The 72,089-nt window shown below is 33.3% G+C and overlaps 5 protein-coding genes and 1 long non-coding RNA gene across 8 annotated transcripts; 1 reads left to right on the top strand and 5 right to left on the bottom strand.

Annotated features, from left to right (window-relative positions):
* Window positions 1-12,852: 12,852 nt before the first annotated feature.
* On the top strand, window positions 12,853-13,800 carry LOC106426553 (germin-like protein subfamily 1 member 13). Its single transcript, XM_013867265.3, has 2 exons — window positions 12,853-13,041; window positions 13,156-13,800. The coding sequence occupies exons 1-2, from the start codon at window positions 12,918-12,920 to the stop codon at window positions 13,698-13,700; spliced, it is 669 nt and encodes a 222-aa protein (XP_013722719.2). The 5' UTR covers window positions 12,853-12,917; the 3' UTR covers window positions 13,701-13,800.
* A 9,953-nt stretch (window positions 13,801-23,753) lies between these two features.
* Window positions 23,754-25,363, bottom strand: LOC106426576 (phenolic glucoside malonyltransferase 1-like). Its single transcript, XM_022701087.2, has one exon. The coding sequence runs from the start codon at window positions 25,273-25,275 to the stop codon at window positions 23,878-23,880; it is 1,398 nt and encodes a 465-aa protein (XP_022556808.2). The 5' UTR covers window positions 25,276-25,363; the 3' UTR covers window positions 23,754-23,877.
* Window positions 25,364-42,059: 16,696 nt separating this feature from the next.
* On the bottom strand, window positions 42,060-45,676 carry LOC106426572 (ABC transporter B family member 27). Of its 2 annotated transcripts, XM_013867285.3 has the most exons (16): window positions 45,418-45,675; window positions 45,111-45,182; window positions 44,999-45,034; window positions 44,855-44,929; window positions 44,649-44,773; window positions 44,289-44,560; window positions 44,082-44,200; window positions 43,895-44,005; window positions 43,676-43,820; window positions 43,449-43,581; window positions 43,294-43,369; window positions 43,153-43,218; window positions 42,967-43,074; window positions 42,778-42,885; window positions 42,510-42,707; window positions 42,060-42,426 (listed from the first exon to the last, which is right to left on the bottom strand). In XM_013867285.3, exons 1-16 carry the CDS (start codon window positions 45,490-45,492, stop codon window positions 42,217-42,219), a joined length of 1,929 nt encoding a protein of 642 aa, XP_013722739.1. In that variant the 5' UTR covers window positions 45,493-45,675; the 3' UTR covers window positions 42,060-42,216. The 2 variants fall into 2 exon arrangements, with proteins under 2 accessions (XP_013722739.1, XP_048610741.1); XM_048754784.1 differs by having other exon boundaries at window positions 43,153-43,369; window positions 45,418-45,676.
* An 871-nt stretch (window positions 45,677-46,547) lies between these two features.
* Window positions 46,548-50,419, bottom strand: LOC106426524 (putative receptor-like protein kinase At5g39000). The gene has a single exon (XM_013867238.3). The coding sequence runs from the start codon at window positions 49,234-49,236 to the stop codon at window positions 46,750-46,752; it is 2,487 nt and encodes an 828-aa protein (XP_013722692.1). The 5' UTR covers window positions 49,237-50,419; the 3' UTR covers window positions 46,548-46,749.
* A 5,564-nt stretch (window positions 50,420-55,983) lies between these two features.
* Window positions 55,984-59,005, bottom strand: LOC106426565 (putative receptor-like protein kinase At5g39000). 2 transcript variants are annotated; one of them, XM_022701086.2, is made up of 2 exons: window positions 58,800-59,005; window positions 55,984-58,679 (listed from the first exon to the last, which is right to left on the bottom strand). In XM_022701086.2, exon 2 carries the CDS (start codon window positions 58,597-58,599, stop codon window positions 56,074-56,076), a length of 2,526 nt encoding a protein of 841 aa, XP_022556807.2. In that variant the 5' UTR covers window positions 58,600-58,679; window positions 58,800-59,005; the 3' UTR covers window positions 55,984-56,073. The 2 variants fall into 2 exon arrangements, with proteins under 2 accessions (XP_022556807.2, XP_013722729.2); XM_013867275.3 differs by lacking the exon at window positions 58,800-59,005 and having other exon boundaries at window positions 55,984-58,779.
* Window positions 59,006-60,849: 1,844 nt separating this feature from the next.
* Window positions 60,850-62,368, bottom strand: LOC125585529. Its single transcript, XR_007322508.1, has 2 exons — window positions 61,288-62,368; window positions 60,850-61,179 (listed from the first exon to the last, which is right to left on the bottom strand). It is a non-coding gene; the product is annotated as an uncharacterized LOC125585529 (long non-coding RNA).
* Between the last annotated feature and the right edge of the window lie 9,721 nt (window positions 62,369-72,089).

Raw genomic sequence — 72,089 nt, 5'->3', positions numbered from 1 at the left:
AAATTGATATTCAAAAAGTACACATTAAAAGATAAGAATAGTTATCCCAAAGAATCTCATGTGTGTAGCATGTACACAAGGGAAACTCATTAGGCCATCACCAGTAAAACGGCTACGAGCCTCTTTTTTCATAATAAAGACTATATGTCTAGATAATACTGGTGAATACATGTCCCAAGCGTTTAAATGATTATGGTATGTCCATAGGGGTAAGTGTGGACAATTATGTGATACATGTCCATACCAAGAACGGCTTGGCCGAAATCTTTTAAAACGCAAATAACTGATTGATAGACCATAACTTATGAGGTCAAAACTCTCATTCACAGTTTGGGCCACACGAAATTTACATGCACCTAAGTTAATACGCATCAGGCCATTAAGTGAGCATAGATATCCCTTATCAGAATTATTAACGGGTCAAGAGCCAGACATACCCCATCATAAGACATTTGGATGTGCTGTCTATGTACTAATTGCTCCACCACAGAGAACTAAGATGGGACCTCAAAAGGAGGATGGGGATATATGTTGGATATGATTCTCCCACAATAATAAAGTATTTTGAGCCAACTATGGGTGATTATATTTGAGGCCAGGTACACAGATTATTTTAAGACCAGGAGGGGAAAAATAATAAAGCTGATAAAAGAATGGTAAAAGAAATAGAATGGAATCAACCATCAATGTCTTGGCAAGATCCTCAGACTAAAGAATGTGAAATAGACGTCCAATGATTATACATTTACAAAGCTAGCTAATCAAATGCCAGACACATTTGCTGGCCCGAAAAAGAATGACTAAGTCATATATAAACCAGCTTGTAAAGCACCAACGAATTTGATGTCCAAGAAGAGACACAGTCAAGTTGCTACAGAGTCTAGACAACGTATGAAATGTGGTAGACCAATAGGTTCCAAAAGATAAGAATCTTCGGAAACAAAAGAAAGGTGCAGAGAATGATAATCAAAATCCAAATCCAAGGTTACTAAGGAAACCATCCCAGACATGGAGATAAGGCCGGCCGGTCGGCTCTATGGTACATGTACCAAACAATGTAGCTTAGGACGCCAAGCTGCAAAGTATTAAAGGTCCTGATAATAATGAATCTCAATCGATTATATCATGTCTGGAACATAATGGAACCAATAAGGAATGTCGACATAAGATGATTTATTTGCATACAAGCTAGCACTTGAATTTATGAATATAAGCGAGGATCATGAAACCACGTCAATATAAGAGTGCGCACTCGTAGAACAGATTGGATTGAATGGAAACGTGAGGTTAAATAGTTTAAAGAAGAAATGCGTATTTGGCCATATGATTAAGACGCCATATGATGTTAAAACCAGTGGAAATAAATGGGTCTTGTGAGGAATAAAAATTGTGAGATATAAAGCTGATGTTTCACAAGGATTCTCACAAAGACCAGTAATAGATTATGAGGAGACATACTCCCATGTGGTGGATGCAACTACTTTTAGATTTCTCATAAGTCTGGCTATATAAGAGAGAAAATTAGACTTACAGCAAATTGATGTAGTGACTGCATATTTATATGGTCCACTGGATAATGAAAGTACTATAGGGTATTGAGCTGAAAGTACAACAAGTTCTCGAGAACAATATTGATAATCATCAAAGTATATGATCTGAATATCCTAGTAACCTCTGGATACAATTTCCCAAACAGTTGAATATCTCAAGAAAGAGTTTGAGATGAAAGATCTTGGAAAACAAAGTTTTATTTGGGATTACAGCTTGAGTATATTAACAATGAAATCCTTGTGCATCAAATAGTATATACAGAAAAGGGTACTCAAGAGATTTAATATGGACCAGTCGCACCCATTATCTAGTACATGAGCATGAGATCACTTGTTTTGGACACTGATCCATTCAGTCCAAAGGTGGACGATAAAGAAATCCATTTAGTCCTGAGATGGACGATGCAGAACTCTTGTTTTAGACACTGATCTGTTTGGTCCATAAGAAGGACGATGAAGAAGCCTTTGATTTTGGTTTATTTTATACTAACCAGCCCAAAGAAGGGTTATTTGGTTTTGTTGATTTGTTTTTCAGACAGGTTATGTTTTACACATGGTGGTACACGCATATCACAGCAACATCATCCAATATTTCGTGTGTGTATATTTGAGGTCGATGACTCAATATGTTCGATCAGATTGTGGCATGGCCGATGGTAAAGAAGAACCAACTATCATGTTCGAGGACGAAGCATATTCTGTCCAAGATCTTCATCACCCACAGATTGCAGAAAATTGGAGAGGTCCAAGGGACCTTCAGTAATGTCCAAATCAGGGGGAGTAATGTGTGTTGTACTCTTTTTCCTTCACCATGGTTTTGTCCTAATTGACTTTTCCTGGTAAGGTTTTAATGAGACAACATTAAAGCACATTACAAGCTCTAAATGGTTATAGCATCCAAGGGAGAGTGTTATGAACCAGATTGTGGATAGTTCATAACCAAGAGATTATGATTTGTAATCTTTTCATTTATCTATGACGGTGTAATCTCCTATATAAGGAACCTCTATGTTATGAATAAAGATAAAGTTTTTCGTTATTTTCATAACAAGGGTAGACAATTATACCTTTTATGCTGTTATCGAAAACGTTTGTCATCTTCTTAAAAAAAATATCAAGCAAACCAGACTATCAATCGCCATCAAAATAGGCAAGCTCCTTTTGATCTTTTAAAAAAAAATCTAATTTGCTTTTAGTGATCTAGTTATCTAATTAATTTATTTTAGTAGTAATATTTTCTACTTTATAATTAGATGAAGTTTTGAATATTGTATAGGTTATAAGTTTTTCTTAATACGTAACTTTTTGAATGTTGTATATTATTCAATTATTAATTATATTATATTTTGTATATTTCTATTGATTTCTAACCATTGGTTTGCCGTTTTTTTTTTTCTTTTTTCAGTTAAAGATATGGAGAAATTTTTGATAAAATTGAAAAGAAAAGCTCCATCGTCACCTCCTCCATCATCACCTCCTCCATCATCTCCATCATCATCTCAGAGTGATTTAGATGATCTAGATAATCTACCATGGGATCCTGCTGATCAAAAAAAAATATATGAATATAATGCGAATCAAAAGAATGAGGTAATCCGAAAATACTTGATGAGAGGTCCTTGTCAACCTCGTGGTCATACTTTCAAACAATCAATGAAAGGAGGTGTGCTAAGACGCTTTAATCCTTCTTGGTTTGATCAGTTTCCAAATTGGTTAGAATACAGTGCGAAGAAAGATGCAACTTTTTGTCTATATTGTTACTTGTTCAAATACAATGCTGGTAAAGGTGGAAGAAATGATGCATGAACCATTGACGGTTTTTCTAGCTAGAATAAAGCTAAAAATATTTCAGAGCATGTAGGAGCTGTTAATAGTTTTCACAACAATGAAACAATGAAGTATGAAAACTTGATGAAGCAAGGCCAGTCTATCAAGCATGTTTTGCATAAACAAGATGATATCACAAAAAAGGAGTATCGCAATAGAAAAACGAAAAGCCTAAGATTCTAAATTGAGATTACATATATTTAGGTACACAAAGGCACTAAAGCTTCTTAATTCTCGATAATCTAACCACCTAGTTCTAAATTTCCTATGCGAGTCGGCTAGTGCGTAAACAAAAGAAAACCGAAAAGCCTAAGATTCTAAGTTGTAGAGAGTTTATGTAGCTAATTTTCGAAACATCTCGTCTATTACCTCCAGATCTCATAACTCAATCTCTCAAGGACCCCATTTAAAATTATTTCCTTTTTGATTTAATTTTAATGCGGAAATTAAGTTAATTACACTAATACCCCTAACCCTAATATACATATATCAATTGATTTAGTTTTTTTTTATTCTTATATTTCTTTTTCCTTTTCTTTCTCTTTTCTCTGCCACAACCGTTCGGCGACTTTCTCTCTTCTCTTCTTTCTATCTTCTCTATTTTCTCTGCGATTCTCTTCTTTTTCTCAGTAAACAGTAAAACAGATCTACTGTAGATGATGAAAACAACGATCGAAGGTGATACAAACAACATCAATGGTGATTATTCCTCTTCTCGCGTTTTAGATCTATTCAAAACGGCGATAGTTCAACATATGCACTTCAAATCTCCTTCTTCTCGCGCTTCACATCAATGGCGATTCTTCCTCTTCTCGAGTTTTATTGTGCTTATGTTTTCAATTAGGGTTGTAAATTAAGATTATGGGTTTTGTATGATTAGGGTTCTTCTTGTTCTCTATAGATCTGTTTTTTTTTTTATGATTTTGGGATTTTATTGTTCTTGTTCCCCCTTTGCAAAGTATGTTTTGTGTTTTTTATTTATTTTCTTCAGATCTGGATCCAATATAACTCGGTATTACTAACTCAGTCGAATTTGGTATAACTAACTCAGTAGTACTTAGTATTATGCAGTATAACCAGTAGAACTTAATCGAACTCGGTATAACTAACTTAGTAGTAGTACTAGTAATACTTAGTAGTACTCAGTACAATCGGTATAACTCTGTATAATTACACTTCGTAGTACTCAGTATAACTAATTATAATGTGATATAACTACACTTGGTAGTACTCAGTATAACTTGGTATAACTATATTCAGTAGTACTCAGTATAACTCAGTATAACTTAACATTAATATTACCCAGTTGAACGAAGTATAACCAGTACAACTAAGTAAAACTATACAGTATAATGTAGTATCCGAAATTTGAAAATTTTGAATTTTGAATTTTTTATGATTTAAATTAATAATTTCGAAAATACAAAAAGGCAAATCGGATATTCATGTTTCATTAAAGTAATAGGGGTATAAGGGATTTGAGAGGCCCATAAGAGATTGGCTCACCACAAATAGGGGCATGAGAGGAGTGGGCTCCTAATTTTCTGCCCCTTCCTTCTTCTTTTTCGGTATTGTTTACATACTCATCTAAAGTCGGTATTCTTGTCATTTGTCAGCAGATTCGTATCTATACTCTTTCCATATTCCTCAGATAGATACGAATCTGCTTCGTCCTCGCCCACGGCTAGGCGGCCGCCTAATCTATTTTTTTTAATTATTTTTTTATTTTTTATTTTATTTTTAATAATATTTTTATTTATTTATTTGATCTAAAATTTTATAAATATCATTTATATTCATAATTTTGATGAAAATTAAACTATATTAAGTTTATATATTCTATTTGTGTGTTTTGTACAATCCTAAACATGAAAATGTATTAATGTTATACACAATTAAAGATTAACATGTTTTATAACATAGTAAACAATCTAAAAATTTCGCCCCGCATAATTTTTGACTAATCTCCGATTTTCTCTTTAGGCGCTAGGTCCAACCCGACCGCCCGACTAGCGCCTAGCGCGTTCCCGAACAGAGGATATTTCCTTATCTCCAAGTTTAATTTTATCTCTTTCAAAAATCACCATTTTTCTCGTTCTTTTCCTTATTCCTCTCCAAGAAAATAGACCGCCAGTGATTTAGTCTTCTTTTCAGATTAAATAGTAACGGGCCATTTTCATGATTTATGCCATTTCCGACCATTTTATGATTTAAGCATTTTTACGATTTTCTCAAGAATCTCGTTGTTTGCGATGAAACAAAAAACGTTTTAGACAGAATACAGAGAGAGCACAATGTTCGGAGAAGTAGGAGATGACTATGACTTAATGAATGGATGAACGATGACTTCTTGGGAGCTTGAGAAGGAAACATCTCCTCTATTACCCCCATATCTCATAACTCAATCTCTCAAAGACCCCATCTAAAATTATTTTCTTTTTGATTTAATTTTAATGCGGAAATTAAGTTAATTACACTAATACCCCTAACTCTAATATACATATATCAATTGATTTAGTTTTTTTGCTCTTATCTTTCTTTTTCTTTCTCTTTTCTCTCCCACAACCGTTCCTTTTTTCTCTCTTCTTCCGGCGACTTTCTCTCTTCTCTATTTTCTCTGTGATTCTTTTCTTTTTCTCAGTAAACAGTAATACAAATCTGCTGTAGATTATGAAAACAACGGTCGAAGGTGATAGAAACAACATCAATGGTGATTATTCCTCTTCTCGCGCTTTAGATATGTTCAAAACGGCGATGGTTCAACATATGCGCTTCAAATCTCCTTCTTCTCGCGCTTCACATCAATGGCGATTCTTCCTCTTCTCGAGTTTTATTGTGCTTATGTTTTAAATTAGGGGTTGTAAATTAAGATTATGGGTTTTGTATGATTAGGGTTCTTCTTGTTCTCTACAGATCTGTTTTTTTTTTTTTTTATGATTTTGGGATTTTATTGTTCTTGTTCCCCCTTTGCAATTGTTCTTGTTCCCCTTTTGCAAAGTATATTTTGTGTTTTTTATTTATTTTCTTCAGATCTGGATCCAGTATAACTCGGTATTACTAACTCAGTCGAATTTGGTATAACTAACTCAGTAGTACTTAGTATTATGCAGTATAACCAGTAGAACTTAGTCGAACTCGGTATAACTAACTTAGTAGTAGTACTAGCAATACTTAGTAGTACTCGGTACAATCGTTATAACTACACTCAGCAATACTCAGTATCACTAATTATAATCTGGTATAACTACACTCGGTAGTACTCAGTATAACTCGGTATAACTACATTCAGTAGTACTCAGTATAACTCTGTATACTCATTATAACTCGGTATAACTACATTCAGTAGTACTCGGTATAACTGAGTATAACTTAACATCAATATTACCCAGTAGAACGAAGTATAACCAAGTACAACTATGTAAAACTAAGTAAAACTTTACAGTATAATGTAGTATCCGAAATTTGAAAATTTTGAAAATTTTGAAAATTTGAATTTTGAATTTTTTTATTATTTAAATTAATAATTTCGAAAATGCAAAAGCACAAAATCGGATATTCATGTTTCATTAAAGTAATAGGGATATAAGGGATTTGAGAGGCCCATAATAGATTGGCTGGCTCACCACAAATAGGGGCATGAGAGGGGTTGTCTCGAGAGAAAGTGGGCGAAAATGCTCTTCCCGAGAAGTGGGCGATAACGAATGGAGAGAGAGATAGCGGGAAATGACTCATCTCTCGAGGAAGTGGACGACGAGTCTTCGATGTTCGGGAAGTGGGCGATGACTTTTCGGGAGCTCGGAGAGATGTGGGCGATGAGTAACTCGGCGATGAGGAGGACGAGAGAGGGAGTGAGTAGACGAGAAGCCACTCCCAGATCTTGTCCCGTCTTTCCCGTTCTCTGTTGATAGTTTCATATGTTTTCATACAGTTTCAGGAAGAGTTTTTTTTTTTTCCGTAAATCGTGGAACTATCATTGATTTTACAGAGTTAAAAATGTTTGTTTTGTTTTTACAAAATATGTTCCGTCAGAACTTTCCAAAGCTAATGTCACAGAAGTTTATTCGTAAAATCGTTTCTTTTTTTTTTATTAAAGATGTTTCGTAAAAATTTCTTAAGTTAGTTTTAAGGAAGTTATCTCATAAAAACTGTTTTGTTTTGTTTCACGAAAGTTGTTTCGTTAAAACATTCTGAAGTCATTTTTACGGAAGCTATATAGTAAAAACTATTTTGTTTTGTTTTACAAAGATGTTCCGTAAAAATTTCTGACGGTAGTTTTACGGAAGTTTGTTTCATGAAATTGTTTAGTTTTTAGTTTTCTCTTAAAAGTACTCTGAACGAATGTTTTTTGAATGATTTTAAAAAGAAATTACTTTGTTTAATTTTTGGGGAAAAGTAAATAAGTTTGTTTTAATGCATCATAGTTAAAGTTGGCACGGCATATGTGGAATTTATCTCTCAATATTTCCAGGTCATCTTCGTAAATGATACTTAGTCTGGTGGTTCTAGTCATTGATATCTATAAGACAGATTTTGACCCAAATACTAAACATTTTCTTACTTAAACAACCTCTCCTAACTATACATAGTGAACTTATCGTGTTTGATGTAAATTAGTTCTTTTTTACATAAAAAATATTCTATTATTCAAACAAGAGGTAGGTCTGAGAAGCTAGACTTGAATAGAACAACCAAGAGAAACATTTTCTTATGGAAAGATCTTGCAGTTCTAGTTAAAGAATTAGCAATTCCAATTTATGTTTGTGGTATGTAGAGGATATTGAAAGAGTAAAATCTTTTTTGTAGTGCCGCTATCTCCTTCAAATATCACTACAAGAAAACAATTGACTTACGACGAAATTGTCCATAGGACTAGGTTGTCAGAAATCTGATTCTCGATGGAAGTCAATCCTTTTTGGTTTCCATTGGAATCCATCAGGAATTCCCCCACAGATTCCTGACGGGAGTCATTTTTTTGTTTCCCTCGGGACTCCGTCAGGAATCTGTCCGTCAGGAACTCAGCACAGATTCCTGACGGAAGTTAATTTTTTCGTTTCCCTAAATAATCTGTCCGGAGTTCCTCAAGGATTCCTGACGAATTGTGGTTTAGGGTCAAGAAAAATGAAAAAAAAATTATCAAGAATATCCTATTACGTCATATTATTATCATCATACACTATCAAAAACACTTTAAGATAATTTAAAACAAATTATTGATGAATTTCATTAATCATATATACATAATATTGCCTTGATGTTCAGGATTCAACCGAGTTACCTTTAGGTGATGTTATTTTGAACAAAGTATATTGAGTGTGTACTTTGTCTAAATTTGTTTTTGCACTAATCATATGACCTGATAATTTTTTTTAAGACTGTTAACCCCTAAATTATTATATTTTCAAGACTTTAAATTTATTTCCGATGGATTGCCCAAGGGCCCCGATGGACGTCAATTTTTTTTTGGTTTCTATCGGCAATCCGTCGGGAATTTCCCACTGATTTTCAATGGAATTCAATTCTTTTTCGGTCAAGATTTTATCGGGAATTCCCGACGGATGTTCTATGAAATTTGTTTTTTTAGTTTCGTCAGAATTTCGTCGCGATTTCCTCATGAATTCCCGATGGACTTTTCTTATTCAGGAATTCTGTCAGAATTAGGATTTTTTTTCTTGTATTGTATGTAGAAAAGCTTGTCCTGCCCCGGGTTCCTTCATGATTGTGGTCAATTCTTTGTAGTTTGTTCCAAATTCTAACAAGCATACTTTCCATTGCCCACGTTTCTAGCTATGAGTGGAGAGATCTCTCTCTTCTTATATGATTATGTCTACCGATAAGTTTGGTTTGACCATACATATCTTTCCAAGCCCATCCACAACCACTAAGTTATGATGTAAGAATCTGTGAACCATCCACCAAGTATATGTTCTGCAAGCTTATGGTTTGTGACTCAATAATATCCAGTGTGCCTTTATATTAGCTGTTGCATTTGCCAAATACCAAGCTTGGCATTTCCCTTCGGAATTTCTGATCAGCTGTATTAGATCTCTATCAATTTGTCTGAATAATTTATTGTTTCAAGTTTTCCAGAAATATTAGATTTTCCACATATAAAGATCTATGTCCAATTTTTGATCTTCAATATTATTTTTCTGTCAGAAGAAGTCTATTCTGTATATTGTCGTATTCATAACGCATTTTCAAAATATTTCGTCAAGTCTATCATAAGTATGCTTTCGTCATAACAGACTCGCATGGCGGACCGTATATCTATTGAGCAACTATGCTGTCATAAATATGCTTTAATCATCAATCATCGATCGATACACGCATGTGATTGTTTTTTCTGTATCTGCCAAAAATCTGTCAAATCTCTCGTATATCTGATAAAATAAAATTTAAGACAATTAAAATTTCTTTGTAAGCGATGATTCTTATAATATTTTTATGTTACTGTCTATCTATGGACTCCTCCTCGTTCTGCCGGTGAGGCGATGTTGAACAGGTTTTCGACTCTGTGATGTGTTTATTTGTGGTCGTGTTGATGATTAGGTTTCTCGGAAGCCGTAGGTCGTTACCATGTGAAGGTGTTTTTTTCTCTAGGAGCTCGCGGTAACCGAGGGCTCAGTCCGCACCTCCGGTTCTTCTCAAGGAATTTTCTTCTTTGTAATCGAAACTGCATTTTCATTTTAGGTGCTCTGTTTAGTTTTAACTTCTGCAATCCAGCTACTAATTTTTCCGTGCTTCTATAAAAAATAAAAATTTGGTATAATAAATTTAACATTTTATCGAGAAAAGTAAAATAATGAAAACGAAATGTGACGCACACGATGTCGCGTAGTGCATCAATACTCGTCTGTTAATACGGTGGTTGGAGACTCACCGTGGTGAACGGCTTGTGATCGGTGGCGTTATGCGGTGACCTGATCTATATCCGCGTAAGCGGCATAACTGAAAAACGCACCGAGTAAATCTGAAATCGAATTACCAAATAATCTGAAAAATCTTAAGTGTGTCTGTTCAAGTTTTTGATCCAGAAAAATCCACATTGCTTTTATTTAAGATTCGTAAAGATTGTACAAAAACCAAAAAAAAATGGTAGAAACAAGTAAATGGTGTGACAGAAGAAATAGACACGAGGGTTGATCGCAGAAGAAGGTAATGAAACTATGAATAAGACTAAATTTGTTCTTTTATCCTTTATTAAAAAAAAATTCCAAACATTAATTAGTAAAACTTGTATTAATTTAATCTACTTATATTTTAGAATCATGAATAAATTATTTGGTTACTCAAAACCTTTTTGAAAAACAATATTTACTTTTGTAATGAAACTGTTTATACATTAAAATTTTAGACTTTTTTCTACGTAATAAATCAAAAATTTAGTTAAATACAATTTCTACAGATATGTAAATAGTGGGAAAACAATTATAAATTATAAAAATGATGATCTTAAAAAAAGAGGAATGAATCAGAAATACATTCAAAATCATGAATATCCTGTAGAAACTTATAGAAAGTATACCACTGGGCAGGACTCAACGGGTAGATAGAGATGGATGGCACTTTACAAAAAATGGAAAATTTTCGGTTAAATCAGGATATCAGGTAGAACGTATCTACCTAGATAGAGATAGACCACCGTTACTGATTGGTCCTACAGTGGATGTTTTAAAGGCTCACTGCTGGAAAATACGGTGCCCACCGAAATTAAAACATTTTCTATGGCAATTAATGACAGGATGCATTGCAGTGCGGAAGAATTTACAAGCAAGGGGGATTAAAGGAGATATATGTTGTGTAAGATGTGGAGCTGTGGAGGAATCGATAAATCATGTTTTTTTTTAATGTCCGCCAGCTTTTCAGGTTTGGGCTCTTTCGAAGATACCATCAAATCCAACTATTTTTCCAACAAATTCCCTCTTTACAAACATGGATTATCTATTCTGGAGAATTCTCCCGTCGATGGAAGATCATCAGTTTGCATGGATACTTTGGTACATTTGGAAAGCTAGGAATAATAAAGTTTTTAGTAATTTGGATATGGACCCTATGGATACGCTTAAACTGGCTGAAACAGAATCGATACTGTGGGCGGAAGCACAAATAGCAATCGATCAGAGGATGATAACATCAATAATAGATCCGATATTACCGTCGATACCAGGTAGATGGTGTTTTACAGATGGCTCATGGAAAGAGGGTGTTAGTTTCTCAGGACAAGGTTGGCTTAGTACTTTGGAAGGGTTTGATGGTTTGTTGGGGGCGAGAAATGTCAGGGCTAGTCTTTCGCCTCTTCATGCGGAAATAGAAGCGTTACTCTGGGCAATGGAATGCATGAGGAATTTACGTCAATTTCAGGTTACGTTTGCAACGGATTGTTCTCAATTGGTGAAGATGGTTTCGGAACCAGAAGAATGGCCAGCTTTTGCAAATTATTTAGAAGACATCACGATCCTGAAAGAGAGCTTCATAAGAGCAGACATTATCTATGTACCACGGACGCAAAATTCAAAGGCGGATAGTCTGGCACGCAGTGCTAGGAAGCAATCGTCTTTTGTCGTTCACATGGATTCAGCTCAACCGGTTTGGTTCACAGAGTCAACATGAGTCTGTAATACTGATGACAAAAAAAAAAAAAAAAAAAAATCATGAATATCCTGTTTGTGTCCACCCTTACCCCTAGATGAGATAAATAATTTGTGGAGCTTATGAGTGGGAGGGTTTTTAAGCATTCAGCCCAAAACAAACAATCAAATTGTTTTTGTGAGACCTTCGTAGATGTTTAGTCATTGTTCGTTGTTTTGTCGTTGTTGTGGTAGTTCAAAATCTAGAAGACTAACAATTGATTTATTTGTACGTAACTAGATATTTAAAGTTTTAAACATAACTTTACTTTTTCTTTATTGATTTAGTCACACAGTTTTCTACCTACAATTAACCTCTATGGATAGTGGATACCTAATCAAATCTTTAGTATTTGTTACGTGGACCAAGAAAATAATTACCAACTGCCCTGAATAAGGTTAGCATAGTAACCCACCAAACAGAAATAATTAATAAATTTGGGAACTTTTATTCACACCACTTAATAACTTAATAATACAACGTGGTTTCCGTTGTTAATATCACGTTTCATCAATCCTTTTACCGAGATAGAAAAGTTCTGTACGATATTGCGATTTATTTTCAGAAATACGATCCTCACAGTTATAAAGTGTATAATTATTCTACTTCTGCTATCCAAAGTTCCAACATGCGGTCTTTTGTGCACATACAGACATGCAGATAGTTTATTAATTAATGTATAATTGTTGTAAAGAAATAATATACAGTTAAAGATAGACTTGTTAAATGTTTTAACTGCTACTTTGACACATACGAAACACAAATGTATATTAATATTAATGACTTGACTTGACCATGCCAAACATGCCATACTCTCTTGCCCTATAAATAGTAAGCATTAATCCTTCACAAACAACCCACACATAAAATAACAATTCTTTAAGCGCATTGGCATATAACCTTCTGTCTGAAATGAAGGTTTCTCAGTCTATCATCACTATTATCACTTTAGCATTGGTCATGCCCTTTGGCAATGCTTATGATCCAAGTCCTCTCCAAGACTTCTGTGTGGCCGTTAATAACCTCAATAATGGTGGTACGAATAGAATCTGATTTCCTTAATTCTCTACTTACTCTTTTCATTTATTATGATTGAATCAAATATTTCGATATATATATATAACTTTTGACTTGATGTTTCCATGTGTAGTCTTCGTGAATGGTAAATTCTGTAAGGATCCGAAGCAAGCAAAGGCCGAAGACTTTTTCTACTCTGGCCTCAACATGGCTGGCAACACCGATAATAAAGTCAAATCCAACGTAACAACAGTGAATGTTGATCAGATTCCAGGGCTAAACACTATGGGAATATCCTTAGTTCGCATAGACTATGCGCCATACGGCCAAAACCCACCCCACACGCACCCACGTGGCACTGAGATCCTTGTCCTAATCGAGGGAACATTATATGTCGGTTTTGTCTCTTCCAATCAAGACAATAACCGTCTATTCGCCAAAACTTTGCATCCCGGGGATGTGTTCGTGTTCCCAATAGGAATGATCCATTTTCAAGTGAACGTCGGAAAAACTCCTGCGGTGGCCTTTGCAGGATTAAGTAGCCAGAACGCTGGTGTCATCACTATCGCAGATACTGTGTTTGGATCAAACCCTCCGATTAATCCAGAAGTTCTTGCTCAAGCGTTCCAGTTGGATATCAATGTTGTCAAAGACCTTGAGGCAAAGTTTAAGAACTGAATTTAAGTCATTAAGAGTGTATCGTTGTAACACTCAAAACAATAATGTAATACGAATTAAAAGTTATACTACTTAATAAAAAAAAAAATGGTGTTGTTCACCTAGTTTGATACAGTATTTAATATTGATTTGGAGATTCATAACTACTCAAATATAGCTGAGATCAAATCCAGACACTAATAGAGATAAGGATATAGAATATTAAGATAATGATAACTATTACTTTGTAGTTATCTAACCGTGTAAATCCCCTAACGTTTTTTCTTGTATAAGAACTCTAACTGGATAAAACATGCGTCTTACGCAGAGTGAATTTATTTGTATATATTATCGATAATTTTTTTTATATATTTGATCATTTTATTTATACATATACAATATTTTTTGTTATTATTATATAATTTCTTTCCGATGGACCGGATCAATTTTTATTAAAAATTGTGGAACTAAACTATAATTAATATATCATTAGGTGTTTTGCCCGAATATGCGGGCATAATCGTCTTATGAATGTTTATATTTTATTAATTCAAATGTTCTCGAAAAGTTTAAATCAAACATCAAAATATTTATATATGATAAAGCTTTTCATCAAAATATATGCTTGTTATTGAGTCAAATTTTTTAACACTCACATATTACAAATGTTTTAAAAATATCTTTATATAAATGTTTTTGTTTATTAATATTTAATTATAAAATGTTTTTATCTTAGTTTTTAACCTTTATAATAGAAAATGATAACATAATATATATATATATATATATATATATATAATAATTATTTTTATTTGTAAAATATGATTTACAATAAATAATAAATGTACCACTGTTTTTGAAAATATTTATGGGATCTCTTATGTTTTAAAATATTCATCCTTTTTTCTTTGCAAGTTTTTTTGTATGTTTCTTTTGGACACGTTACTGCTTTGTATTGGTAGAACATAGACATGATATTTTGTGGTAACCAGTTGGTTGTAACACATATTAGCAAAATTTTCAATTTCAAAAAAAAAAGATATTTTAAACTAAACACTAATAAATTAAAATAATAAACTGTATATGCTACCGATGATTTTATATCAACAAAATCCAAAAATATATAACTTTTTAATATCAAAATATAGATATAATAATCCGTTCATGAAATATAAGAGAAGTATCTTGTGATATAATTTTAATAATATAATATCAAATATTTGTGTAGGTAATAATTATCCATTTTCTTAAAACTGTTTATTATCTAATATAAATATTATTAAAATTATTTATTAAAACCATTGACTCACCTATGATTTTTTTTAATATAATAATAAATAAGAAAATTTCTAATTTTTGTGTATAGATAAAATATTGTAATTATCTTGTTTTCAAAACTGTTTACTATATACGAAAAATTATTTATGAAAAAATTATTGACTCAGCCTAAAATCATGGAGAATATAACAAATCAGCAAATTCACTTATCAAATAATAGTATAGATGTGTTGATCGGATTGGACATTAAACAAATTATGATACAAAAACCTAATTTTTTTTCCACCGAACACATTCTTGAAAAAACGAACAGTATTGTTTCCACATTTGAATTATTTTGACATTTATCTTCCATATGATTTTGAAAGATTTCATATCAACCATCGAATTGATACATGTCATTTTAATGCTTTTAGTCGTATGCTTAAGGAAATTTACATTTTTGTAATTTAAAGTCATTTAAAAAAATTGAAAATATAACATATAAGGTTTCCTCATTTTTGTAATTTAAAGTCGTTTTAAAAAATTTTAAATATAATCTATAAGGTTTCCTCATTTTTATAATTAAAAGTCATTTTAAATTTTCTTAAAATATAACATATAAGAAAAATCTAATTTTTTTTTATTATATGGTTAATGTTATTATTTAATTTTTTAATAATATAAATTAAACAAAAATGAAGAAGGATGCAAAATTTTTATCAAAGTTTTATTATTCATAGTCATTAATTTCATATATATGTTAATCACATTTTGTAATTCTATAGCTATTATTTAAAAAAAGAATAAAACTTCTTATATTTTGGATTAATATAATGTTATCTACTAATTGGATTTGGACCAACATTTTTTCAATTGATTCTTAAGCTGCCTCGTAAACTAAATTGACATTCTAATTAAGTGACACATAAGCGTAGTTTCTTTTTAATTAGTATAAACTTAAAGTTATAAATTTTTAAATGATCATCAATGAATATATAGGAGATATGTACCTCAATATACACAAGCATTTCTATCTATTTCATGGTAGTAGAGCATAAAGATCAACTAAATTTTGATCTGCGCTTCGAAAGTGCGGGTTTTTTTGGATTATATTATGATTCAAAGTTGTATTATATCAAATAAGTGAATTTTTTAAAATTATATAATCAATGAATTAGTTTATTTAAGATTTTATATGTACACTCTTTTAAAATAAATTAGGTCTGAGCATTTTATCTGAACAAAAAAAAAAGCTGAAACCACCCCAAAAATATAGGTTTTGTTCTGGGTACTGATCCATGGAAAATTACCTATTATATACTTTTTTGGACCTGCGAGTTTTTGTTCAAGTATGGGTCCTATCCGAGACTCGATGGGTACCCAAGATATCCAAAATATTTTGTGTATATTTAAAATCTCTAAAAGTTCACTTATATCTCGGTCATCGTTCTTCATTAAAACACGAAGACTATGTCTTCTACATCTTCTAGTACGATGGAGAGCTCTTCATCAGATCTTACTTATGTTCTTCATCCTTCGGAGAATCCAGGTTCACTAATCACACCAGTACTTCTTCACGGAGTACAATATACTAGGCCACCCATCTATTGCTAAAGTCGATTCCATAACTGATATACTTGGAATTCAACAGAGAAATAAAGGACATTTTATTTGCTCCATTTTCTCTCGCTAAGCTGAAGCATTTGCCTTATATTGCTAACACTAATATGTGTGATAATGCTTTTGTCTTGCTTCATTTCGACATTTGGGGGTCATTCTCTGTTCCAACAGCTGAAGGATACAAGAATTTCTTGCTATTCTCGATGACCACACTCGTGTCATTCATGTCCCGAAACTCCAAGCAGAACTCAGTTATCAAGAAGAAACATAAGCCTATTTTGAATGTGGCCAGATCTCTGATGTTTCAAGCACATATACATCTTGAGAATTGGAGTGATTGTGTGCTCACAGCAGTTTTTTTAATAAACAGTCTTCCTTCTCCATTACTTCATGTTTGTCTTTTTCGTTTTGGGTGTTTGTTATGTTTATCGCTGAAACTATGGTTCCCCAAACAAGGTACGCTTTTCACTTTTAAATTTTGGTTGTGTGAGTTTCAACTCCAATTTTTTGGCGCCTTCTATGGGAAATCCTGATTTTTCATGCTCAAATCACCAAACACCTAATTGGAGAAGATGTTGGTTGTCGTTAACGAGATCGTGATATTACTCCCAAAAAGGGAAACTGCATATTCTTATCTTTAGCAAATTAGAGAGATCTCCATGCAAAAGGGTAAAATTTTGTTTCAGAAGTTCAGCCAAAGACATTTTTCGAAAAGCCTTCGGAAAAAATAAAATTGTTTGTCACCAAAGTCACTGAGAAACCCTATATTGCTCGCAGAATAGGAAGCAAAGCAAATTATGGAACACATCCCTCACTCCTGTATGTCTTCCAAAAAGCTTTAAACAAAAAAAGTTGATTTCTCTCGAATGGCTCACCTAAAGCCGCTGATAAAGACGAAAACAAGTCAAAGCAGGAGATCGTAGCCCTCATTGCTAGACCGTCTTCCAAAACTTAAGATTTTGGAAACGTTCAAGTGTCACTTCTGTCGCAATGAATTCCAAAATTTCCCGACATTTGCTAACTGCGCTAACTTTAGAATCTTAGAATCAGGTCCATAGTTCCCAAAACTCACAAAGGTCAACCCTTTGAAATGAGAACAATTCAGACTAATTTGAAATCACGATATTATAGCTCGTCGCAGCTTGTATCTTAGACTTTCAAATTCTACAAAAACTTATACTCATGACTATGAACCTTTCCTCGTCATCAGTTCGAATCATGAACAAAAGTATCGTATTTATTACAGAACTTCTCCGTAGTATCATATCAAAAGCTTTTACAGAAACAAGAGTTTTCCGAATCAACATTCATAGAATAATCTCGGGTTGTATGAAATGATTTTCGTAAAAATAAACTCGAAAATATTTTAAAAAACAGCTCCTGTAAATTAAACTCAATAACATTTTACAAAAAGGCTTCTTAAAATAGAAAGACAACATTTTATGAAACAGCTTTCCTAGAATAATCTCGACCACATTTTACAATATATTTTTCGTAAAATTAAATTTGACTCTATTTTACGAAACGGATTTCGTAAAATAAACTCAGCAACATTTTATGAAGCATATTTCATAGAATAGTCTCGACAACATTTTAAGAAAGAAGTAAAATTAAACTTGAAAACATCTTACAAAATAACTTTAGTATTTCTAATTGAAACTCAACGTTATACAAAACAACCTTCAGACAATCAAACAATATCATACTAAACAATCAACAGAAAACGAAAGAAGATGAAAAAGCCTAGAAACAAAACCAGTTCGCCCAAGGATCTGAGTAACTCGCCACAGTACGTCGTTTACATGACATCATGTCCTCACCCACTTCACTCTTTCCTTGTGCCGTTTCCCACTTCTCCTAGATGCTTTCATAAAATTCTTTTGATGCGAAAGAAGTAATCAAGTTTTACTAAATTCCACCATGTTGAGTAAAAAAATACTCATAAACATTCTAGAGACTTATAACAATATACAGCCTGCTTGATCAGTGTTCATAAAACCAACGGTACGAAGACTTGGACCGGGGATTGAAATCTCCTCATTGCTTCAATCTTCTCGTCAATAGTTCTGTTGACTACAAAAACAGCTATTCTTTTTGTTTCGGAATCAAGAAAATGCTTCCGACAAAGAAAACACTTACAACCTTATGCAATAAAAACTTAGACAATATAGTGCCTCAACGAAATTGTCCAATGAAAAAACGACAATCTAAAATTCGTTTAAATGCTAACGACGAACCAAAGCTTCAAACAACGGAGGCTCGAAAAAACTCTACAGCATCTCTTAACACCATTGTGCGTTTAGACAACCTGTAAGAACGACTTACTAATAACACGACGGTTATCCAAAGTCTTAAAGCAAATAAATTTTCAACATAACGAAACGAGTTTCGTATAAAACTGAAAATTATATGAGACATCTTCAAACACAAACGAGTTGCTTCCAGTTTCCGTAGAACCAATTGAACCACAGAAAAGCATCAAAAACAATTTGCGACAACGCAAGATCAACGACGCACATAGCAGCGAGCACAAGAAGGAAAAGACCTTCTCCTCACTCGTTGATCAGGTATCCCGCTAGTTAACCAATTCGTTGTGTTCAAGCAACCAATATATCGTGAGCGTATCTCGTAAAACCTCCGAATTGTTTTTCCGAAAAACATAGTGAAATAACTTCCGTAAAAAAAACGATGAGTTACACGAAACAACTTTCACTAAATATCAGAACAGAAAAAAAAAATTCTCGTACAATCTGCAAAAATATCACTCGTAAAACACTACCTTATCGTCTCTCGACGAAGTTTCGCTACAAAATTTTCAAATATCACATGAATCAGTTTGCGAGAAAACGAGGCCGTCATCGCACAGAATAATGACCAGAGATGAAGAGAGATCGTCCTCTCACACATTAAAGTCTCCTTGCTCGTCGACTTTCTCTCATTGCTCATTAGCATTACAAGTAATCTGCGAACAACGCGCTCCCATTACTTCTACATGAAACACTCCCAAATAAACGCTATTCAAAGCTTTCCGCGTAAAACTTACATGAAATATCCTTCAGCTAGACCAAGTTATGCAAAAACAAATTTTGGAAAAATGGAACGGGTATTACGAAGAAATTTGTAACATGATTTTTGTATAGTTAAAAACAAAGCAATATGATTCATCTTTCAAAAAGATTTTCAAAACCCTAATAATATGCAGCGTGGAGAGAAGATCATCCCTCAGCCATGCGGCTCATTGGCCTTGGCCTCACGCTCCTTTCCATTACGACGAGCAGACCACTATCATTCGAATTACACCAAATGGATTCAGCGTCAAGCTCTGTAGGCTTCTTCTTTCTCAGTGATGACTAAAGACAAAGTTATAAGAAAACAACTTTTATGTGACTAAAGGAAAGATTATATGAAACACTCATCGTATGATCAAAACCTAAAGTGCATAATTATTTTCTACTATATCGGCCTGATTCAACGCCAAAACGCATGCATACTTTGTCTAAGCTCCCGAATTAAACTCTATGGCCGTTGGAAAAATTCCTTAAAGCCCAAACAAAAAATCGGCACATCTTTAAGCATGATTCTAAACATGACCTTAACGCTTACACGGAATTGGCATGGTCTAACCCTCGATCTGCAATACCCTCGGCTATACGGCTAAACACAGCCTTCATGCCAAGATACTTCGGAAACAAAAAAAAAACACATATGAAACATCTATCTTTCTTAATATACTCAAATTTACCCTAAGAGAAACTCTGTAATTTTAAAGCGTTAGTTGTAATACTTAGGGGTCAAATAAACATGGATTGGGATCATCAATAAACTTTGGTTATCAGATTAAGCTACACCAAAAATTGAAAGCAATAAAAAAGAAGTAAATAACAACAGTTATAAGCAATGGAAGAAAGTGCTAGATCAAGGGAAATCAATAAGAAAATTATCAGAGTTTATGAAGCACAATTCCAAAACTCAAACCATAGCAATGAAGTCAAACAACTTTCACTTCAGAAACTATCTATGTCTAGATCCTAGAATCCCATATTTACTTTTCAAATTCAAACAATTCAGACAAGCATTAAGATCAGGTTTAATATGTTCACTAAATCCCTAAACAAAATTTCTTTGCGAATATTTAGCTCATGAGGATTAATTCATGCAATCAATAATGCTTTCACATCTACTAAAAATTCTATGATCAAGATATTGTCAATCCAAATTAAGCATTAAGAACAATCAGGATGAATAATAAAAGATAAACCATAACAACTCATTCTGACCATTTATCAATTCTTTGAAAACCCTTAAATCTAATTGGCGGTCTACTCAGACATGATCAAGGAATACAAAATCAAAGTCTGAATAAACTGCATAAATAAAATAAAGTAAGAGATACATGAGTTCAAGAAAAAATCTCTAAAAGAGTACTGACTTGTCTCTCCAAATCTAAAATTAAGGTGTATTCTAAACAATGACTTAGAATATAATATATAATACTAAAACACGTTTGTGCCTTTTTGAAATATTTTGAAACTTCATAAATCAACATTGGTTTCTTTGGTAAGGGTGGGTGTCGACCAACACACTTCATGGTGTCGCTCGACAACATGGAGAGATCACGACTCTAACTTGCCGTTTTCAGCTTCACTTCTCTTGATCATCCAAACTGCTTCAGAATCTACAAAGTACTCCAAAATTTACCTAGACTTATTTAGAGTCTAAAATAGACTCCAATTATATAATATAGACTCTAAATAAGGATTTAGATCATGGTCAAAACCAATGGAAACCATGATATATAAACTTCCCCAAACTTATCATTTGCTTACCGTCAAGCAAAACATAGTCTAAACCTGTGAAAGATGTTTGAAAACGCATGAACTCACATATTCTTTAGAATACACACTTTCACCATTACATGTTGCAAGCCACAACAAATGATACCAACCTTATAAGGTACTTCAATGTACTTGGCCTCTGTTTAGAAACCAAACCATTTCTAGCCCACAACTCATAAGAAGCATCCAAATTTACCACCACTTACCTCATTTAATAACCTTATGTGCAGTCTCATCGAGGGAATATCGATCAAATGACACATGGAATCTTACCAATTCAGGATTCTGATCTCACAACTGTATTAGTCTGTTTCTTTTCCTCTCTGTTTTCTCACTTTTCTCATTTTTTTTCTTATTTTTCTTTCTTTTTCATGCTCTGCAAGTGTAGGAGAGAAATGAGGTCACAAGAAATATTCCTATCCCTTGCTTCCAGCTTTGTGTGACCATCCATTCAGTATAAAATTGTGGGGTCATTGGAAATTTTCCAACCCCTTCACTCCAAAGGAAATCATCTCAATCTTTTCTTTTCTTTCAGTTTTTTATTGAATGGAAGAGAGAAGAGAACTATACTCACATAGACATATTTTTCAGATCTAAACGAGGAATCTGATCCAGTGTATATTAAGCCCCAAGATGAGAGATTGAAGTTGATTAATGTTGGAGGCTAGTTTTGGATCCTTCAGACACTCTCACAAGCATGAATGTTATCGGCCGATCAATCCAATTTGTTTTTTTTTTTCATGTAATATGTCATGAAGTCAATAACTCGAAAAATGGTGCTACTTAAATAGTTAGGTGATTAGTTCCAAGAAAATCTCATAGTTCCCAACTGACTTTATTTTGATTCAATAAAACGGCACAATTGACACTAAAAACAGAACACAATGTCAATAAATACATCTCTCAGACTTAAACAACATTGTCCCTAGTGTTATGGTCCAATTTTGTCATCCAAAAACAAAGAAAACCAAATAAAAGCCAAGAAAATAGAGTATTACCTGAGAACGAAGATGAGTGTCAACTGATACTTGTGGGTGTCGATCGTCACTCCAAGGGTGGGTGGTTGTCGACCAACACCAAGATGGTATCAACCCACACTAGATACTCTATGACACAAACTTTTTTTAATCCTAAAAACTTGGCAGTGGATTGCCTTCTGCCAAGCGCTTGTTTAAAGTCATTAGCTCCACTTTGAAGATCAGTTAGTCCAGAGATGAGATTGGGAACTTGCTAACAATTCTCAATGTCTAGTAGCTTCACAAAATCATTTCCTTTGTCTTTCAGTCTGAAGTGAAAAATAGCTCTAACTTTCGTGAATGGTAGTGATAAGCCTCTATTGTGCACCTTGTACCCAATGACGCCATATGAGAAGCCCTAAGGAACCAGTGTCAAATGAAGATAGTCCTTGATCCTTTTTGTCTTCGTCTTCTTCTTTTTCTATCACCCAGACTTATGAAATTGTATCCCAATGTCTCCATCTTAAACTTCTTTGACATTGTTCTTATCACTTTAGTATATCTGAGAAACAGTTACAGACAAAAGTTCATCAGATATCATAATGTACGTAGCTAGATGAATACCTCTTTGTGCTGGCACTACTTTGTAGAAGACATCCTCAGCAATGTTGGAAAATGAGATATTTCCTTTATGCATGTCAACACTGCTCCTGCTGTAGCCAGAAAATATTTTCCAAGGAAAGGAGGCATCGATGAGCTTCTCATCTCCAACACATGAAAATTAACGGGGACAATGCAGTTCTCAATTTTCACTTCTAGATTGATGTTGACACCAAATGGAGATTTGCTGGAAGAATCTTCAAATGTCAGTTTGACCTTAGGAGCTTCTCTGGTAAGACCAAGCTTATCAGTTATAAACTATCAGACAAATCTTATGATGAAAATTTAATGTTCTTTGTATAAGTACAAATTTCCGCTTGAATGACTATTTGTGTTATCCATTTACATTAAAATAATATGAGAAGTAAAAAAAAAAAAAGTTCGTCAAGTTCTCCTGTATAGAATTTCAATATGTTTTTGTTGACTATGAAGATTTTGCTGCAATTAAGATTTGCATCCATGCACTTCCAAACAAATTTTTTTATTGGATTTAAATTCATATGCCAAAATTTATATTACAACAAATCACAACTGATATTAGTTGTACAAGCTCAAACCCTGAAAATCACAGCACAACAAAAATTCAACACTCGTTCAAACACATGCGACTTTTAAGGGGAACACAACTGTTTTCTTAAACTGTGATTTACTGCTAGGATTAAGATTCCACTTGCATTCCATCGCCTTCGAGATAAAAGTTCAATTTGCTATATTTTCCTTCACGTATTTGAGAAGATGACTTCTTTGAAGAAAGGAGAGATGAATAGATTAATCTAATCACAACTGTTATTACTGAAACACAAACTCAGTTTCAGATTATTTTATTACTCAACTCCTTGGCAAAAGAAAAAGAAAAGGAAAAGTGATTTAACTTTTTAAACCCTGATGAAGCAAATCAATCAAAGACTCCATTTCATGTTTCTTGAGCGAGAAGCCAATCTCCACACCACCATTCCCATCTCTACCCTCCGCCATAGATATCGCTTCACCTTGATCGATCGACACAATCACAACTCTCTGCGGTTTGCCCCACCCGAAATCCAACTCGTACACTCCAAACCGGGTCGACCCGGCAACAGATAAAAGCTGCGCTCCTGGTGGAAGACTACTCATAAACGCTCCCATAATCTCCGGAAGCTTCAACGCCACCGTTTCATCCAATCCATCAACCGAATCACTAACCATCCTCGCAGCACTCAAGAACCCTTCTTCACCCATAAACGTCTCCGCCGTTAACGGCATTCCAAGCGACGCCGACACGCAGTTCCCGAAGTAATTCGACGGAACCGGCGGGTCAAGAAGGCTCCGACAATCCACCGCGAACCCGTACCCGACTGGTCTGTTCGGATCTCCGCCACGAGCTCTGACCAAACAAGTAAACGCGTACGAGAACGTAACCACAAACGTCGACAATCGAAGCTCTTTAGGTGACGAGGAAGCAGAAGATTCTCTCTTGAGTCGCTCTCGAAGCGTTTGGATATCCTCACGAGTGAGATCGAGAGTGAATCGGACGACGTCGGGACTAAGCTCCTGCGACGGAAGAATCTTTAAGCTCCGCGGGTTCTCTGGTTCTTTGCCGCCGGAGACCATTTTGAAGAAGGAACTCAACTGATTCATAATCTTCGTTTCGATATCGCCCGGAGCTTTTATGACCGTACGATCGTAAATCGGGATTAAATCCTGCGATACGGAAGCGTTCACCGTTTGGTCTTGTTGGCGTTTGCATGTGTTGGCCCAGAATTTGAGAAACATGGTTGTCGTTTTCCCATCTAAGACGGCATGGTGTGCGGTTACGCCGATGCAAAACCCTTGGTTTGGAAAAAGCGTGACTTGAAACGATACGGCTGAGGCTGACTCGTCGGAGACTTGTAACTCGGGCACCAGTGGGTACAACTCGGTGGTGGGGAACGGTTTGTTACCGGTTAAGAGTGAGAATTCTGCGTTCGACTCAGCCACAGTGAATGAAACGGCGTCGTTTTGGGAATATTTAAGGCTAGGCTTTTTGTCGAGTGAGTCCCAGACGAGTTTTCCGGCGAGTGGGAGGTAGTGAGAGAGGGATGAGGAAAGAGAGGACTTGAGATTGGGCACGATGACTGAGTCGAAGAAAGGTCGAGTTGCGTCAGCGAGTCGGTAGAAGATGACTCGTTGGACAGGGTGGAGTTTGTACCAGAGAAGATCGAAGAAAGTGAGCGAGAGAGTGAATGGCTCGGGTGAGTCAGAAGGGGTGACTCGTGACACGTCGATGACGTTAAGTGCAGACACCATTTCTTAAGTAATTCTGTGGTGAGAGATAAATAGCGATGAAAAACTATAATCTTTATATATAAAAGATATGTTCTGTACAAGGTAGAGAAATTCAATTTTGCGTAAACAAGAGAAAAATAATTAAATAACCATAAAGGATAAGAAAAAGATAGCCATAAGAAATTTCTAAAATCATTTTGACCAAAAAAAAGGAATTCAAATCTCGTCAATGAATAGTGATTTTTAAACTTAGTATAAGCTTTTTTCTATTTTACGACGGTGGCGTAATTTAATAATCTGGAGATGAAATCCATTTAAAACATAACTAAATGAAAAGTAAAATAAAATTGTATACATATTTTAGAATTATTGGCCGTATTTAACAAAATATGACAGTTCGTTATGCAAAAATTATCATTTTAATACTTTTCACGTACATTAAAAATATGATTGAAATATATATATGTTTTTATTAATTAAATATATTTAATAAACAATATTTGAGAAATAAAGTTATTTGTAAAATCATTGTAATTATAACTAATATTATGTTTAAAATAGTTATAAATTCATTGAAATTTTAAAATAACTTTTTCTGTAATAAAAATGTCAATATGACATTTTTTTTTAAAAGAGAATCCACTATATATTAATAGAGAAACATTTAAAAAGTTATAACTTTTAGTTTCTACTAATTAAAAAGTGTCATGCTGAGTTGTCACGCAATTTGAATGTTAATTTTGCTTACACGGCGGCTTGAGAATCAATTTCGAATTTTGCTAGTCTAAAATTAAATTGATAGAGAATGTTATATTATATAGTATGTCCATTATGAACCATTCATTTATAAAATTGAAATTATTATACAGTATTTCTTTAAATAAAACCTACAGAATTACCTAATGTGATTAAGATATATACGATAATTAATGATTTTGAATAATAAAGATTTATTAATTTCTATTATTTTTGTTTAATTATTTATTATTAAAATAAATTACACAATTACACTAATCATATAATAAAAATTTAGATTTTTTTTGTATTTGTTGTATTTTGAATTTTTCAAAACGAGTATAAATTATTAAAACTGTTAAAAATCTCACACAAACTTTTATGATCAAGGTTTAAAAAAATTTCTGTAATAAGATACAATGATTATTAAATCATATGAATAAATAATTTTATTTTAATAGGTGTTTATGTTAATATATGTATATATATTTCATATCGTTTAAATTAAACTATACAATATGAAAAATACGTACTTATATTTTGATATCTGCGCTGAACATATATTAATAAGTTAATTTTTTAATTTTGAAATTTTCATTTTTTTTTTAAATGATTATAAATTATTGAAACCACTAAACATTTCACATTAAAAAAATCGTTGGTGTAAAATTTTGGTACACAAATATGCAAATAATCATAAAATCATATAAGTAGAAACTTCATTTAATAAATACCCATATTAAAAGTATATTATATATCTATGTTAATATAATTTAATATTAATTATATATCATATACGATAGATAAAATTGATAGTTTTGATTTATTTATCCTAAAATGATTTTGAATAAACAAGAGAGGTCGTTTGATTTATATGTGCATTCCTATTTATTACATAATAGTAACTGATTTTTTAGTTATTTAATATATAATTATTATTTTATTATTTCATATGCAAAAAAAACATAAAAAGAAATAAATATAAGATATTTATTCTGCACAAGGCTCGGATCTTAACCTACGTATGTATTTTTTTAATAATTTTAAATCTTAACCATTTTCTAAATCTCAGGCCAAAAAAAAAATAACGAAATGAGAATAAACTCAAAAATCAATATTTGTATCGAGCAGTAACCAAAATGAAAAAAACAATACAAAAATGAGAAAAATATTGAAGATAGATAGGATTAGCACGTGAACGTAAACTTCTTATAACCATAATTAACTTTTCAATTGTTAAATCATGATATAAAACCGACTTGACATAGTTTCATTGTAACCAAATAGTAGGTCTGAGATTATTCGGCGTAAACATTAGGTTCTTATACGATAAATGATTTTTGACCTAAGATATTTTTAAAAATAGGATCAGCTCATCAGTAAACAAATTATGTAATTAACAAAAAAAAATTAAAAATATTGTTTAAGGGCCAAAAAATATTAATTCAATCAAGAATATAAATTTTATTTTTCTATACGATATTTATAACTAATTTTCATATAAATTCACCATGCGCAAGGCGTAAGTCTTATCCTAGTATTTATTATTGATTAAATTTCAGACATATAACATGTGTAAGATTATTGACCTAATCTGAGGCTTCACAATTAGTAATTATTATTAGCCAGCTTCAACAAAATATTTGAATTGTTCTGAACTTTTTTTTGTTTTTATAAGACAAACTATATTTTTATAGAATACACATACTTCTAGTGGAAAAACACTATTATTTTAGTAAATTTAGAGGTGGATATTGAACCATCAAGTAATCCTTGACCACTCACATGATGATATAACTTAGAATCGTGCAATGTTTGGCTAATAATGTGCTGTATTTTTGCGTTTTATAGCTATCGGCCTAACATAAATCATTTTCGTCATCGTTTTGCTTGCTTTTTTTCTCGAATAACAGCAAAACAAATGCATTTAAATGATTTAATCGATAGCCAACTCCTTTTCGGTGTACTACAGTGTGTCAAAGCATCTTTAACTCCACTCTGTATTTTACCAAAAATTTGCATAAAAAATAGATCATAACCACTTTTTGTATGGAATAACCATTTTTGTTTATTCATTATTCTATTTCCCACTCATTTTACAGTAAAACATCGAATTGAGTTAGAGATGCTCTTATGGATTTTATCGAGTTGCTTTCCATACTTATTTCGAATTACTTTCTATTTTCCTGTTTGATAAAAAATTACTTTATTTTGTTTCAAAAAGTATTATTCTACATTTCTAATGTAAAATTTAAATATTAAATCTTTTTTTATCTTTTTAAATATCTAATAAATGTTTAGTTAAATTATTTTTATTTGAATAGTTGTATAATAAATAAAGTATATTAGTGTATTTTATTATTTTATTAATCTACGTGAAATACGTTTAAGTGACATTTTTTGTGAAATAGACAGAATAACATAAAGTATACACATCAAACGTAGGATGTCTGGGAAATGGTTGAATACAAAAAAGGATGTCTGGCAAATTTGATATCAAAATGGACAAATTGGCATCTCTTAATATTAGACTTGGTACAATTCAAACTTATGTAGACTTAGAATATTATAATCTTGGAATGATGAATCTCTATTATTTTGCCTCTCTTTTGCAAAATTATACACCATTTTTATTTCTTAATATGATTTTCAAACTATCTTTAATATGATTTTGGAATTAATTTAATAGATTAAATTGGTATTAATAATTTTAAAAGTTTTGTAAAAATAAATATATCACACTATTTTATATTTTAATTTTATTTTCCGCAATAATTAACATTAAATATAAATTTATTTTCATGTCATAATACAGTTAAATAAGTATTTAAGTATTTAACATCTTTAGCTAAATTTTTTATATATAATATGATTGAAATATTATATATATATATATATATATATTTAAAGTTATAAACTCAATATGCTAAAATAAGTTTTAAAGCATAATCTAATTTTTTTTTTTTTTTAAAATTCTTTTAAGTTATCTATTAAGTGATAATTAATCGATTACAAATAAATATATAAAATACTTTTTTGTTGTAACTTTTAGTATTAAGATTAGAAATGAAAAACATAAGACAAAATATGGTGTTATGGTTGGTTGGAGCTGCCTTTACTACCGTTTTTCACTTGACTTTTGCTTTCTAATAGTTAAAGCTGGATTTGCGGAGTAACCCAAGCAACCCGCACCGTTTGACCGCTAACCTGCAGATCGAGTTTTTTTTTACCTAATATTTGTAAGCCTTTCTAGTGGAAATTCATTTTTGAGTAAACAGGGCAACAATCCTGATCGGATGTACTGTTTTGGTTTATAATAAAGGTATTATTAAAAAATGTAATTATATATATATATTATATAGGAGAATTCTTTCAAATACATTTTTTTAAGTTTTTGTCACAAAAATAGACTCTAAAAATTAAAATGACCAAAATAACATTTTTTATTTTGAAAATTTTAATTTTTAAAATTTAAATCATATCCCCAAAACTCCACTTCTCAACTCTAAACCCTAAACCCTAAATTTTAAATCCTAAACCATAAACCTTAAAACCCACCGCTTAACTCTAAACCCTAATGTCTAAATTAATTAACCATAGAGTATAATTGTATATTTAATTCTTTTGATAAAACATTTAAGTCTATTTTGGTCATTTTTATTTTTAATGTCTATATTTGTGATAAAAAAAATTTAAGTCTATCCTAGGAACAATATATATATATATGTATGTCTGTGTAATCAAAAATATAAAGACATAGTATTGTTTAAAAATAAAACTTTGAACAATAGGTTTTTATTTTAATAAAACGTTATAGAAGGTTGTAACTTAAAATGGAATGGTATCTTAAGTTCAAGTTAGGGTGTTTGAAGTATTTGGATTTTGGAGTTCCGTGCTGTTCCGGACGTCAGGTAAGACATTGGCGTAACTGAAATTGTCACAGGAGAAAGTGGTGTTCATGATAAATTTGGATTCTTTGGATGTCTTAACTTTTGGAATTTTCCATTAACGTCTTTTTTCCTATCTTGCTGACGACAAAATTTCCATTATTTGCCGATATTATAATATGGCAATTTGATATCTGACACCAAATCTAAGAACATATCATTATATCTGTAAATAACTAAACTTATATTTTTTTAGTAGTTTTGTTGAAATTAAAAATAAGCATACGTATTCTTTTTTTTTTGTCAACAATAAGCATACGTATTCAAAGGTCGTTTCTTCGCTCTTCATTTGGACTTTTAAATTCGGCGAACATTCAATTGTGTATTTTTCTACCTTCTTATTTTATATATTTGTAAAAGCAAGAATATCCATTAGTAAATATAAATTTAGAAGTCATGGGAGAAGAATGTGGTATGTATAAATATAAAATGGAGTTAGTGAAATAAAAAGAATGATATATGGAGAAAAAGAATTATATTAATAAAATGGTATTATTTATTACTTTTATTTAAATTTTTTTGTTAATATTTGTTTACAAATCACCTAATTATCAAAACGCAATATCTTTTATGATATGTATATAGAATCTTATATTTAAAGCACCACTACAAGAAATATGTACATTCTTAGCTCACGAAAATGTTATGGTAGGGCTTTCATAGCGTTTTCTATTATACTATGTCATCGGTAGCTATCATAGGTACCCCTTATACGATAGCATTTTTTTGACGCTACGAAATGCGTAGATACAATAGCAATACTTAGATGATGTTATTAACTTAACAATAAAACTATTTTTGTGTTACAAATTGATTATCAATTTATATTTTGTGCTATGATAGATCCTTATACAATAGCAATCGTATATTGCTATTATATTTTTTATTTATAGCACCGTAAAATACTATAAAATTATATTTATTTAATTTACACAATTGAATTATAATATAAACTAGATCTTGATCCGCGTCTCCGCGCAGATGTTAGATTTAACTTGCGTTCAATGTAAATTTATAAACCATTGATTTTATAAAATGTCTGTTTATATTTTTATGTTTTGTAAAATATATTTAGAGTAGAATATATTATATTATAATATAGATGTTTGATAATAATTTTTTATTTGTACGTAATATTATATTTATAATTTTATAATTTGATGCAATTTGATGTAATTGTAATATTCATATATGAACCTATTGATTTTTTTTGTTTATTTATTTAAAAATGATTTAATTTTTAACGGTTGGTTTTTATGAATTATTATTAATTTTGTGATATTTGGTTTTCTTGAAAATTGTATTGTAGCAGATTAATATGTACTATATTTTACAATTTGTTTTTTTCTTTTTATTTTCAGCAAAAAAAATAACAATTCAACTACAATTAATTAATTTAAATTTTTGATTTTTAGTGAAGTGGTAGATTTGTAAATAAGAAAGAAATGTAATAGCTAAATGTGTATATAAAAAGAAATATTTAATTTGTTATCCGTGTTTCTAAACAATTCTCATTTAATCTGCTATCCAAGTTTCCAAACGGCAGAATCTGTAAATGAGAAAGAAATACAATGACTAAATATGTAAATAAAAAAGATATTTAATTTGTTACCCTTGTTTCCAAACAACCTTCAAACAACTTTCATTATCTACTATCTAAGTTTTCAAACAATACCAAAAGGTACTTCAATAATATAGATTAAAACTAAAACTAATCCAAATTTAAAATTAAAATTTAATTATATTTATTAATTAAAATCAATTTACAAATAAAATTAGTTTTACAAAACTAAACCAGAAAAAAAAACTAAGTAAACCAAAAACTACTTAACCAAAATATATACTTAATTAACCACACCCTAATTATCTCTAAACCTAATCTTTCATTGCAATTATCGAACAGTTTAATGGCAAGAGAAAGTGAATAACCTTCTACATCTCAGCCTTGGAAACAAAGGACCTTCACCATCGACCTTCGACAGCTTCTTTGTTGAGCACACAGTGCGCAGATTAGACTCACTTTCTATAGCTCACTCTTTGACCTCATACCCTGTACAAGTATCAAGGAATACAAACAGACTTACAATCCTAATCTCCAATGGTGAGTTTAAACAGAAGTACAAAGTGAATGGATGAGGAATAGCTGAGAAAATCTTTGGCTCGTCGAGCCATCTTACGCCGTCGTCTTCCATGGTACGCTCCACCTCCACCATCTCATGCCGCCGCTAGCTTCCAGGCACCACCACCGCTGCTAGCTTACTCTGTCAACACAAATCAGAAAATATCGGACAATGAAGGAAATGAAGAGAATAAGACGAGAAAAAGAGAAAACAAAATCTGCATTTAGGAATATACGAGGCTGAGAGGAAGAGAAAGAGATAGACAGGAAGTGAATAAGAAAAGGAAAAAAAATCGATTAATTATATCCATTGGATTGAGATCGATAACGGTGAAGATTAATATTGTAGTTATCCTCACCATTCTCCCTCATTGGTCGAGGCTTTTTCAAATAGTTCTATTTTATGAAATAATTTTTTTTTTTTAAAAAAAGAATAATAGAAAGATAAGTTTGGAAAAAAAAGTATATATGAAAATCTATAATAATCAATGACAATTTATACAATATATTGGGTAAGAATTCATCAAATCTACTTAACTTTTAAAAATCTATTAACTCTTAAAATTTTCAAACTCCACACAAATTCTATTTCCAATAGGCCCTCTAAATGTTGGCTCTAGTGGGAATTTTAATTCCCTCTTAATGAAAATATGGCTCCAAAACCCAATTTTCGCTTCAGCTTAGTGAAATTTTACCATAGCGTTTATCTAATGCTATTAAATAGTACATAAATTTCAAACTTATCTATGATAGCAGTTCAGTAAAATGTGTTATAACAATTTGCTATCAATGTGGACTTTTTTTGTAGTGCATGTATTTAATAAAAGGAAAATTGCCACAAATATCACATTCATAGTATCACTTTTCATGTCTATGCTAATCACTTTTACTCTCACTTTTAATAAAGGGTAAAAGATACTTATACCCCTAGGGTTAACTAATCTAGACTTAGAGTTTAGAGTTGACAAGTGGAGTAGGGTTTTTGGAATGTGAAATTTAAGATTCTAATAAATATATAAATAAATACTTAAATTTTTTTTAAAAAATTTTTAAAAATAGTTTCAAACATAATTTTCGATTTTCAAAAAGAAATTTTCCACAAAAAGTAAAAAAAAAAAAAAATTTTGAAAAACAAAACTCAAAAAACAAATTTTTTTATAAAAAAATTTCAAATTTGAAAAAGTATAATTTGAAAACATAAAAAATTATTATTATTATTATTTTTTATTTAAATAATGATTATTATATATTTATTGAACAAGGGTATAAGAGTCTTTTGCCACTTAATGAAGAATATATTTTTGAAAATGTCTCTTTAGTGGTGGTAAAGATGAAAAGGGGTACAATTAAAGTGGTAAACATGAAATTTTTCATTAATAAAAACAAATTTCCTTTTATATAACTCAAAAGGAATTTAATATAAAAATATATAAAAAGGAATTTCCTTTTATATAACTCAAAACAAATAGTCTATATCAATTTTTATTAATTAAAGCATGTAAATAATAAAAACGATTTTTATATAAATCAAAAGGAATATAATGTAAAAAAGATAATATCTTTAGTATAAAATTATATCTAAACCCTATAATTTTTTTTTTTAAAAACTAACTATTTTATATTATATCCAACATGTATATATCATCCAAAAGGAAATATATTTAATATATAAATTAATATCAATTTCTTGTATATGTATAACATGTTTTTTCTTAATTCACGTTGGTTAATTCAGTTATTTTTAACGTCTATGAAATATGTTTTCTTATGATATTAAAATATATAATATGTCATTAGTAAAATAAATATATCAAATTAGTCAGAAATATCTTTTTAAGATATTAAAATAAATATATGGATGTTCATATCTCTATATAAGCAAACAAATAATTATTTCATTTAAAATTTAACCTTACTCATAAAAATAATTTTTTTTTTCTTTGGAAGACCACATCCTTAGTTTTTGTTATAGAAATTTATTCATCTTTGAATAAACTAAAGATCAAAAGGAATATCGTAGAGTAACTATCTTTATATATAAAATTAGATTTTTCTATTTTTATGACAAGTGGCAAAGGGGTTTGATGACATGTGTCTTTCATATATTTTTTTTTTTTACATTTTAAGTCTTTTTTCTTAAAGATTATTGCAATTTATCAAAGTACTTTCTAATTATGCACTATTTACTCTTTTAATTTTAACCATCTTTATATATAAAATTAGCTTTTTCTATTTTTATGACAAGTGGCAAAGGGGTTTGATGACATGTGTCTTTCATATATTTTTTTTTTTACATTTTAAGTCTTTTTTCTTATAATAAAATTTGATAATTTATTTTATTGGTCACTAAAATTCAAGATGAATAAAAAATAAATAAATAAAATAAATAAATAATTTTAAATATTTTTTATTATTTTTGTTATTTTACCATTTTCTATTATTTTATGAGGAGATGATTCATGATGAGGAAGAAGAGAAGCATGACGAGCAAAGCCAAGATAAACTTATGTATGCAGACTCCCAATCACAACAGGAGAGGTATGATTCGGGAAGAGGCGGTCGGTATGGATATCGAGGAAGAGGTCGTTGTAGATTTCGATATCAACAAAACGGATATCATCGGCAAGAGAGAGACGCATCAAAGGTTGAGTGTTACCAATGTGATAAGATATGTCACTTCGCTCAGAACTGCCCTACAACTTTCACAAATAACCAAACTAATAAGAAAAAACTAGAATACAACGCATAATCTAAACCTACAACTTCCACAACAAAAAAAAAAAAACCAAATACTATAGTAACACTAACTCAATAAAATTTTGGAGCCGGAAAAAGATCAACAAAGAAAACTAACTTACCTCATCTTACCAATAATATCATGGATAGAACAAGTAGATGTTAGAAAAGATAAAAGGATATTCCTTCTGTACCAAAATATTTAATGTTTTGAGTGTATGCACAATAATTAAGGTATACATTTTTTTCTAAAAAAAACATTAAAAATATAAACCAAAATTAATTTATCCAATCCTTAAAAATAAATATAAAACATCACTGGTTACACAGTATTCAATAAAATTTAAATTAATATAAAATATCAAAACATCATCTATTTTGAAACAACATAACCTTTCTAAAACATCATCTATTTTGGAACAGAGGGAGTAAAATATAAGACAAAGCATTCCTCCGAGCTCAAAGGAGCGTGATCAAGCACCAACCCCAAAAACCCAAAAAGGTCAGAGAAAGAATAATCATCAGGAGACCAGAGTCACCACGAAACAAGAAGACACATACCTCAAGCACCGGAATCACAACCACCAGCTAAAAGGTAAGAAGCACCTCACAAACTAAACAAGCACATACAAGACGTTCATGCCAGCGAAGAACCACAAGCTCTAAGTAGAAGAGACCAAAGCTCCAAAGACTAACTCCGCACACCTACACCAAGGAAAGCAAGAGAAGAAAAGAAACAACCCGAGGGAGGGAGAATGGAAGCCTACCACCGAAAAAAAAGAGCTCAAACTTTAGACTAGAAATAACCTTCCAAGCACACAAAGCATGCACAGAAGAAAACACTATCCAAACCTGGAGTAGCAAATATGGCGAAAAAAGAGCCACCAGAGAAGCGAGCAGCAATGAAAGGTGCAACAAGATGAGAGAACAAAGATAGAAAAAGAGACGAAACAAAATCATCAAACCGTGGAGCCATCCTCGAGCTATGAAAAAGAGCATAGAAGTCAGATCACCAAAAACCAGATCTTGAAAACCAAGACGAGCAGAGACTATCGACGGCAAGTCAACGAGAGGAAGACAAAATCAAAGACAACTGAACTCTGACCCAACCCAACGAGATGTAGTTCCTAAAATTAGCCAAAATCTAAAAAAGAAGAGGACCAATATTGACCAAAACAACCTACAACACAGTGAAAAACAACCGCACAATTGGGAATTCGTAACATGATCTGTAACAAATACCAGATAATATCACAAGAGATGAATGTGAGGAAAAACAAGAACACAAAGGTGAGTATTTTCTCAGTGATGGCGAGAAGCACCGCACACCGGAAAGGTAAGCGAATTACATAGATGGAGACGGCTCAAGGTCAAAATATGGAGAGTGGGCAAAAAACATTTTAAAAGAGTAATGTTCAAAAATGTGACAAATTAAAATACAATTCTGACGCCAAAACCATCAATCTTAAAATTAACAAATGCCTAAATGCAAAGTTATTAAAATTCAATATAATTTACATTAGAAGCTCACTTCACCACACAAGTACTATTATACACACAACAACACATTATTGAAAAACAAACACATAATATATTAACATATTACCTAATACTACATAACACAATAAAACATCAAATAATTATCTTTACAAATAAGACTGACCACTTAATTACATCATCCAAAAGTTCATATCTAACAGCAATAAAACAATATCCAGCGCGAAGCGCGGGCACCCTTCTAGTATAATAGAAAAAGATCTCAAATAACTCAGTTAGCTGCACATTTTATCAAGTCAATAGTACTTATAACATGTAACATAGTTACCTAAAAGTTTTAATACATATAATATTTTCTATTCTGTCAAAAAAAGTTTCAGTTTAGAATGTGTGCATACAGCTTTTACACAGTATTGCCTTCACAAAAAGAACTATGGGAGTGTATTCAATTGGGTATTCTAGGTAATTTTTATTAAAATGACAAATCTATTGTTATTTAAACATGAATTTTAAAAATCCACTAGATATTTTTTGTTTTTAAAAGTTTTGCCTAATATAATTAGATTTTTAACGTTAAAACCCCTCAACTAAATTAGTTTTCGGTAAAAACCCCAAAACTAAGTTTTTAACGGAAAAACCTCAAACTAACTTTATTTAATGAATTAAATTCTAGCAGGTCATAATTACCATTACTACCAGTAAATCTTTAATGTAGGGGTTTATACATTAAATAATATTTAATCTGTTATCCGTGTTTCTAAACAATTCTCATTTAATCTGCTATCATAGTTGAGGGGTTTTACCTTTAAAAATCTTAAAAATTCAAAAATTTATAATATTATGTAAAAATTAGTAACTTAAATTTTTAAAAGTAGAATTTTTAACATTATTGTGTAAATATATGAGTTTGATGTGTTTTTTAACATCAACATTATATATGTATAAATTTAAAATATAATAAACATTATCTAAAGATATACCTGTAATAAAATTATTAAGAGATTAAAAATGTAAAAGAGAGATAATATAATAAAAATTATATATTATCTAATAAAAATGTAATAATTAATCTTTAGATAGTTTTTATTATATTTTCTGGGGTTTTACATTTTTAATTTATACATATATAATGTTGATGTTAAAAACACATCAAACTCATATATTTACAATTTTTTTTTTTAAAATGCTGATTTTGAAAATTTAAGTTACTAATATTTAGATAATATTATAAAATTTTGAATTTTTTTTGGTTTTTTGATTTTTAATGGTAAAACCCCTCAACCATGTTTACTTAATGTAGAAACCACTAAAATAAAGATTTACTCGTAGTAATGGTAATTATGATCTGTTAAGATTTAATTCATTAAATAAAGTTAGTTTGAGTTTTTCGTTAAATACTTAGTTTGAAGGTTTTTACCCAAAACAAACTTAGTTGAGGGGTTTTAAGGATAAAAATTCAGTATAATTTATATGTTTGTGTTTGTATAATCATATTTTTATGATATTAATTTAATAGAATAGATAATTTTTTTAAGATAAACTTATGTATGCAGACTCCCAATCACAACAGGAGAGGTATGATTCGGGAAGAGGCGGTCGGTATGGATATCGAGGAAGAGGTCGTTGTAGATTTCGATATCAACAAAACGGATATCATCGGCAAGAGAGAGACGCATCAAAGGTTGAGTGTTACCAATGTGATAAGATATGTCACTTCGCTCAGAACTGCCCTACAACTTTCACAAATAACCAAACTAATAAGAAAAAACTAGAATACAACGCATAATCTAAACCTACAACTTCCACAACAAAAAAAAAAAAACCAAATACTATAGTAACACTAACTCAATAAAATTTTGGAGCCGGAAAAAGATCAACAAAGAAAACTAACTTACCTCATCTTACCAATAATATCATGGATAGAACAAGTAGATGTTAGAAAAGATAAAAGGATATTCCTTCTGTACCAAAATATTTAATGTTTTGAGTGTATGCACAATAATTAAGGTATACATTTTTTTCTAAAAAAAACATTAAAAATATAAACCAAAATTAATTTATCCAATCCTTAAAAATAAATATAAAACATCACTGGTTACACAGTATTCAATAAAATTTAAATTAATATAAAATATCAAAACATCGTCTATTTTGAAACAACATAACCTTTCTAAAACATCATCTATTTTGGAACGAGGGAGTAAAATATAAGACAAAGCATTCCTCCGAGATCAAAGGAGCGTGATCAAGCACCAACCCAAAAAACCCAAAAAACCCAAAAAGATCAGAGAAAGAATAATCATCAGGTGACCAGAGTCACCACGAAACAAGAAGACACATACCTCAAGCACCGGAATCACAACCACCAGCTAAAAGGTAAGAAGCACCTCACAAACTAAACAAGCACATACAAGACGTTCATGCCAGCGAAGAACCACAAGCTCTAAGTAGAAAAGACCAAAGCTCCAAAGACTAACTCCGCACACCTACACCAAGGAAAGCAAGAGAAGAAAAGAAACAACCAAAGGGAGGGAGAATGGAAGCCTACCACCGAAAAAAAAGAGCTCAAACTTTAGACTAGAAATAACCTTCCAAGCACACAAAGCATGCACAGAAGAAAACACTATCCAAACCTGGAGTAGCAAATATGGCGAAAAAAGAGCCACCAGAGAAGCGAGCAGCAATGAAAGGTGCAACAAGATGAGAGAACTAAGATAGAAAAAGAGACGAAACAAAATCATCAAACCGTGGAGCCATCCTCGAGCTATGAAAAAGAGCATAGAAGTCAGATCACCAAAAACCATTTTATAAGCCATTATAAACATATTTTAGTTATTGAGAGGAGCAAGTGGGTCAGTGGTCGCACCACCTCTGCTGCTATCTCACCTAGCGGGGTTCGAACCCTGCAACTGCCTCTATTAAGAGGAACTACTAGGCCATTGTGCCACAGAGAAAAAAAAAAACATATTTTAGTTATTTCTTACCTTATTTCCTCTTCCTCGTTTGTTCTTTCTAACTTGCTTAGACTCTTCTGATGCATCTACATCCTTCATTTTTATTACACGGTAAAAAGAATTAACAAACTATATTAAACATTTTTTTTTATCAATTTATAAATACTTATAAATTAGCTTACATCATTTGTTTTTGAAGTTTCATCTCCTTTACCGCCCTCATAAACTTATGTATCATCTTCTACAGGTTGTTCTTCTTCCTCATATGTGTTCCCGTATTTAACAAAAAGCAATAACAGATTCACAAAAGTTTATAAATTTAAAAACTAATATTTTTATACACATCCTATCTCGTTAACATTTTCCTTCATTCAAACAAAACCCAAAACACATTCATTATGAACTTGTAAACAAGCATGTTTTCCTTTGGACATACTCAATGAAATGTGAAAGAGAATGCTATAAACCATTGTAAATAGATCTTAAATTTCTTTTACATTTTTTCCTCTTCCTCGTATGTTCTTTTTTAATTTGCATTTTCTTGTTTATAATTTTCCCGCACACGTTCGATGTATCTTCATTTACTTCTTCAACCTCTTCCATCCGACCCTATTTACAAAAAAAAAACAATAATAGATTTTTAAGGGTCTATAAACAACAAACTGATACTTGGAAGTAACTTTAGAAACCATTATAAACGGATTTTAAATATTTCATACCTTCTTTCTTTTTCCTTGTTTCTTCACTTTAACTTTCCCGGGCTCTTTGGATGCATCTTCATTTACTTCTTTATCCTTTAATTTCGATAAGAAAAGTTACATAAGCTTTAATAAATATTTGAAAAGATTATCAATTGATAAAACTTTATAAATAAGCTTACTTCATCATTTTTTTTGAAATTTCACTTCTTTTACCACTGTCAACAACTTCTGTATCACCTTCTACATGTTGTCCTTCTTCCTCCTCTATCTGATCCTATTATAAAGGTTCATACACATCAATTAGCTTTATCAATTTATAAAACAATAACAGATTTAAAAGGCTTATAATTTTAAAACTGACAGTCTCAGTTTATAAAGATTTATAAATTAGCTTATTTCATTGATTTTTGAACTTTGTCTTTTCGACTTCAGTATCAGCTTCCACTTGTTGCTCTTCTTCATCTTGTGTCTTCTCCTATTTCAAAATTCATTGCTATCTAACTGCAAAACGAAATAAAAATATGAAGTTAACTTTTAATCATGGTTTGAAGATAAACATCTCAACACTGCAAGTAATAGACCCCACCCTCAATTGCTAAATTGTTCTTCTTTATAAAGACTTATAAATTGTCGAGTTGTACTTTTAACAATATCCTAAAATCCAGATTTATAAGAGATTATAATAATTTTGTAAAATTGCAGTGTTCACTATCCGAACTATTCAAATGACAAGTCCAAATCAACCTTATTTGTTGTTTGGATAACAGAAGGAAACAAATCATAAAATTACTTAAACGCATTTATATAATTGACATGAAATCAACTCTTGTTTAAAAACTTCTTTATAAAGACTTATAAATCGATGAGTTGTACTTTTAATAATATCCTGAAATCCAGATTTATAAGGGATTATAATTCTGTAAAAATGTAGTGTTCACTATCCGAAAATCTTAATCTTAACCAGAACCATTCAAATAACAAGTCCAAATCAACCTTATTTTTCTTTTGGATAACAGAAGGAAGCAAATCCTAAAATTACTTAAACCGAGATTTTTAAAAACCAATGTTCATCATAGAAATTGTTTCTCTTAGATTAAACCATTAGAATGAGAAGTCTAAACCAACAGTCATTGATTTTTTGACAGCAGAAAGAACAAAATCAACAAATTACACATACATACAAGTTGTGAATCTCGTACAAGAGTCGATATTTTGGAAGTTTTGATCGGTTCTCTGTAATCGATCGTCGGCGGCTGCGTGAGAGAGAGATGGCGATGGATCTCGACGGAGAGAGAAGATTGATATGGAAAGAGACGAGATGGATCTCGGCGTGGAAAAAGAGGAGATGATGGTTGAAGATAAATGTAAGGTTAGTTTAGGTTTTTACATATTAATGAATTTGGTATTTATAAAAATGTGCTTTAATTGGTGGAATAAATGAATAGTGGTATCAAGAAAAGTGTATAAAGTAAAATTTCCCATATATATATATATGATACATGTTGTCTTTTATATAATAAGGTTGATTTGGAAAAATATTAAAAATTATCAGTGTAATTCATTAAAATAATAAGTTAAATAAAATATATTAATAATAACATTAAATAATTAATTTAATTCATTAAAATTATCATTGTAATTAACCATTCTAATAATCAACATGGAAGCTACACATAAAAAACGGGAAATTACCAAAAATATTACATTCATAATATCATTTTCATAGTTATAATAATCATTTTTACCCTCAGTTTTAAAGAGGAAAAAATACATTTATAACTCCAAAGCTAAATAATTTAGATTTAGATTTAGAGTTGAAGAGTGGGGGTATGATTTTCAGAAAGTGAAATTTAGAATTTTAATAAATATATAAATAGTTTCAAAAATAAATTTTTTTTAAAATAGTTTCAAAAATAATTTTTGATTTTCAAAAATAAAGTAAAAAAAAGTTTCAGAAAAACAATTTATTAAAAAGTTCGAATTTAAAAAAACTATAATTCAAAAACATAAAAAAATATTTTTATTTTTATTTTATTTATTTATTTAAATAATTATTTCCCTTGTTTTTTAGTAGTAGTAAACATAAATAATAGTAAGAAAATGGTAAACTTGAAAATTCTCCATAAAAACAGATTTTTCAAATAAGATTTTTCAAATAATAGACATTATTTTATGTCGTCGACCATCTAGTTCATAGAGAAGGTTCTAGTTTCACAGACAACGAATGATCAACGATCACTTGTCTTGTTAAATTTAAAAAGTATACTATTATCTCACAGGTTGGTTACAGAGGAAGAACTTTGAAGCTGCCTCTTGACAAGATTAGTGTAGATTCCATTAAAGCTAAGAAGCTCCTCATGAGTCCCTTTCTCAGCCACTTGACCATCTGATATAACCGCCACACAGTCTGCTGTCTTAACAGTCGATAACCTATGAGCTATCACCAGAACCGTTCTTCCCGCCATCAACGAGTCCATAGCATCCTGCAAAGTGGATTCAGGACATGAGTTAAACTTTTTGAACCTTGGTCTTTTGAGTTCTGATTCCAAAGATCTGTTTTATTTACCTGAACAAGATATTCGCTTTCAGCATCGAGTGCACTTGTTGCTTCATCGAGGAGCAAGACTCTCGGGTTTGTAAGAAGCGCCCTCGCGATTGCAATCCTTTGTTTCTGTCCTCCTGAGAGACGTACCCCACGTTCTCCAACAACCGTTTTGTACTTATCTGGGAATGTTTCTATGAACTCGTGTGCATTCGCCATTTTCTGCAACAAAGTTTCGGTTTAATTTTTCATTACTGAACACAACAAAAGAGGTATGAGAGGAGGTGATTACCGCTGCATTTTCTATATCTGAAAGAGTAGCTTCACCGTCAAATCCATAAGCGATGTTCTCTTCCACGGAACAGTTGAAAAGAATCGGTTCTTGGCTGACAATGCTGATCTGTAAAGAATGTGGAGATACATTCAAGAATCAGGTTCTACCATATATTCAAAGACACGAAAGAAACAGAGAAACTTTTACCTGTTTGTGAAGGTACTGATGAGATATTTCCATCAAAGAAACTCCATTAAGCAAAATCTTTCCCTTGACAGGATCATAGAATCTCTCTATCAAATTGGCTATGGTCGTCTGCAAAATATGGAATATATTGAAAATCATTTTCCTCAAACCCCAAACCGAAAAGAAAACTGTATGATCAGAACTTACTTTTCCTCCACCACTTGGTCCTACAAGTGCAACTTTTGAACCTGGTGTCAACCTCAACGTTATCCCCTGCACAAATTCAGTTAACATAGAGTTAAATAGCTCAAAAATCAAATTTTCATAATGCCAAACGTTATATGTTACCTTCAGTATCATGTGACTAGGGCGAGAAGGATAAGCAAACCAGACATCATTTATTTCCACATCTCCATCAGGATTACTGCAACCATATAATAAAAATGAAGCAGATCTTTTATGATATAGAAAATTACTTTGAAGAATATGAGAGGAGGTCTCACCCTACAGGACACTTATCCCCTGAATTTGGCATGCTAGAAACACGGTCCAAGATCTGAAAAACCCGTCTACTAGCACCTGCAGCTTTCATCGCAGTTGTGTACAAACTTGATAAAGAAGATACCGATGAACCAACTACAAAAGATAAAAAAAAAATATCTTAGTTTATAACAGAATCATTTTTCTTGCAAAAATCCATATAAACAAAGAAACACGATGCAAATGTAACCTGTGAGACTATAAAGAATGAAGGAAGTGAGTGCTCCGACAGTCATGGAACCAGTTATTGTTAAGTATGCTCCATAACTAACAACAGTAATCACAGATAACGTGAAAGCTGCGTTTAGTCCTCCAAAGAACAACCCGACAAGTACCTAACTCAACCAAACACAGACTTAAACATCAAAACGTTTAATATCATGAAAGGGTTTACGCCACAAATACTCACAGCTTGTTTGAGTCCTAGCTTCAGAGTCTCATCAACTTTCTTGGAGTATTGTGAGACCATATAACTTTCTTTCGCAAACGATCTAACTGTTCGGATTGCGCCAAAAGATTCCTAAACATGATCCAATCAAAGCCAGTTTAAGATACTAACAGATAAATCTTATATGAGTAGCAAGAAAAAAAATAACCTCAGCAATGGATGCAGCAACAGCAGCAGCTGCTTGAGTTTTGTGTGAAAGTTCGCGGAGATAACGCCCGAATTGCTTAACAGCAATGGAGATTAATGGAACTACTACTAATGCCAACACTATAAAGCATAAAGCAAGCTTCTAACATGTTAGTTTATTAAGTTTTTTACAAATAAGAAAAAAAAATGGAAAAGAGAAGATTCTTACATGTTAGTTTCCAAGAAGATGAAAACATGAAACCAACTCCAATAAGGGCCGTTGTTACATTGCGAAGAGCTTCAGAAAGATTTGTAGTAGCGGCGTTTTTAATGATTTGTGTGTCTTCAGAAAGTCTACTTAAGAGCTCTCCAGTTTTCGTCACATCATAAAATGCTATTTCCTGATGCATTAGGTGTTTGAACAGATCCTTTCTCAGTCGAGCCACAACTCTTTCGCTGGCAGAGTTAAACAGCCACGACCGCAAAGCCGTGCACAAAGATCTAAAATAAACCAATAAGTATTTAACTTTAGACCCAAAAAAAAAAAAACTCTAAGGATCAAGCAAAGGACTAAGGAAGATGTAATCACCCGACAACAACGATAAGCAGAATGACTATGACAGCGTTTCTAACAGCAAGAATGGATTCAGATTGCTGTTCAGGCGTCTTGACATCTCTGGATACAATGTCTATAATCATTCCACCAAATTTGGGCTGTAACCAGAACAAAGCACACTTCAGAAATCAACATCATGTAAAATAGGAAGATAGAAGATGGAGAGATGAGAAACATACAACGAGGAGATTAGTTGTTGAAGCTATTAACAAAGCGATGGTACCAATCACTAGCTTCCCTGCATCAGGTTTTGCCTGCAACCATAACATTTTTGAGCATTGACTGAATCTTTAATCTACGAATGCTAATCAAGAATCACTCACCAACGAAAAGACTCTGCCAAACCCAACATTTGCTGCCTGAAAAAAGACAAACAAGATAACTTCACTTCTCTGTATATGAAATGTTTGTGCGAGAAACAGCACAAGCACATACCTCAGCTACACCGCTCTCGAGATCAGTTTTACCATTCTCGATCGTCTCTTCTCCATTTTCTTTCGTTCTATCCTGAAAGAACGATCAAATTTGGCAAAAAAAAATTGAAGAATCAAACTTTGAGACAAGATGATCGTTCCAATCGAATGATCACTAGAGCCCCATGCTTTGAAAACCTAATCAGACGCTTCGAATAGTACTTTCAAGTAACACTGACACTTGAAAAGTGCTATTGGGTGAGCAAAGGACAAATCTTGACCAAAAAAAACATGCTTCTGAGAAAGAAGATAAGGTTTAACTGGGAAACCTGGTTGTTCTGCAAGAGAGGATCCCTATGGCCTCTGCTTGACGTCCCACCAGTCATCAGTTTCTTGTAGCCCATCTCAGAGTTAAAACCTTTTTCTCTTATTTCTGAGAGAAGAAGTTAAGGAATCTCTATATGTGTTGTCTCGGAGAGGATCTTTCTTTTGTAGCCATGGAAAATCCAATTGGTTACAAAAAAAAAAATCCAATTGGTGCTTGTTGTTTCTTTTCCTCCAGGATATGATTTATTTATAATTTTCTTGAGAAAAATAATAGTCTATAAAATCAAATAAACTAGTACATAAAGTAGGTTGTGGCAACTTTATGACAAAAATAAATGTAAACATTTATACGAAAATAAAATAAAATAAAATAAAATAAAATAGAAGTCTTCTCCGTGGTTCAAAGGCTAAGTTTGGAAAAGTGTTGAGATCGCACAAACAGAGAGAAAAATATCAAGCATCAGAGCAGCTCCGTCGGTTGTAATAAGTGTTTTTAAAACCGAACCGACCCGATGGTTAGACCGGGTTTGACCGTGAACCAGTTATATAGCCGGATTGGTCTAGTAATTGGTTCGATCATGAACCGGACACATAGCCGGATTATATTTCAAAGTTATTAAACCAATAAAAACCACTAAAACTATCGAAAATCTATAAACTATCCATATAAACAAGAAACTAATTTATATTTACATGCTAAAAAAATATTAAACCATATTATTAAATTAGGTTTAACCCGGTCGAACCATATTAAACCGTGACCCAAAATATTTCCGGTTCAGCTTCCGTTCCGGTTTTAAAAACACTCGTTGTAACCGATGGAGTTTCTAAAACAAAAAAAATGTTATTATAATAATTTGATTGTGCATTAATTTTGTAAGACCAATTGAAACATTAATACAGTGACATCTGTCACTTAAAATTAGGAGTCGATCTTTGAATGTCCACGGTAAGAATTCTTTCTATACTCTCTCATCGATATTAATTATTCTTCATTTTTCTTAAATGGTAAGAACTACTGAGGTCATCGATGGAGCTGGTCTCAGAACATCACACAAATAGCTAAGACTATTTTTCTTTATTTTTTTTTTTTTAAACTTAAACAGAATAACCACATGAGAGAGAAAAGAGATGATCAAAAAAAAAAAAGTGTTTCAAAAAAAAAAAGATCTCTTGACCTAGATCTTTCATTTTGAAGTCATCAATGTTATAACCTTACTAAGATGATCTACGCCTATTCACCTTAATTATTTAAAAAGAAAAGCACAATAATGATTTTCATTCAGTAAATACGTAGGTACATGCATAACTGAGAATGTGTTGGACGAACTAATCTACAGTGCTTTCGGTTCTTCAGCAATAACAGGATCGCAGTTATCATCAGTCTTACTTAACAAAGCTTCTGCGTCCGTCATCGTCCCTCCCTCATTGTTTTTCTTTGCTGCCTCGTGAAGCTGAAGCGTAAACTCAAGTCCCCAAACGACATCGTTCATTGGTGGCCTTTCAGTGCCACGATCTTGAACACATCTAACAGCAATTTCACAGAACTTCTCTAATGATATCATAGTGATATCGACAGCAAGATCTGGGTCAATGATCTGATCAAGAGTTCCTCCTATATAATTTGACTTCACCCATCTGATCAAATCTGATTGTTCTTGTGGAACAATTTCGATGTTGATCAGTCTGCAACACAAAACTTCGAACATAACAACTCCAAAAGAGTACACATCCGATTTTACCGTCAAGACTTGACGGCGATAGTACTCAGGATCCAAGTAACCAAACGTTCCTTTAACGACCGTTGAGACGTGGGATTGAGATTCACTAGTTGGACCCACTTTTGAAAGCCCAAAGTCAGAGACTTTAGCTACGTAGTTCTCATCAAGAAGTATGTTGGTTGTTTTGATGTCTCGATGTATGATCGCGTGCTTGGCGCCTGTGTGGAGATACTGTAGCCCACGCGCCGCTCCGATGCAGATTTCTAACCTTTGTTTCCAGGACAAAGGAGGATCAACAGCCTTATTCCTTTTATAAAGATGGTCTTTAAGAGTACCACGTGGCATATACTCATAGACAAGCACCATCTCGCTCTCGTCGTCGCAATATCCTATTAGAGAAACGAGATGTACATGACGTAGCTTTGAGAGCATCTCGAGCTCTGTTTTGAACTCTTTAGCGCCTTGTTTCGATGCAATTCCCAACCGTTTAACCGCGACTAGTGTGGTTCCTCCGTCTATTTGTCCTTTGTACACCGAACCAAACCCGCCTGTTCCAACGATTAGCTTCTCGTCGAAATCATTTGTGGCGTATTTGATTTCGAAGATGGAGAATCGACGGCAGAGATATGTGGTAAGAGGAGAACACGAGTCCGTAGGCTTGCTTGTTGTATGTAAAGGAACGTCTTTCGTTTTATTCCTCTTACAGAACAACGCAATGACAGAAACAAACATCGCTAGGAAAATTGAAGAACCAACCACTGCCAGAGTTATCACCAAAACATGTGAATTATTACCTTTTCTTGCCGAAGGCTTTACATGATTTGGTGTTTGGTCGGATGATACTAGAGGATTAGGATTAGGTCCAGCAAGATTTCCGCCAGAGACACTAAGCTTGAGGATCTCTACGCCATTGAGAATAGCATCGTAATACTTTGGGCCACTGTCCGTGTAAGGATGCAAGTCAAGTCGTAGATCAGGTCTCGGCCCACTTTCAAAACCAACAAGCACACTGAAGTCTAGATACACCGGAATGCGAGAACCACCGCTCAGCTGAATGACATCCATGTCAAGCATTGCAATCTTATTTCCAATGAAGATGGTGAAGACACGTTGGTTAGATCCGTTCACATCCGATAGAGTCTCACAGAAATGAAGCCTTACTAGGTATAGAAACCCGGCATCAACTGGGAAGAGCCACGTCAGATTGAAGTTCAGGTTCAGCCTTGGGTAGCCGACGTTCCCCATCGTACGATACGTCTTGTACACATCTTCCGGCGCGACATAAAGGGGAGTCTTATCTGTGTAGTTTATCTTCACACCCGTTACATCCGGTTTCATTCCTGAATTCTCACTTAGTATGACATCATCATCCGGAAGCCACCGCCGGAACATTCCAGTGTCACCGACCTCATCCACCATTTGCCCGCCAACGTTTATCCGATGAACAGTCTCGAAAGCGGTAGTGTTTTTGATAATGAAGTCAATGGTACTACCAACGTTCGTTATCATATTGTCAAAGCCTCCCTTTGAGTAACTCCCGTCAGGCATGGAGACAATCTCGATGCCGTTAACGAAAGCTAACGAACTCGGAGACGGCGTGAACGTGAGATTCAGAGTCTGGTTAACCGGAACGATAAACTCTTTGATTAAGGATTTCGACTTGGAAGCTTTTACCGTTAAGTCGGCGCTGAAGTTCTTCAAGAGAGTGAAACCGTTAACTGTGACTGAGAAGAAGGAACTTGCGGCGTCAAAACCAGATTCGTACCGGGTCGGGTAAAAGTACAACCGGAGATATTTCCAGCCGGGAGAGACTGGAAAACTGTAGTCAACGTTGGATAGGAATACGCGAGCCGTCGTGTAGGGCACTTGAGGAACCTCTTCTTGGTAAGATGCATTTGAAGAGAACGAAACGTTGTCTAAATTTGACGTGAGAAGATGCTGCTGATCCGACGTCCATGTTTGGCTTTGAGAGTCTATGGTGTCAGAGCTAGTGCCACAGTTGATGAGAAAGAGATCGGTAGGCTTGTATGCTGCTGTTGCATCTCCTAGGACGGCAGCGGAAACGAGAATACAGATGACTAACAGAGCGTGACTGATCATTGGAACTGAAATATGAGAACTGTTGAAGGATTGAGAATGAGGGAGATGAAGATAGGAGAAGAAGAGTGTATGATGACGAAAACGAAAATAAGAAATGATGAGCGTATAATTGATGACAAAACCATGGGTGGTGCTGTGGTGAGTGAGTCTACTACGGGTCCACCGTTGACTGACTTTTGAGACCAAGAAAAAGAAGAACGGTTTCCATGAAATTTCTACACTGTCTACAATTTAGTCTTTTATATCCAACAATGTCTACTCCGTGTGTTTATTTATCTACTTAAAGCTACGGTGAATGGAATTTCGTTTTGTCGGGATGATAGAACAATAAGGATCATAAGTTAAGACGACAGAGAATTAGGGAATAGGGACATTTTTATGTGTGGAAAAATTGTATTTAAGGTAAGTCTTAGGAGTGGAAACGAGAATAGAGATGACTAGACCTTCTCCATTGGCAGAAAATCATATGGTATCTCTTATCAATTTCAGAAAGAACAACTACAGAAGTTAAGAGAGAAAATTACAAAAAATTCTCATTATGAAACTTTGGGATATTGTTAACATCTTTCTTTTTTTTTGGGTCAACTTTATGTTTTATTAATATCTCACGAGTCAAGTGGTATAAATCTTGATAAGCAATACATACTACAAAAAGCCACTAGGCAACAACAAAGTGGTTAGTGGCGTTTTGAACACGTTGTCTTCTTCTCTCAATTTTCCTATTGCTTTTGGTCCAGGCATGAATAAATGCGCCAATGGAGTATCACGATACTTATGTGTCCTTCGTCTTCTCTCTAGTTGAAAAGTTTTCCAATTCTACTTGTGGCAGATTCAATTCTGTTTTCCAATTTGCTGTTACAATATCCGGCTGGTTGTTTTGGGTTGAATGCAGAATCAAGAGGTTTTGGTGGTTATCATACTTACATAATAACTTTCTGGTGTTTGAAACAAATCTTAACATATTTGTTAAGGAAACAACGTGCACTAAAAACCACCATGGATTCAACAAGCGGAAGAGGAGTTCGAGATCAAAAGAAGTTTTCTTTCAATCAAGGAATAATGTTTCGAATTTACGTTTTGATACATATACTTGGTATCAAAACATATCACTAAAATCATGAAATACATCAAAGAGAAAGCAACAATACGAAGTGGAAGAAGTATCTTTTTGTTGTATGAGAATATTCGTGCAATCGTTATAAATTATTTTTTTAATTCTTATTTTTTATGATTGAATCAATATATTAGATTTTAAACCAAAAAATATATATGGATCTAAATTGGAATAACACCAGTGTAATAAAATAAAGAGAAGGATGCTTTACAATGCAGCTAAGATTTACAAATTGCAAGAAAATTAATAGAGTTGACACTCTATTAACAGTGACCCCTCAAAGGAAATACTCTTCTCAGCTTATTTTATTTGACCTAATTTAAATTATGGCATGTGTTGTTTTTTCGTTATCATGTATATAACTGTATTTTACGTTATTAATAAATTTAAGTTGATAAAATAATATATAAAAAATATAAAACATTGCATGTGGATGCTTAACAGAAAATACTACGTACAACACATGTCAGGAAAGAAACATTCATATTGAAACTTCAGTTCCGCTGGCAAGCTTCACGACGTTCATTTCCAGTGAGTCCGACCATGAACCGCCGACACAGCTTCATCTTCCCTTCCTCAACTCTTCATTGTATCCTGGATTTGTATTCATTGAACTCATTCTTTCGCAATCAACCGCTGCTTTCTGTTAGAAATTATACTACCGCCGATTGTTTAAAAAGGAAAAGCTTAACCGATTTAGAGCATATCCTATATTGGATCATCTTCAACTAAAGATGGCAACTTTACTGAATTTTTCCATAGATCAAGTTAAATCCAATACCTCTTCATCTTTTCATCCGAGAAAAATAAGCTTAAGAAGAGAAAAAATTAGACTCGGTTAAAAAAGGAATATGAGCATGATCGGAGAAGATGAAATGCAAACAAAGAAAAAACAGGATGGAAATCGTTTTGCGAAAGAGGGATATATAACCCGGACAAAACGGAAACAAAAGTTCCGCGGCGGAATTAAAGATCCAGATACACCGGAAGAAGAACAGATAATGATCTAAGATAAAAAAAAAGGTTTCATTCTTTCTCTTTCTCTCTCTCTCTCAAAAATTCAGAGAGGGTATAGAGAAAGAACCTATATATGATTGATTGTTTATTTACCATTATCACATGTGCTTTCATGCAATTGGTTCAGATTTTCTAAAAGTATTATATTTTTTATTAAGTGATTATGGTTTATTAAAAAAAAGTGTTACTTTAGATACATTTTAAAATCATTAGCGAATATATCGAGGCCTTGAGCCAAAATATATGTATGCTAGATGATTTTTGGCGTCATGATTCACCTTACGTGTGAAACACAATTTCTATGAAATAAGAATCAGTTGAGATGATTATCACTTCAACCTGCAGAATTGGAAGCACTTGGAAGCACTGCAACGGAGAATATGCTATAGTACTCTAACGGTGAGAATTTTAGGACATATTGGAAGGAGTTGTTAGCAATGGTACATAATCTAGGGTGTTGGAGATGAATTACATCCCTCAAATAAAGTCTATCAAATAATTGAGCGCGACCCAATTTACTAAAAGGCGGTCAAATAAATGCACTGATTTGGAGAAATAAAAATAAAAAAGTCGGCTATACAAGGAGAAGATCGAGGAAAACAAACACATTTACAGTCATACAAAAATTGGCACAAGAACTAGGGTTTACACAACTTTAATGTTTTTGCCGATTTCATCATCTCTTTACGATTACTTAGTCTTTCAAATAACTCACCATCGAATTTGTAACTTCATCTCATACATCTCGAATTCAGAGTAAACAAATGCACCGTCTCTAAGGAATTAGAAATCAATGCCAAGAAAGATCAAAGATGGTCGGAGCTAATCCCACCGGCACGGGCGTTACCCAGCTGTCTGTTGCAGACGAATTTATCATAAAAATCCGGCCCAGAAAAGTTCTACTCACGACGGATTAAACAGACAATGAAGACACAGTTCATCGGCAAAGCCCAACTATTTCTGCCCAAAAGGGGTGCTTTGCAGCCCGAGGTAGTAAGCTTCAAGTCTACGAATAAACATCAAAGATCCGGTCACCTCGCGGTCAGTTGATTACATAACAAACCGGAGCAAGGCACGGCATGTTCGCCTTAGCGGTCAAAATGGAGATGTAGATTTTTCAGCAAAATGGCTAGTTTTTTTTCATAGAGATAAAAATTTTGGTTTTATAAATTGTTATGTTCTGATCTGGTTACACGGACTACTTCAAGTTTTGAGCAATGAAATAACTTTTTTCTGTGTCAGAAATAAAGATCTTTAGCTAATTGTCGAAGGATTGAGAGTGATGGAGACGAGATATGAGATTGTGAGTGTATATTGAAGCCAAGCCATGCGTGGTTCTGTCGTGTGTGAGTCTACTACGGGTCGACCATTGAATGACTTCTAAGAACCAAGCAAAAGAAGAAAGCTTCCATGAAAATTCTACCATGTCAACAATTTAGTGCTGTGTCGTTTATGTCCAACTTGCTCGTGTGTGTTTTGTCCGCTACCGGTGAATGGAATTGTGGTTTTGTCAGGATGATGAACCATAAGAATAATAGCCTGTGAAGATAGAAAATTAAGGACTAAAAGGACATTTTTATGTGAGGAGTGTAAATTCCCACACATAAATTAAAGCTATCAAGAACTCATATAAAAACGTTAAAGTAGGAGACACTGATCGAAATTGAGAAGCAAATACAGAATTAGAATGAATGACAAGGGATCCCTGAATGACACGAGTCAAATCTAATTTGATTCCAAAGTGGAAGGAAACTTATTTATAAGAGTAATATAAACTTTAGATATTAAAAAATACATATTTAATATTCATTGACATAGGATTTTGTTTATATACTTATGATATATTTTTAATAGTCAAACGATTTTAAAATTTTAGATATTTAGTATCAAAATTATACTTTGGTAGTTATAAGACTTGTTCAGATAAAAATAAATAAATATATATATAATATCATTTAAAGTAAACTATATACTATATAAAAATATATAATTAAATTTCAAATTTTGCATCGAACAAAGTATTGAAAACTTAATATTTAATTTTAAAATTTATATTGAATTTTCAAGAACGATGATAAATTATTAAAACTATTAAAAGTCAGAAAATTGTCACAAATATCACATTCATACTAACATTTTTCATGTTTACATTAACCATTTTTACCATTTTAATGAAAGATAAAAGATATTTATACCACTAGGGTTAACTAATCTAGACTTAGGGTTTAGAGTTGAAAGGTGTGGTATGGTTTTTGGAATGTGAAATTTAGGATTCTAATAAATATATAAATAAATACTTTAAAAAATTTAATTTTATTTTTAAAAATAGTTTCAAACATAATTTTCGATTTTCAAAAGAAATTTTGAAAAAAAATAAATAAAAAAAAATTTTAAAAAGAAAATTCAAAAATAAAAATTTATAAAAAAGTTCGAATTTGAAGAAGTATAATTTGAAAACATAAAAAAATAGAGAAAAATGGTATAAGAGTCTTTTGCAACTTAATGAAGAATGTATTTTTGAAAATGTTCGTTTAAGGGTCTGACTGGTTCAAACGCAGCGGTTGCGGTTGTGGGAGTTTGCGGATGCATGTGGCTGCGGTTTCTAACGGTTTTAAGAGATTTGTATGACTGGTTATGTGGTTAGAAATTGGTGTATTTGCGGGATACTTATGACTGGTTAACTACCAAATACAGTAGCGGTTAAATAATAAATTAACAATATTTACATTTTATTTAATTATAAAATATCAAAAATCATAATATTATAATAATATGAAAATTATATTTAGAAAGTTATAGTTTTAAATTTTTTTAAATTATAGAAAATATTTTTATTTTACAATTTTATAATAGTAATTAAAATATAATAGATATATTTTAGTATTTTTATAATTCCAATTTTAAATTTTTATTTTTATTTTTATTTTTGTATTTATATGTTTTAATAAAAAGGAAAAAAAATTATCATCCCGCAACAGCTCGCAACCGCAAATGCTAGCTGGAACCAGCTTTTGATTTTAAGAGGTTCGGAGCGGTTTGAAGCGATTTGTAGCGGTTTGTATGATTGTTTCGAAACACTGTCAACTGTTACCAACCGCAAAAGATGCGTTTGCGGGTGGTAGCGGAGAAACTAGTCAACACCTTAGTGGTGGTAAAGATGAAAAGTGGTACCATAAAAGTGGCAAAAATGAAATTTTCCCTTAAAAGTCTCACATTGAAATTTTTTTTTTCAATAATTTAAATTTATATTAGAAAATAAACAAATGATCATAAAACCATATGAGTATAAAAAATCATTTAACAGATATCCTATTAAAAATATACTTTATATCTATATTAAAATCATTGAAATTTAATTATATATCATATAAAATATATAAATGATTTTTAGATTAATTTACCATCAAAAATGATTGTAATAAATAACACTAATTGTTTTAATTTGTGTTCTCACGCCAATTTAGTTATATATATAATAATTAATGACTTTAAATTATTCAATAATATAGTAGACATGTCTTGATAAATTGTATATCATAGAAAATAATACATTGATATCATTTACAATATTGTGTGGAGTGTGGACATGTTTCTGCCAACAAGTTTTGAAAAATTATAAATCATAGACATGATATCATAGAATACAGTTTGAGAGGGATGTTTGAAATGTATTAACACATTTGTATGACCACCTTTTCAAACTTGTAAAAATTAAAGAATTTGTTTTGGGGATACAAGGGTTGAATTTGAGAATATGCTTATGAAAGTTTAGTTGGTGTTAGTGGATTTAAGTTAGTGTACGACTAGTGGTTTAACAAAATTGTGGATGACATTTGGTGGACGTTCGCAAGGATGGATGCAACGTCAATGGGTGAGACTTTAATGGGTGATCTGTGTATGAGTTAAGTCTGGCCAATGACACGCTCATGGATCGTTGAGGCTTGGATGGATGGATGGTCCTGCAAATGCAATACTCACTGCTTAAATTTGAAAACAGATAAGTGGGTTATGAATTAGTGAGTTCTGGATAGATTTATTTTGGACGGGAATTTCGTGGATGTACATTGGGTAGGTTGGCATATCGTGGAAATGTGTAAAGTAGAGGGATGAAGAGTAGGTCTGTAGGTGGTGTAGTTTAGATGGCGTTGGATCCAATTTCGGTCAAATTATGATTGGGTCGGATAAAAGATGGGCCGTACAGCTTTGAATGTAGAAAGGGCCCAACTCGCGCGGGCGAGTTCAAACGAGGCGAGATCGAAGCCCGAAGATAGCAGGAGAAGTTGAGGAGATCCCGAAATGGATCGGTTATACCATGCTGAACTCATCGGAGGAGAATGATAGAAGAGAAACGAGAATAGACCAATTTCAATTCTACTAAAAGCCGAGATACCATGCTGAACTTATTGGAAAGAAAATACTTCAAAATTTAAGGGTTAGAGGTATTGTAGGAAATGTGCTTAATGAGTTTCTAAATAAAATAAAAAACTGTGACTACTGAGTTTCTATACGTTCATGCAGTAACATTTTTAAGAAAATTATTTATTTTAACTATTTTAGGTATGTTTGTTTATGTAACAAGTTAAATACATGGTAAATTAGACATTATACGACTCATATGATTCAAAACAGAAAATATAGTACACAAAAAAACTTACATATTATGTTTTTTTTCAACAGTTATATATACATATTACATATTCAACAATTTACCGTGCTCTGGGGTCTTTTATCTCCGAAAATACTCCCCAACTCGATCCGCTCCTCTCGTCGCCAGCAAGACGAGCAGAATCATCATCGCTCGTCACAGATTTTGACATGCGTCCCGTAGTCCTACTAAACAAGTTATTTTCTCCGTCTGTCGTCGTACCTACCTCGTCACGTCTCGGGATATCAAGAGAGTCCACGCCATTCTTATCCTTAGCAGCTTCATGAAGCTGAAGTGCGAACTCAAGCGCCCAAACGACGTCGTTCATTGATGGCCGTTCGATACCACGATCTTGAACACATCGCACAGCGATCTCACAGAATTTCTCCAGCGATAGCGGAGTAATCTCAGCCGTTAGATCTGCGTCAACGATCTGATCAACGGTTCCTTTTTTGTAATTTGACTTCACCCATCGGATCAAATCTGCTTCCTCTCGTGGAGCGCTTTCGAGCTTGACCGGTCTACAACACAAGACTTCGAACAGAACAACTCCGAAGGAGTACACGTCAGATTTTTCCGTCAAGACTTGACGGCGATAATACTCAGGGTCCAAGTAACCAAACGATCCTTTAACGACCGTTGAGACGTGCGTTTGAGATGAGCTTGTAAGACCCACTTTTGATAACCCAAAGTCGGAGACTTTAGCTACGTAGTTCTCATCAAGAAGTATGTTTGTAGTTTTGATGTCTCTATGAATGATCATGTCCTTGGCGCCTGTGTGGAGATACTGTAGTCCACGAGCCGCACCGACGCAAATCTCTAGCCTCCGTTTCCACGACAATGGGGGATCAAAAACCTTGTTTCTCTTGTAGAGATGGTCTCTAAGTGTGCCATGTGGCATATACTCGTAGACAAGAACCATCTCGTTCTCATCGTCGCAATATCCGATTAAGGAAACGAGATGTATATGACGGAGCACCGAGAGCATCTTGAGCTCTGCTTCGAACTCGGTAGCGCCTTGGTTGGATGAAACATCTAACCGTTTAACAGCCACAAGCGTGGCTCCACCGTCGATTCTTCCTTTGTAGACAGGACCAAACCCGCCTACTCCAACGATCAGCTTTTTCTCGAAATTGTTTGTGGCGGATTTGATCTCGAGGATGGAGAACCGACGGCAGAGATCGGATGGAAGAGATGTGGTCGATCTGGTATGGGAGGACCCGGCAACAAGCGGAAGAGTAGTCCACGAGTCCGTAGGCTTGCTCTTGGTGTCTACATTAACCTTCTTTTTCTTCTTCCTCCTCTTCATGACGATGACAACAACAATAAACATTGCTAACACAATTGCAAACCCAACAGTTCCAAGTGTTATTACCAAAACGTGTGACTTGGCTTTGGGTTTTTGTATATCTTGATTTACAGAGTTTGGAGTAAGACCTGACGTAGGATTAGGATTAGGTCCAGCAAGATTTCCGCCAGAGACACTAAGCTTGAGGATCTCTACGCCATTGAGAATAGCATCGTAATACTTTGGGCCACTGTCCGTGTAAGGATGCAAGTCAAGTCGTAGATCAGGTCGCGGCCCACTTTCAAAACCAACAAGCACACTGAAGTCTAGATACACCGGAATGCGAGAACCACCGCTCAGCTGAATGACATCCATGTCAAGCTTTGCAATCTTATTTCCAATGAAGATGGTGAAGACACGTTGGCCCGGTCCGTTCACATCCGATAGAGTCTCACAGAAATGAAGCCTGACGAGGTAGTTAAACCCGGCATCAACTGGGAAGAGCCATGTCAGATTGAAGTTCTGGTTCAGCCTAGGATGCTCGGCGTTACCCATTGTACGGTACGTCGTGTACACATCTTCCGGCGCGACATACGCTGGAGTATTCTCCATGTAGTTGATCTTTACACCCGGAACGACTGGCACGATTCCCGACTTTTCACTTAGTTGAAACTTTTCAGCAAGCCACGGCCGGAACATCCCTGTATCACTTATGCCGTCAATCAGTTGTCCACCGATGTTTAGCCGGTGAACAGTTTCGAAAGCCGTGCTGTTGTTTATCTCGAAGTCAATGCTATTACCTACCTGTTTTATTTTGTCGTCGAAGCCTCCCTTGGAGTAAAACCGATCAGGCATGGAGACAATCTCGATGCCGTTCACGAAAGCTAACATGTTTAAAGAAGGTGAGAACGTGAGATTTAGCATCGTGTATCCACTCGAAACAGGGACTATGAACTCCTTAAATATGGACGCATCATGAGAAGCCTTTGCCGTTAAATCGGCACGGAAGTTCTTCAAGAGAGTAAAACCGTTGACGGTGACAGAGAAGTAGGAGTTTACGGCAGCTTCGAGGTCGGAACTGTAACGGGTAGGGTAAAAGTATAACCGGAGGAACTTCCAGCCCGGAGACACGGGAAAACTGTAGGTGAAATCATGTCGGAAAATTCGAGCAGTCATGTACGGAACCTGAGGAACTCCCGATCCTTGGAATGACGCATGTGAAACAAACGACGCTATGGCTGCATTTGACGGAAGAATATTTGGTTGCTCTGCCATCCAGTTACGGCCACTTATGTCCATCTGGTTGGATGTTTCGCCACAGTTGAAGAGAAAGATATCAGTGGGAACGTACGCAGCGGTTGCACCGTCTCCTGCTATGGCTGTAGAAACGAGAATGGAGAAGATTAAGAAAACTTGAAAAGTCATAGGAACTGATAGAGTGAGAGTTGTTGAATGATATTGTGAATGGTAAAGAAGAAGATAAGAAACTGAAGCAAAACCATGGGTGGTGGTGAGTAAGTCAACGGGTCAACCCTTAACTGACTTTTCAGCTCAAGCAAAAGAAGAAGTTTCCGACGAAACTTCTTCCATGTCTTTTAATTTAGCACCTTGTCGTTATACGTCCAACTTGTTCGTGTGTCATTCCACTTTAAAATGATGCAACATAACACGGTTTCTACGATTCTATGGGATCAAATTCTGGGACACACATCGTTATCAACATAACATCTTTTTCTTCTTCCTTTTTTTTATTTTTCCATGGATGTTTCTTTCACCTTTAAAAAATCAAAAATTTCCTTCAAATATTCACTAACTTTCTTTTTCTTATCCAAAATTGGTCAACCCATAGTTGTATGTAACCAATTATGTCTTATCAAAAATTGAATTTTATTTTTTTCTCACGAAATTCATGACAAAAAAAAACCCAGCGTACAGTACAACTAGTATGACTCTAACTAATACAACTAGTACAACGCGCACTAGTATAACTAGTACAACTAAAACAAATATAACTAGTACTAATACATTAAGTATAACTGGTACAACTAAAACGCGTATAACTAGTATAACTTTGTAATTAGTATGACAATATTTCGTTTTTATTTCAGCATATGAGTGATGCTAGAAAAGTGGATGATGTGAAACCAATGAGACATGTTGATCTAACCTTCCCCGCTTGCATGTGTCAAAATACATGAATAGTAAATTTTCAATAATATTTGATTTTAATAATGATTTATTTGCAAGTTGTACTAGTTATACTAGTTGTACTATTTTCAAAAAAATATGCATCTTCATCTTTTTGCTTCCGAAGCCGAAGACGGTGGATGGCAAGCTAGAAAAAAATTACAGTAGATGAAGATTTAGTAGAACAAAGTGCAAAGGAATATGTAAAAATCATTTTTGAGTTCGAAAATGATGCATAAACATTCATGTTTGGTGTTTGGACTACGACAATAATAATATAAGTGGTACAACTAGTTTAGATACAATAGTAGTATTACTAGTTTAATTGTGCTAGAACTTGAGTTATGTTGTTTTAACATTGGGTAGTAATCTATTTAGATTTTGCAATACATAAATTATTCTTAAAATCCACTTGTTTGATTTAAAAATCATGGATTTATCAAAGATTTCTAAATCTAAAAAAATTGTAAATCTATCAAAATAGTATAACCAATAACCCACACTATTTTCTCAATTTTGAAATGACAGTTATACTAGAAATACAATTTTGGATACAATGTAATGTTATGCCAGTTTTACCAGTAAATGAATGGTTTTACCAGAAAATAAATGAATGATACAAAATCATGTTTAAAACATGAAATATTTATATCTCATGAATTTAATACATTTTAACATTTTTTAGACATTTAAACTATTTAAGATGAATCTAAATGTTTCTATTGCATATGCATAATACCATATAGGTTAAAGTGCACATTTAAAAGTTTTTAGGGTTAATTCAAAAGGTTTAAACTTGACAGGTTTTTGGTATAATTAAATTAACCAGATTAACTATGACAAAATTACTCTGACGGGTACAATTTGTACAACTAAACGAAAGAAGGTAAAACTATCATGTTTAAAACGTAGTGAGCATTTAAATGTGGTAAACAATTAAAATGTGCCAAATTTATTAACATGTAGTTGTACCAATATTTTAGTTGTACAATCGTATACATAGTTGTACCGAGTTTTGGGTTGTACAAGTTTGTACATAGTTGTATTTTGGTCCAGAATTTGAAATATCTAGTTGTACCAAATATTAAATAAAGATACATCAGTTGTACTACTTGTATATATTTAAATACCTAGAATCACATACTATGGAATCATTAACTTTGTTAAAATATATCCAGTGTATATTTTTCAAAAATATAGTGAACAAACAAGTAAACAAACCTTTAAATTATAAGGTAAATAATGGAAACTTATGTGATTGTTTATAATTGCGGATTTTTTTTGATAAAACTTCTAATAGTTAGGATGTACCATTCTAAAGACTTTACAACTTGTATAGTTGTACTAGTTTTTCCAGTGTTATAACACATAAACATGAATGTGTATTATATGAAGTACCAATTGTACCAGTAATATCTGACAGAAACAATACATTACAAATTTTCTCCATTGCAAAGTTTAAAAACACATAAATAGCATCCCTAACACATGAATAAGTTCCACAACACATAAGCAATGTTCATAACACATAAGCAAAACTCATTTATCACTTCCCTCGTTTTCGTTTCCCTCGTTTCTGCTTCCCTCACAGTTGCTTTCTTCGTCGCTTCTTTCTTCGTAGATGGTTTCTTCGTAGTCGTTGTCGCTAGCATTTTTGTCGCTGTTGTAGCCAAGCAATTATTTGTTGTACAACTGCTAATAGTTGTACCAGTTTAACTAGTTGTACGTTTCGTGAGAGAGAGAGAGAGAGAGAGAGAGAGAGAGAGAGAGAGAGAGAGAGAGAGAGAGAGAGAGCATTACCCAAGTTCATCTATGGAGGTAGATATGAGCTGTTGTCGATGTTCTGCTGCTTGTCGTCAAACCACTGGAAGACAAAAAAATATGATGAAAGAAAGTTTGGTTGGTAATGAGTTGAAGAGAAGAATTGAATTGTAGTTGTTGTCGTGGATCGAAGAGGAAGAGGAAGAAAGGGATGGGTCCCACGGAAGGGAGAAAAAAAATCGTGTGGTTCTTATTATTTTAATCCAATGGTAGAGATGAAAGATTCATTAATGACCTTATGGTAATTTACCATTTTGGGGTCATGTAGAATAAACTTTTCCATTGTAGAATAAAGGTTGAGGATTATGTATCATATGAGATTAAAGTCCGATTCTATGTCCCTCTAACAATATTACCAATTAGATAATAAATACAGTCAAAAATGTTTAGATTTATCGGGATATTTTAGAATGACTTATTCTTGGGTTCACCAACCAATAAGATTGTGTTATTTTATATTCGATATCTTTTAAAAAAGAAAACAAAATATTTCAAGTTATATTATGTTTTTTAAATAAAAAGGTAAAAAGAAATAAAAAAACTAGTAATTGAAAAAAAAATATTTTTAATGTCATCAGCAAAATAGTAAACCCTAAATTCTAATCCCATAATCCTAAACCCATGGGTAAACCCTAACCCGTGGATAAATCCTAATCTCTAAATCAAAAACACTAAACACTAAAACACTCAAGGATTTAGAGTTTAGGGTTTCGGATTTAGGGTTTAGTGTTTTAGTATTTAGTGTTTTTTATTTAGAGTTTAGGATTTATCTAAGGGTTTAGGGTTTAAAATTTCGGGTTTAGTGTTTTGCTAACAATATTAAAAAAATAGTTTTAAAATTTTTTTTTATATAACTACTATTTTTTTTACCTTTTTATTTTAAAAACATAATATAACTTGACTATAATATTTGTTTCCTTTTCTAAAGATATCGAATTTGAAATAATAAAATTTTATTGATTGGTGAACCACCCTAGGGGGCGAACCCAAGAATAACTATTTTAGAATCCAACATATGAAGAATCGATTGATCATGCATACTCAACATACTCAACATACACGACTGACTTGACATAACAATAGAATAGATAGACGCCCAAACTTTTCGAGAGTATAAGCAAAAACTAAATGCATCTGAGGTAATACTGTATTTTAGCTTTTTAAACTAGTCATTGTTAATATCTGTTGGATTTACTTTTCAGAAGGTGAACATAATGACTTAAACCACTTGAAGTTTGTGTAAACCGGAATAACATATACTAGATTTTGACCCGCACGTCTGTGTAGATATTTTTCATTTTATAAATGTATAATTTTGATATTATTATAAATATTTTCAATATATAATTTTTATTTTAGCGTTATATGTTGTGTAACTCTATAATATTATTGTTTATATTTATTATTCAGAATTATTAATATATAGTAATTTTTTTAATATATTTAACTTTGTAATTAATTTTTATTACTTACTAATATATTTTTGAGTTAGGTACAATGAAATAACAATCTGAAATGATCAAGGGGAAATTACATGCTAACCACTTTCATGCTACCACTTTTCATTTTTACCACCACTAAAGGGACATTTTCAAAAATATCTTCTTCATTAAGTGGCAAAAGACTCATATGCACTTGTTTTTTATATATAGTAAATAAATATTTAAATAAATAAAATTCTGAAAAAATAAAAAATAATTTCTTTAATTTTTTTCGAATTATACTATTTCGAAATTGAAACCCTAAACCCAAAAACTCAACTCTAAACCCTAAATCATCAATCATAAACCCTATTTTTTGTTTGAAATACGAACCCTAAACCCTAAACCATCAAACATAAACCTTTTTTTTTTTGAAATACGAACCCTAAACCCTAAAACATCAACTCTAAACCCTAAACCCCAAAACATCAACTCTAAACCCTAAACCCTAAACAAACAACTCTAAACCCTAAAACATCAACTCTAAACCCTAAAGCCTAAACTTCAACTCTAAATCCTATACCATCAACACTAAACCCTAAACTATCAACACTAAACCCTAAACCCTAAAAAGTAAACTCTAAACCCTAAACCATAAAAAATTAACCCTAACCCTAAAACATCAACTCTAAACCCTTAACCTTCAACTCTAAACCCTAAACCCTAAATCCTAAACACTAAACCCTAAATCCTAAACCCTAAACCCTAAAACCCTTGAGTTGATGTTTAGGGTTTAGAATTGAAGGTTTAGGATTTTAGGGTTTAGAGTTTATTTTTAGGGTATAGAGTTTATGTTTTAGGGTTTAGATTTGAAGGTTTAGGGTTTTATGGTTTAGGGTTCGAATTTCAGAAAAATATAGGGTTTAGGGTTTACGTTTAGGGTTTAGTGTTGATATTTCGGGGTTTAGGGTTTAGAGTTGATATTTCATAGTTTAGGGCTTAGAGTTGATGATTTAGGGTTTATGGTTGATGTTTTAAGTTTAGATTTAGGGTTTAGGGTTTACGTTTAGTGTTTAGAGTTTGATGTTTTAGGGTTTAGATTTGAAGGTTTAGGGTTTAGAGTTGATGTTTCGGGGTTTATGGTTTAGAGTTGATGTTTCATGGTTTAGGGTTTAGAGTTGATGATTTAGAGTTTAGAGTAGTTAACCCATATGTTTTTTTATTTTTAAAGTTAATCAAAAGGTTATAAATGTCTTTTACCCTTCATTAAAGATGATGGTAAAAGTGGTTAGTGTAAACTTGAAAAGTGGTACTTTGAAAATGATATTTTTGGCAATTTTCCAATGATCAAATAGATAATCTCATTTAAAATATGTTTTTCTTCAATTTATACATTTTGCATATAATACATTATTGAATTTTTTTATTCATATTATAGGAAAGATGCATGTTTAAGATAAATTATATTTACATGTTGTGTTTAAAAAAATATACTTTAACATATATCATTTTACTATTTTGCGGGATTTATAAGTAAATACACTATTTTTGTAAATAATACTGCCCTATTATTTTAATAAATTTTATACATAGTAGCATCTATCATATTATTTTAGTAAATTTTATTGATACAAGATATATATGTTTAGATGTTATGATATTATTTTTTTTGTTATTAAATTAATATTTTAAAATATAAGATTACTTTAATTTTACAACATAATTTTTTTTTCGTGTTGCATTTCAAAATTTCATTCTTTATTATCCATGATTTTATCTTTTGTAAAATTTGAAATATTATCATTTTGAGTTTGAATATTTATTTTCAAAATTGTATATTTTTCAAGACAAATTTGAAAAATTACAAAATTATTTTTTTAGTTTGGAAGATTACATGAATTTTGAACTTGTTTTTAGTACTATAATAATACATTATTTTATTAAAAATACATGAATTTTGACTTAGTTGTCCCTTTGGACCGACATCTTGGGATCTACAATCACGTTAGTCGTAGGAATAAATTAATTCCCTTAGATGATTTCAATACTATCTCTTGATAGACCTTTGGTAAATGAATCTGCAAGGTTGTCTACCGGCTTGATGCAATCCACATATATTACCACTACAAGAAAACAACAAAGATTCTGAGGAAAAAAATCGTCGGAATTTCGTCGGAATACCGTTATTCCGACGACATACCGACGAAACAAGTCGTCGGAAATAATTCCTCGGAATTTCTTCTTTCGTCGGAAATCCCTCGGAATTTTCCGACGGAATTCCGAGGAAACAAATTTCCGAGGAAATTCCGAGGACCATTATTTTGTCGGAAATGTCCTCGGAATATACCGAGGGAGAACTTCGTCGGGATATTTCCTCGGACGTTCATCGATCGATGCGTTTTAGACATATATACATCGATCGATAGGAATATACTGACGGAACTGTTCCCTCGGATTATACCGAGGGACATCTTCCTCGGAATATTCCGAGGAACACGTTCCTCGGAATATTCCGAGGGAACAGTTCCTCGGTATATTCTGAGGAACATGTCCCTCGGTATATTTCGAACGTTTTTTTTGTAAACAGATCGATCGATGGATTTATGTCCAAAAACGCATCGATCGATCGCGTGAAAAATATAATTAATTTCCTCGGAATGTAAAAAATATTAATTTTTTTAAAAAAATAAAATTTCTGAAATTTAAATTCGAAAATATGAAATTAAAATTAAAATTAAAGTCATATTAATTAATATTCAAAGTTTCACAAATAAAAATAAAACATTCCGAGTTTTTGGGAAAAAAAAAAATAATCTACGGGTCTGGCACGTCCGGGAACACCTCGTTCGGGTACATCCTCTGCATCATCTCCATCATTTGCTGGTTCAGCCTCCTCTGTGCCTCATAGCCCGCCTGTTGAGCCGCCATCTGGGTCTCCAACAAAGATATACGATCATCTTTGTCCTTCAACTGAGCCGTAAGTACTTCTGGATCAACAAAGGGCGGTGGTGCAGAAGAAGGAGGAACCGACCGGGTGCGACGACCCAAACCGACCAAACGTCCCTTTTTCTTTGGAACCGACTGAATAGAAAATAGCCAAATTTACAAATTTAAACCAAAAAATAAATGAATTGAACTTTAAAAAAAAAAGAACTTACGGATTCAACGATTTCGTTGATTCGACACCGAGACAAGTTGGTCGAAGCCGTCGAAGCGTCATCCTCGGTTTGAAGCTGAGACACTTCGTCTACCACCTGAGTTTGGACCAGGTCGACCACGTCCCTCACAAGACCGTCATCAATCTGGCCGGTCTTCTTGTTGGTATACGCCCTCCTCATTAGGGCGAGATCATCAACCGGCTCGCCATCATTTTCTTCCGCCTTGAAAAAAAACATAAATTAAAGAAACATTAGAAATTAGAAGAAATGCACAATAAATTAAAATTCTGAAACTCAAATAATTGAAGAAAAAACATTTGAACTTACCATGCGATCTCCCAGAGTGGCAATAGATTGAGCACCCAAGTTATGCTTGTAGATGCCCTTCCCTTTACGGTCGCTCCTGCGGTTGGTGGAGTTGGTGGAAGAAGTTTCTTTCGTCTCTTCTTTATCCCAATGCGCACACAACTCCTTCCAGACCGTGTCGTTCATCGACTTTGCTACCTTTTAATATAAAAAAAAAATAGTTTATTAAATTTAAAAATAGTTTAATAAATTAAAAAATTGTTTAATAAATTAAATCGAACCTTATTGATTTCCCACTTTTTCTTCCACTCGTGGATCTGCTTCCCATAGTTGTCCATAACTTTATGGACGAAGTGGTGATAGATAAAGAGCGTCTCATCGGAATTCCAGTTGAACTCTTGCTGAAAAAAAAAACACAATTAGTAAAAAATTAATATTAAAGATTAAAAATATAAGTAAAAAATTAGAATACTTACCGCAAACTGACGAAACCACAGAACCTGCTTTTCGGTAGGGAAGTGAGTGAAAGTCGGATGTCCCTTGTCGAGGGCCGAGTACATCATACGGTTGATCCATGCGCTGATCCCGTTCCCGGATCGGTTGAACCTAATAAAAAGAACAAACGGTTAATAATGAATCAAAATTTAAAGAAAAAAAAATGTTTAATTACCATGTTTGACCATGTCCATGTGGATACGGAGTGAGATACGGAAGATGGTCACGACCGGGCTGTTGAACCAAATCCGCAACACTCATCACTCCTGGAGGACCCGGAGGAGGAGGAGCGGGTGCAGCAGCGGGAGCGAGAGGAGCAGGAGCGGGTGCAGCAGAGGGAGATGTATGGTAGGAGCTGTGGGGCGAAGGGGAATCCTGAAAATGGGTGGAATCCCGAGACTGGCTCCCCGTACCACCACGACCACGACGCTGTCGAGGCCGGATCTGATCATCATGAGACCTGTAAATTAAAAAAAATATATTTAATAAATACAGAAATATATAAATTATTATTTTTTTAAAAGTCTCAAATAATTTAATCACAAAAAAATATTTATAGATATTAAAAATATTTAATAAATATATAAAAATAGTTCTAATAAAAAAAATAGTTTTAATAAATAAAAAATAGTTCAATAATTACAAAAAATAGTTTTAATAATATATATATATATATTAAAAATATTTTTAAATCCCAAATAATAGTTTTTAATCAAAAAAAAGTTGTATAGATATTAAAAAATGTTTTGTAAAATCCAAAAAATCGAATTTATATACAAAATTTTTTTTGTAAAATCCAAAAAATCGAATTTATATAGAACAATCGTTTTGTAAAATACAAAAATCGATTTTATATACTAAAATCGATTTTCTAAATACAAAAAATAAAAAAATAATAAAAAAATTATAAATCAATTCAACAAAACAAATTATTCAACTAAATCACAATTCTAAACCTATTATACAACCAAAAATCACAATCCTAACCAATCACCTTAACAAAAATCTATCAAAACTCCACAAAAACCTAACAAATAGAATCTAAGAGAGTGGGATAGGGTCCTTACATGATTTGTGTAAGAAAAGGGGGAGATCGCCGGAGATATCGTCGGATTTCAGGGGGAAATCGCCGGAAAAAAAGAGAGGAATCGCGCAGAGGAAGAAGAGAGAAATGGGGAAGAAGAAGTGGCTCGTGGTTATAAAACCTAGGGTCCGACGGACATTTTCCGTCGGAATTCCGTCGGAATTTAAATTTCAATTTTCGCGAAATATTTGCCCGGTAAAATGAAAATATATGCCGAGGAAATTCCGACGGATAGTAAAGTATCCGTCGGAATTTCCTCGGAATATTCCGAGGAAATACCGAGGAACACGTGTTTGGGGTTTCAAAACATCAATTTTTTTTGGGGTTTTTCATTTGTTATACAATTGTAATGTATACCATTGAGGATTCTTTGTATAGATTAGCATAAACCATGAAATAACAAATTTCAAAACTAATTGAAAGTATTCCCTATACCATTCATTAAAACGTATAAGTGTTTCTCTTATGTTGTGGGATTTCGTTCATACAATCGGAAAAGTGTTAATTAAGGGGTAAGGAACAAATTTTAGACTTCATAAGTAACGTAAGACACTTAATAAGGGCTATGTAGGTGTTATTCAAACCGCAAAACGTTTTTTTCGGTTTACAACCCCTATTTCCTCGGAATTTCCTCAGACTATTCTGAGGAAACCCTTGTCTTCCTCGTAATTCCGTCGGAATATTCCGAGGAAATTCCGAGGAACTAGTGTTTGGGGTTTCAATCTTGTATGTTTTTTTATAAACGCATCGATCGATGCGTTTGTTTAGAAAAACCCATCGATCGATCACCAGATGGACGAAAGCCGTAAGAATGTGATCGATCGATTGGATTGAACAATCGATCGATGGAACAAATCTGAAGCCTTCCTCGGAATATCTTCAGAAAATCTTGTATGTTTTTTTATAAACGCATCGTTTGTTTAGAAAAACGCATCGATCGATCACCAGATGGACGAAAGCCGTAAGAATGTGATCGATCGATTGGATTGAACAATCGATCGATGGAACAAATCTGAAGCCTTCCTCGGAATATCCTCGGAAAATCTTGTATGTTTTTTTATAAACGCATCGATCGATGCGTTTGTTTAGAAAAACGCATCGATCGATCACCAGATGGACGAAAGCCGTAAGAATGTGATCGATCGATTGGATTGAACAATCGATCGATGGAACAAAATCTGAAGCCTTCCTCGGAATATCCTCGGAAAATCTTGTATGTTTTTTTATAAACGCATCGATCGATGCGTTTATGTGGAAAAACGCATCGATCGATGGGTGTGCGAACAGAATTATAAGGCAAAACCCGACCTTTTTGGATCTAAACCTCAGAACTCTCATCCCCTCCGATTTCCCCTATAATTCCCCCCCCTTTTTCTCTCTCTATAATCATCCGATTTGAACAATTTTGGGCTCTATTCCCCTTGATTTTTCGAGCTCTACCTGATTCCTACACTCGTTTTCACCCTAAGACAGGTATACTCCGCGAATCTCCACATTCTGAAATCGTGTTCTTGAGCAATTTTTTGGGTTTTGTGTATTTCTTATTTCCGTGTTGATTCCTTGATCAAATATGCATGAAACAGATGTTTAAACATGGAATAGAACACAATTGTCTGTGATCAAAGAGTTTGTAACAGGATTTGAGATGATTTACGGATTGACAATTTTTTTGAATTTGGTTTTTTTTTATCACAACTCGATTTCGCTTTTCATTTTCATGTTGCTTTGAGTTCTTAATTGATTATAACCATGTTGAGAGCAATGATTCTATTTTGTAGAGAATGAAGCGCACAAAAATGTCAGCAAAGAAGAACCCACAAGAAGAGGGTTCGTCTCATCTGGAGAAGCAAAGGCCAAAGAAGTGGGATAAGTCTGATACCACCCACTACAACAACATGAAGAAGGTAGCCGTTCCGGCTACACAACTAGCATGTCCTGAGACGATGACAATATTGGGAATCCAAGCAGACATTGAAGGACTGTTCCAGAACATGGGTCTAGGCCAACTATGCAACCTCAACGAACCCACTTATCCGGAGTTGGTACGCCAGTTCATAGCATCCGCATACGTCACCCGTCCCGATGATAGGCATCAGGAAGGTTTTCTGGCATTCGTAGTGCAGAAAGTATACTATGAGGTAACTTTCACAGACCTCTGCGGACTATTTGGATTGAGTGCAGGGGAGAGGACATCTGGTCTTTATTGGACTTCAGAGCTGTTGAACTTCTGGGAAACGATTGGCACAGGGGTTTATAGATCTTCTCAGGCAAAGGAGTCACTTATCCGGAGCCCAGTACTGAGATATGCCACACGCCTCATTGGCTCATTGCTATACGGGACAACCACAGCCGCATCAGTCACGCAATGGGAGTTGTGCCTCCTGTACCAAGGTGTGAGGCATTTGCTACCGGCATTTGGAAACTCTACATTCCCACCTGCTACTGCCTTCAACATGGGAGCGGTGCTGGCCGCAAACTTAGCAGGATACAAGGGGAAAGTAACCAAAAAAAAGAGCAATGCATGTGGATTTGGTGCAGTGATTACTCGGATCCTTAGACATGTGGGTGTAGACTGCAAGAACCAGGAGGTAGCACTGGACAGATCGAACAACATTGCTTGGAACTACCTGGATGTCATTTCTCTAGTAAGTAAGGAGTTCATAGCTGGTCCCCACTCGAGGATCCATCGGGATGGTCCTTACGTCTACGTATTCCAGGACCGAGCGAAGAAAACACTCTACTGCCACCTACCTCAGATCGGTCTCACTTCTCTACTTTCAGAGGCTGCAGTTGAGTTCCTACCCCCTGCTACCGCACTAGTAGACAAGCCATCCTTCTTCACGCCAAAATATCAGACCAAAGGCAAGGGCGTGGTTGATGAAGAAGGAGAAGATGAGGCTGCACAAGCCATTCCAGATGATTCACAACCCCATCAGCTACTCCCATCAGACTCCAGCCAGTACAAGCTGCAAGAGCTTCCACCGAACGCCACTTCGCGCCAGCAACAACATTGGAGAGATCAGAGCATAAAGACAAACAACGACATGCTACACAAGATCTGGGCTGCCATTTCACGTATCAGGCCGTGTCGTTGCCAAAAGGATGATGTAGTTCATCGGGACAACTCTCCATCCACCTCTGGTTCGGGTTCGAGTGGTACACACAGGGTAAGAAAGAGGTCCAAGAGACCCAACGATGCAGGAACATCTGGAGCAGGAGACGAGGAGTAGGAGCTATCACCATCTATTTTATTTTCTTTTCTATTCTAACGTTTTATGGTCTTATTTTCTGTTAATTTTGAACTGAGTTTTTTTTTGGGTTTCTTAATTATGAGTTCGTATTTCTTTTACATGGTTTCTTCGTTTTATTTGGTTGTGTTCTGAGTAGTTTTTAATTCGTATTCAGCTTTGCCTTGCTAGATAAACCAAATAACTATTATTCGAGGAAAGAGGTTATATCAAGTGTTCCTCGGAATTTCCTCGGTATTTCTTTAAAAATAAAAACAAATAAGTTCAATGGTAGTCTGTTTCCGAGTCATCATCACCAGATGAATCTGAATCTGGATCTTCGTGAAACTCTCCAATCACTGGTTCATCCTCTACGTGAACGACGGCTTCCTCTCCAAAGTCGGTTAAATCGACTACAAGGCCAACTCCAGCTAAATCTTCTGCTGCACTTAAGTTGCCGGATGTGCTTGGTTGTAGTGGGTCTTCCAGCTCAGAACTTCCCTGAACTCGGCCTCTCGGGTTGAGTCTTGTAACAGTAACCCATGGATCATCTCTGTTTCTTACCCGGGGGTACTTGATATAACAAACCTGTAACATTTAGAAAAATTATAAATTAATACACATGATGATGAATCATTCTGAATAATTAACATTTAATTACCTGATCGGCCTGAGAAGCAAGAATGAAAGGATCATAATATTGCAGCTTTCGCCTCGAATTTACTGATGTAACACCAAATGCATCTGTTCTCACACCTCGATCTGGGGTGTTGTCGTGCCAATCACAATAGAAAACAGTACAGCGCAATCCAACCATGCCCAAATACTTAATTTCCAAAATCTCATGTATGTGTCCGTAGTATACATCATCTCCTGATGCAGAACAAACGCCAGCATCATAAGTCGTACTCGAACGTCTCCTCTTCTGAGTTGTGAATGCATATCCTCGAGTACAAAATCTCGGATATGACTTCACAACAAAGTTTGGTCCAACGACCATCTCACGTATCCAATCGTCAAATGTTTCACCTCTGGCCAAACCAGCAGACACCTATTAATAGCACATATATATATATTATATCAATAAATG

The sequence above is a fragment of the Brassica napus genome, chromosome C4, assembly GCF_020379485.1.
Source record: "Brassica napus cultivar Da-Ae chromosome C4, Da-Ae, whole genome shotgun sequence".
Classification (NCBI taxonomy): domain Eukaryota; kingdom Viridiplantae; phylum Streptophyta; class Magnoliopsida; order Brassicales; family Brassicaceae; genus Brassica; species Brassica napus.
This window is presented reverse-complemented; position numbering and strand designations above follow the sequence as displayed.

Coding starts and splice junctions, on each gene's coding strand:
- LOC106426524 (XM_013867238.3), bottom strand. CDS start 49,236: ATGATCAGTCACGCTCTGTTAGTCATCTGTATTCTCGTTTCCGCTGCC.
- LOC106426576 (XM_022701087.2), bottom strand. CDS start 25,275: ATGGTGTCTGCACTTAACGTCATCGACGTGTCACGAGTCACCCCTTCT.
- LOC106426572 (XM_048754784.1), bottom strand. CDS start 45,492: ATGGGCTACAAGAAACTGATGACTGGTGGGACGTCAAGCAGAGGCCAT. Junction 44,201..44,288: donor ATCTTCTTGGAAACTAACAT/GTAAGAATCTTC, acceptor TATGCTTTATAG/TGTTGGCATTAGTAGTAGTT. Junction 43,582..43,675: donor CATTCTTTATAGTCTCACAG/GTTACATTTGCA, acceptor TATCTTTTGTAG/TTGGTTCATCGGTATCTTCT.
- LOC106426565 (XM_013867275.3), bottom strand. CDS start 58,725: ATGACTTTTCAAGTTTTCTTAATCTTCTCCATTCTCGTTTCTACAGCC.
- LOC106426553 (XM_013867265.3), top strand. CDS start 12,918: ATGAAGGTTTCTCAGTCTATCATCACTATTATCACTTTAGCATTGGTC. Junction 13,042..13,155: donor TAATAACCTCAATAATGGTG/GTACGAATAGAA, acceptor TTCCATGTGTAG/TCTTCGTGAATGGTAAATTC.